This window comes from Aedes albopictus, chromosome 1 (assembly GCF_035046485.1).
Source record: "Aedes albopictus strain Foshan chromosome 1, AalbF5, whole genome shotgun sequence".
Classification (NCBI taxonomy): Eukaryota; Metazoa; Arthropoda; class Insecta; order Diptera; family Culicidae; genus Aedes; species Aedes albopictus.
The window spans coordinates 74,342,307-74,414,395 of record NC_085136.1 but is presented as its reverse complement, the minus strand read 5'-3'; the positions used below and the strand labels follow the sequence as shown (position 1 = coordinate 74,414,395).

Sequence of the window (72,089 nt, the reverse complement as noted above, 5' to 3'; positions counted from 1 at the left end):
TCCAGGAGTTTTTTCCTGAAAATCCTCAAGGGTTTCCTTCAGGAATTTCTCCAGGGATCAATACAGGCATCCTTCCAGGGATTCCTTCAGGAATTTTCCCAGGGATTCCTTCAAGAATTCCTTCAGGAATTTCTCCAGAAATTTCTTTAAGAATTATTCTTGGATTTTTCCAGGAATTTCTTCAAGAATACCTTAAGAAATTCCTCCATTAATTCCTCTAGGAGTCTAGGGATTTCTTCAGGAATTCCTGCACAAATCCCTTCAAGAAATATATCAAGGATTTATCCAGGAATTCCTCCAAGAATCCCTTAAGAGATTCCTCCAAGGCTGCGTCCAGGAATTTCTCCAGAGATTCCTCCAATAATTAAAGATCCTGGAATTTCTCCATGGATTTCTCCAGGGACTTTTCCATGAATTTCTCTAGATAAGCCTTCAGTAATTCATCTAGAAATTTGTTCAAAAATTTCCCCAGGGATTCCGTAAGAAATATCTCCACGGATATCTTGAGGAATTGCTCCTTGGAATCTTCAAGGAATTCCTCCAGGGAATCCCCAAAGAATTCCTCCAGGGATTCCTCAAGTAATTCCTCCATGGATTCATCAGGAGATTCCTAAAGAGATTCCTCCAGGAATTCCTTCAAGGGTTTGTACAGGAATTCCCCCAGAAATTCCTACAGGAATTCCTTCAGGGATTCCTACAGGAATTTCTGCAGGGATTCCTCCAGAAATTTCTCCAGGGATTCCTCCAGAAGTTCTTCCAGAGATTCCAATTGGAATTTGTCCAGGGATTCTTCCAGAAATTCTTTCAGGTGTTCCTCCAGAAAATACTCCGAGGTTTCCTACAAGAATTTCTCCAGGGATTAATACAAGAATTCCACCAGTGATTCTTTCAGGAATTTTCCCAGGGATTCCTTCAAAAATTCCTTCAGGGATTCCTTCAGAAATTCCTTCAAGAATTATTCAGGGATTTTTCTTGGAATTCCTCCAAGAATTTCTCAAGAGATTCCTTCGGAATTCCTTCAGGGATTTCTCCAGGAATTTCTGCACAAATTCCTTCAAGAATTACATCAAGGATTTCTCCAGCAATTCCTCCAAGAATTTTTCAAGAGTTTCCACCAAAAATTCCTCCAATGCTTTGACAAGAAATTTCTCCAGGAATTGCTCCAGGGATTGCTCCAAGAATTGCAGATCCAGGAGTTGCTCCAGGAATTCCTGCGGGAATTTCTCCACGGATTCCTCCAGGGACTCTTCCAGAAATTCCTCCAGATAAACCTTTAGTAATTCATCTAGGGATACCTTCAGAAATTTCCCCAGGGATTCCGTCAGGAATACCTCCACGGATTTCCTGAGGAACCCAACCAACAAAAGTAGCAGCATAAGAGCTTATGGAATAAACGCTTATGTAAAAGTGGTTGATTAAGCTCTTATACACCAAAAATGTGAGTTGGGAATTCTGCCCGGGAGGAATTCATCCAAGAATTCCGGCTGAAATTCCTCTAGGGATCCCTCAAGGAATTCCTCCAGGAATTTCTTAAGAAATTCCTCCAGAGTTTTCTCAAGAGATTTCTCAAGGAATTGCTCGAAGGATTCCTCCAGGAATTGTTCCAGAGATTCTTTCAGAAATTTGTCCAGGGATTACTCCAAGAATTTCTCCAGGGATTCCTTCAGGAATTCTTCCGAGAATTCGTTTAGGAAATCCTCTCGGAAACCCTTCAGAAATTTCCTCGGAGATTCCTTAAGGAATTCCTTCAGGGATTACTCCAGGGAATTCTTCAGGAATTCTAACAGGGAGTTTTCCAGGAGCTCTTTCATGAATTCTTACAAGAATTATTTCAGGGATTTCTCCAGAAACTCCTCCAAGAATTCTACAAGAGATTCATCCAGGGATTCCTTCAGGAATTTCCACAGCGATTCCTTCAGGAATTCTACCACGGATTCCTTCAGGGATTCCTCCAGGAATTGTAGATCTAGGAATAACTGCAGGAATTCCTCCAGTAATTCCTACAGGGTTTCCTCCAGTAATTGATCGAGGGATTTTTCCAGGAATTAATCCAGGAATTCTTACAGGGAATTCTTTCAGGTAAATTTGCCAGTAATTTATCAGGAATTCCTCCACAGTGTCCTCCAGAAATTTCTCCAGAGATTCCTCCAAGAATTATCCCATAGTTTCCTTCAGGAATTTTCCTAGGGGTTCTATCAGGAAATTCTCCTGAATTACTTTCAGGAATTCCTCCACGGTTTAATTCAGCAATTCCTTCAGGACACCAGATCCAGGAAATCTGCCTCGAATTCCTCCACAAATTCCTTCCGATTTTTTTTCAGGGATTTCTCTAGGAACTTTTTCAGGGATTCAAGAATTACTTCAGGGATTTCTCCAGCAAATCCTCCAGGAGATCCTCCAGAGATAACTTCAGGAATTCCTCCAGGGATTCCTTCAGGAATTCTTCCGGGGTTTCCTTTAGGAATTCCTCCAAGAATTCCTTCAGAAATTTCCTCGGAGATTCCTTAAGGAATTCGTCCATGGAATCCTTCAGGATTTCTTATTGGGATTTTTTTAGGAGCTTCTCTACGAATTCTTTCAAGAATCACTCCAGAGATTTCTCCAGGAATTCCTCCAAGGATTCATCCAGAGATTCCTCCATGATTTCTTCCAGGGATTCAAGAACTACTTCAGGAATTCCACCACGAATTTCTTCAGGAATTCTTCCAGGAATTGCGGATCTAGGAATTCCTCCACGGATTCCTCCAGGAATGCCTCCAGCAATTCCCACAGGGTTTCCTCCAGGAAGTGCTCCAGGGATTCCTCGAGGAATTAATTCAGAAATTCCACCAAGAATTCTTTCAGGATTTCTTGCAAGGATTTTTTCATAAATTCCTTCACGGATTTCTCCAGGGATTCCTCGAGGGACTCCTTTAGGAATTCCTCCTGCGATTCCTCCAGGAATTCCTTCAGGAATTCTTTCGGGAATTGCACTAGGGATTCATCCAGGAAATCCTCCAGGAACTCTTTGAGGGACTCCTTCAAGCATTATTTCAGGGATTTCTCAAGGAGTCCCTTCAGGAAACCCTCTGGAGATTCCTCTAGAAATTCTACCAGGGATCCCCCCAGAAATTTCCCCAGGAATTTTTCAGGAATTTCTCCACGGTTTCCTTCAGGAATTCCTCCACGGATTAATTCAGGAATTCCTTCAGGACACCAGATCCAGGAATCCTTCATCGAATTCCTCCACAAAATCCTTCTGGAATTCCTTCTGGGATTTCTCCCGAAACTCCTCCAAGAATTCCTTCAAGAATTACTTCAGGGATATTTCCAGGAATTCCTCAGGGATGCCTTCAGTAACCCAGGGATTCTTCCAGGAATTTATCCAGGAATTCCTCGAGGAATTCTTACAGAGAATTCTTTCGGTGATTCTTTATGAACTCCTCCATGGAGTCCACCAGTATTTCCAGGATTTTTTCAGGAATTCCTCCACGTATTCCTTTAGCAATTCCTCCACAGACTTCTTCAGGAATTCCTCCAAGGATTAAATCAGGAATTCCTTCAGGACACCAGATCCAGGAATTTCTCCACAAACTTTCTAGAATTTCTTCAGGGATTTCTCCAGGAATTCCTCTAAGGATTCCTTCAACAATTACTTCTTGGATTTTTTCAAGAATACCTCCAGAGATTCCCCAGGGATTCATTCAGAAACTTCCCCACGGATTGCTTCAGAATTCCTCCACGGATTGCTTCAGGAGTTCTTTCAAGACTCCAGATCCAGAACTCTTCCAGAAATTTCTCCATGAATTGCTGCAGGGATTCCTTCAGAAATTTCATCAGGGATTCCTCAAGGGATTCCTCCTGGGATTGCTCTAGGAAGTTCTCCAGGTATTTCTCCAGGAATTACTCCAGAGATTCCTTCAGAAAATTCTCTAGCGATTACTCCAGGAATTCTTCCAGAGATTTGTGCAGGAATTCTTCCGGCGATTCCTTTAGGAATTCCTCTAGGAATTCCTTCAGAAATTTCCCCGGAAATTCCACAAGGAATTCCTTCAGGGATTCCTCCAAGAAATCCTTCAGGAATTCTTACAGGGATTTTTTCAGGAATTTCTCCAGGAATTCCTTAAGGGACTCCTTCAGGCGTTCCTCCAGCAATTCCTTCAGGAATTCCTCAAGGAATTCCTTCACGAATTCCTTCAGGAATTTTATAAGAGATTCCCTCAGGAATTCATTGAGGAAATCCTCCAGGAACTCTTCCAGGGATTCCTTCAAGCATTACTTCAGGATTTCCTTCACGAGAGCCTCTTGAGATTCTTCCAGAAATTCTACCAGGGATTCCTCCAAAACGTTTCTCAGGATTTTTCAGGAATTCCTCCACGGATTTCTTTAGGAATTCATCCACGGATTAATTCAGCAAATCCTTTAGGACACCAGATCTAGGAATGCTTCCACGAATTTTCTTCTGGAATTTCTCCAGCGATTCTTTCAAGAATTACTTCAGGGATTTCTCCAGGAATTCCTCCGAGAAATACTCCAGAGATTCCTCCAGAAACTTCCCCACGGATTGCTTCAGGAATTCCTTCACGGATTCGTTCAGGATTTCTTCTAGGACTCCACATCCAGGAATTCCTCCAGAAATTTCTCCAAGAGTTGCTGCAGGGATTTATCTAGAAATTCCATCAGAAATTCCTGCAGGGACATCTCAAGGAATTTCACCAAGGATTCCTCCATCAATTCCTTCAAGAATTCGTCCAGGGATTCTTCCACGGACTCTTCCTGTAAGTTCTCCAGGGATGCCTTCAGTAATTAATCCAGGGCAGTAATTCCCCATGTTCCCCAAATTCCAGGGATTTCTCCAGGAATTCCTTCAGGGATTCCTCCAAGTATTGACCCAGGGATTGTTCCACAAATTCCTCCAGGGACACCTCAAGGTATTCCTACAAGTTTTTTTATTCAGGAATTCCTCCTGGAAATCTCCCAGGGATGCCTTCAGGAACTCATACAGGAATTCATCCAGCGATTCCTCCATTAATTACTCTAGGGATTTCTCCAGAAATTTTCCAGGGATTCTTTTTGAAATTCCTGTAGGGGTTACACTAGAATTTTTCAGGGATTCCTCCAGGAATATTTTGGGGATTTGTTGAGGAATCCACCCAGGGAATCTTCCAGGCATTCCTTTAGGGACTCCTCAAGCAATTCTTCCAGGTAATTCTCTTGGAGTTTCTCCTGGAAATTATCCAAGGATTCCTACAGGGATTTCTCCAGGAATTCCTCCTGTGTTTATTTACAAATTAAGTCGGGAGTACCTTGAGAAATTGTAGAAATCGTTCTATCTACTTTTTCAGGGATACACTCAAGCATTTCTCCATGGTTGCCTGCAGAAGTAACCGCAGTTTTTTCAGATTTCTTCAAGGATTTCTAGAGGATTCATTCAGCGATTTATCTTGGATTTTTTATGTAACTTGGTGTGCTTGGTGGGCTTGGTGGGTCCAGTTCTCTACATGAATCAGTGAACCCCAAGTTGGCACTGGAAATTCTTATGACATTCCAAGAGACAACGATTGCAACAAAGATTCTAAAAAAATATGTGAATTCCCTGTGCCCCTATGTTTTAGAAGAAAAAATAAAGACGAGTTGTGGCTGTCCAAGCGGTGGCGGCAAGATGGATGACCCAGAAAATAATACATATCAAGGTAGAACGGGGAAAAGAATTTATTTTATTTTATTTAGAAGTATTTAAGAAATATTTCAAGAAATAACTTGAGCGTTTCTTCAAATATATCTTTAGCAATTTCTGTAGAAAATGTTCTACGAAATTCATTCGTACATTTTTTCTGGTTTTTACAGCATTACATAAAAAACCTTTTGGCAAAAATTACGGTATTTCTGCGGCTTTTTTTATTATGCTCTTCTTTTATTCTTTATCAAACATATTTGGGGAACTCTTTGTTCATTCTTTCGGAAGTTCCTTTGACAATTCCTTCTAATAAATCTCCGGCAAATAATTTAGAGATTCCAAAAATATATATTCCAAAAAAGAAATCGTTCACTATTTAACGGATTTTTTTCTTCGGCAATCCCTTCAAGAAATGTTCAAACTTTCTTAAAATTACTTGCGAAATTCTTTGACATTTTCCTTTGCAATTATAAGTATTCAAATTTATTCGGAAATTTCTTTGATTAATTTGGGATTTTTCGGAAATTTTTTTAGTATTTCTTTTGACATTTTCTTAAGTTATGCTTCCAGCAATTTGTTTAGATTCCTACGGAAATATTGAGCGAAATTTCCTTGGTAATTCTTCAAAAAGTTCTTTCGGTAATTATTTTGTTATTAACCTATTCTTTCGGCAATTCTTTTCAGTTTCTTAGATTTTTTTTTAATTCTTTCGTCAATATTTGGGTTAAGTTTCCAATGCCTTCTAAAAATTCTTCATAAACTACATTAACATTTCCTTCGGAAATTTATTTGGGAATTTATTTATAAATTTCTTTGGGATTTCTTGAAAACGTTCTCATTGTCTACAATAATCCAGTGCAGAATTTCCCATTTTACGAAAAGTTTAACTGACTGGAACGGAAATCGAACACACACTCCAAGGCTTATAAAATGTCCAGACGATTAACGCTGCTAACCGCACGGCCACGTTGCCCAATATTTATTTTGGTAACTTTGTTGGTAGTTGCTTCGACAATTGCAAAATATTCCAATTGAAATTGGCATCAACTATTTAATTCTTAAAGATTCCTTTGAGATTTCTTTTTAAAAATTATTGTTTTTTTCAGAGAATTATTAGAAACTTTTCTTGGTCGTTTTTCGATTTTGGTTGTTTCCGACTTCGACTATTTTTTTTTCGTGAATTGACCTTGAAGGTATTTAGAAATTCTTTTGAAATATCTTCGAACATTTCTCAGAACATTTTCTTGGTAAATATTTTTTATAATATGTTTGGTTATTTCTTTTAGAATTTTGTTGAATTTGATTTCAACCATTTCTTTGGAAATTCCTTTGAGATTTCATTTTGCAAATGAATGGAAGTCCCTCGGAGAAACTAAACTCTTTTTTTGTGTTTGTATTAATTTCTAAAGCAATTAGAAGCTATAATTTACCGAAGAAAACCTCAAACGAACTTCGGAATTCATTGCCAAAGTCAGTTTCAATTAAATTATCGTAGGAATAACCGAAAAAAAATACTTACTAATTAACGTAGACATTAAAAAAAATGTAGAAGGAAAAACTGAAGAATCTCAAAGAAATTTAATAATTATTTGCAGAAATCAATTTCAATTGAATTTCCAAGGAAATTTCCAAACAAATAACCAAAAGAACTAACAAAAAATATCAAAAAAACATTTCCGAAAAAAAAGCCAAATAATTTTCCGCAAGAAATCTTAAATGATTTCCGGGATTATGGCCGAAATAGATTTAAATTAAATTTTCAAAGAAATTGATGAAAAATTAACTAAGAGAATTACCAGCCATAATAACTAAAAATTTCCTAAAGCATTCCTGAAAAAATGCTTTCAATTTTTTGAAGATTATTTTGCCAGAGGGAATATCACAGGAACTTTAAAAAATTGCTGAAAGAAATCTCAACTCAATTTTCGAATAAATGGCTGAAGTCAATTTAATCAGAATTACCAACGAAATAGTCGAAAGAAATGATCAAAAGAAAAAAAACTAGATTATTTTCAAGGGAATTCCCCAGATAGTTTGCCGAATGAAATTTCGAAGAAATTTACAAACAAACTGCCGAAGTCAATAAAAACTGATACCATACGAAGTTTTCTAAGAAAGTATTAGAATCACATTTAAAAATTCACACAAATTTTTGAATAAATTTCAGAGTTAATTTCAATCGCAAATAATCAACGGAATTACCACAAAAAATATGAAAAACAAAACATTCTTAGAAATTTACGATGAAGTTCCCAAATAGTTTTCCGAAAGAAATCGCAAAGGTACTTCCAAATAAAATAATGAATGAAACCTCAAAAGTATTTCCGAATTAATAATAAAAAAAAAATTAACTAAATTTCCAACGACATAGCAAAAAAAATTAATGTCAGAAGAATTGCAAAACTAATTCTAGAAGTTACAGTTAGGAACTGTCCGAGGGAATCATACTGCCGAAGGAATTCTCAAAAGAATTTTCAAATAATTTACTGACAATTATTTCAATTGAATTCCCAAAGAAATTGCCAAAGAAATTATCAAGATAATTACCGAAAAAAACTCACAACTTTCCAGTGTAATTCCAGACTTATTTGCTGAGGGTTATTTTCAAGGAACTTCGCAATTATTTGCAAAAGTCTATTTCCCAAAAACATTCCTAAAGAAATTTTTTAAATGATTTTTCACAATATTCGGAAGAAATTTCAAACTAGTTTATCGATGAGAATCACTATTAGAATTCAATTTCTTACAAATTTGTTAAAGGAATTACTAAACGAAGTACGAAAAAAAAACTTTCTAAAATATATCTAAAGGAATTTACAGATCATCTGTAGAAGGAAGACTTGAAGGAATTTACATATAAATAACCGATTTCAACTTAATTTCCGTCTAAATTTCCAAAAAAATTATCAATAGAATTATCAAATCATAAATAAAAAACAAAGACAAAAAACATGGACACCTCTCCAGCCATAGGCTGCACAGACTTAACGATACTTAACACTAGACATCGCACACGACATACATTACAAGCACCAGTGGATACAAGGAAGAAATATTTCTTGTGAAAAGTTTCATCACTTGGAGTGGGAATCGAACCCTCACCCCATTGCATGGTACGGCTATACTTTTGGTGACGCTAACCGCACGGCCACGAGGCACACAAGGTTGAAAAATATATAAATAAATTTGCCAAATTTCGAAGAAACATCCAGCAAATTTTAAACATATTTCCGAATTACTTGTCAAAGTCAAATTCACCTGAAATTGCCAACGGAATTATCAAAAAAATAAATAAAATAAAATAAAAAAGCACACAAGTCTACGAAGAAATTCTAAAATATTTTGCCGAAAGAAATCTTAGAGGCATTTTCGAATTCATTACTAAAGTCAATTTAAATAGTATTCCCAAAGAAATTATATTGCCTTAGTCAATTTGAGCTAAATTTTCAACGAAGCTTCCAAAACAACTACCAAAAAAAAATCTTAAAACTTAACTTTCCACCAAAAAATATCGTTATGATTGTCGATTTCATCCTTATGGGAAACAACATTGCGGCTGTTCCTTTCGAAAACGATAGACCGCGTGAACTTTTGTGCAAAGCCCCTTTTTGAAACATTTCAACGACCGCGATGTGTTTACGTTTCAAGAAATCTGTCAATAACAAATGATTTTGCCGGAGGAAATCTCAAATAAACTTACAAATTAATTTGCCGAAATCAATATAGAATGAATTGCAAACGAAATCACTGAACAAATAACCAAACAAATTAAGGATACAGACTTTCTTAGAAATTTCCAAAGGGATTCTCAAAAAATTATCAAAAAAATTACCGGAAAAAATTATCACCAGTTTTCTAAAAAAAATCGAAATTAATTTTCCGAAGGAGCTTTCAAATATGTTTTAAAGGAAATCTCAAATGAATTTCCGGAATCAATTTCAATTGAAATCTCAACGGAAGCTATGATTTTCTAATCTTTGAAAAGTTTCACACAATTGCGAATGAAATAATCAAAGATTGCCTTAGTGATCGAAACGTTTACGCAGCTTAATGAATCCTCTTACTAGAACATTTCCTAAGGAAGTAAAAAAAATACCGAGGGAATTCACAAAAGGAACTTCCAAAAAAATTGTTAAGAGAATTCTCGAACAAGTTTTCGAATTAAATGAAATCATCGAAAGAATTACCAAAAAAACTATCACAAGTATGCCACAAAATTATAGACTATTTTTCGAATGAAAGCTCAAAGGATTTCTGAATAAGTTGCTTATTCGGAGTCGGGTTCTGATGCTTCTCAAACATATATCTGGGAACGGAATGCTCTATAAGGCTTTGCTCAAGCTAACTTTGATTGATAATCAGTCAAAATTTAAACATATTACAGCCAGAACCCGACTCCGGATAATCGAGTCCGACCTTTAATGTAAATAAATTAATCAAAGTTACTCCAAGGAGTTCCATAAGAACTGTTATTTCACGACAACATTTCTTAAAACAAGTAAATTTCTTTAAGATATGATAATAAATCAATCAAAATTGCTCCAAGGAGTCTCATAAGAATTGTGATCTTACGACAGAAATTATCATCACAAAGTAAATTTTAAAAACAATTATGGAAAAAATGTTATCAGAATTAATCCAAGGAGTTCCACAAGAACTGTGATCTTACGACAACGATTCTAAAAACAAGCCTAATATAAAATAAAACTATGTATATAAACCAATCATAATTGTTCCGGAGAGTTTCAAAAGAATTGTGGTTTTACGACAGTAATTCTTAATCTTAACATAAGTAAAATTTTTAAGATATGGTAATAAATCCATCAAAATTGCTCCAAAAAGTTCTAAAGAAACCACATATGTCTTATGACATCTCTCAATACAAGGTAAAATTTAAAAATAATTGAAAAAAAAAATATCAGAGTTATACTCAATGGGATCCCATAAAAATATGATTTTACGATAAGAAGTCATAACACAAATCAACTTATAAATATTTTAGGGAGATTCACTTAACAGCGTAAACTGATTAAACGTCGCTATCACCAAGGCAATCTTTGATTATTTTATTCGCAAAATCATGAAACATTTCGAATAAGCAGAAAATCATGGCTTACGCAGCAATTTAATCTGTTTAGTGAGTCCCCTATTGTTTACTAGTTTATTTGTGGACGCTGTTGCGCCCGTGGCAAGTGTTTTTTTTTTTTTTCAATAGAAAAGGTTCATGTGTTATTCACGCTTGTAGAATTTAAATAAGAAGAGCATTACTTTTTCTACGTTTTGAATAGTTTTTTATTCAAAAATCAAAAATTTAAACGTCTGTTGTCTGTGAGTTTTTTCATCAAATGCTGTATCTGGTCGTCTAAGGTTATCACTGGTTTTATTCGCTGCATCTGAGAGTTAAAAAGAGTTAAAGCACAGACAAACAGACGTAACACTCTGATAATTCTCATCGTACACCGATTCAACGGTCTTTTTCAAAATTTGATAGTAGGCCAACTGCCCAACCGTGGCGCTCGCATAGTTTTTGTTCGAGTTTGACGTTTGCTCACTACCGCCACCTAGTTGGCGGTCGGCCAAACATAGTCCTTTTTGCATTGGGCGAATATGTTTCCGTGACTATGCTTTGAATCGAAAAATGTTCGAAGTGTTACGTCTGTTTGTCTGTGGTTAAAGTGTCAAATATTTAAAAATTCAAAATTTTCAACGTCTGTTGTATGTGATTTCTTTCAACAACTGTTGTGTCTGGTTGTCACTGATTTTGTTCTTTGCATCTGATAGTGAAAAAGAATTCAAGTGGGAAACATTTTTGAAAAAATCAATATTTTCAACGTCTGTTTTCTGTGATTTCTTTCAACAAATGTGGTGTCTGGTTGTCTTAGGTTGTCACTGGTTTTGTTTCCTACATTTGATAGTAGAAAAGAATGAAAGTGTCAAATATTTAAAAAAAATCATAATTTTAACGTCTGTTGTCTGTGTTTTTTTTTTCATCAAATGCTCTGTCTGGTTGTCTAAGATTGTCACTGGTTTTATTCTCTGCATCTGATAGTGAAAAAGAATTTAAGTGCCAAATATTAAAAAAAAATAATTTTCAACGTCTGTTGTCTGTGATTTCTTTCAACAAATGCTGTGTCTGGTTGTCTAAAGTTGTCACTGGTTTTGTTCTCTGCATCTGATGGTAAAAAAGATATGAAGTGTCAAATATTTTCTCCATTTAGCCTAGTGGTTAAGGGCTATTATATATATGATGATGAATTAATCAGAGCTGTTCCAAAGACAAACTTTTAAAATATATTCAATTAATGAATCTAAGGAATTCCATAAAAATTTGAACATCAATTCAAAAACAAGTCATTTTAATAAGTCAATGAAAATTACTTCAAAGGGTTCCATAAACTGTTATCTTACGACAACTGCTACAATTCTTAACGCAAGTTAAATTTTAAAATAATTAGAAAAAATATCAAAATTAATCCATGGAGTTCCATGAGAACTATGATCTTGCGACAACAATTCTCAATATAAGCCAAATTTTAAAAATAATTTCAATAAATAATTTAAAATTAGGCGGCGGGTTTGAATCCCGTTCCGGTCGGGAAAATTTTCTCGACTCCCTGGGCATAGTGTATCATTGTGCTTGCTGTGTGGAAATGCTTAAAGAACACTAAGTTGAAGAGAGCAGGCCAAGTTCCAGGGGGAACGTAGAACTATAATGAAGAAGATCTAACGGCAACAATTATTAACACAAGTCAAATTTTCTAAATATTTTTTATAAATTGCTCCAAGGAGATCCATAAGACCTGTTACCTGAAATAATCAAAGATTGCCTTGTGATGTTACAACAGCAATTCTTAATACAAGTCATTTTCAATTCGAGGAATTCCGTGAAACGGAATAAATACACTTACTTCTTACTTGTTGTCCATGTGCACTAGACCCGGTCATGGGCCGGTCGTTTCCGATTCTCCTGGACTTAGGCTTAGGTCCTCCAGCCCTTAGGCTTAGGTCCTTCAGCCAGAAAGGCCAGCATTTCGTTTGTAAACTACGGGATTTCAGAGGGCTACAGGGCGTATATTTGTAGCAGAAAACACCTTTTTACCTTGTGGGTATCATAATTTTAAAAAAGTTCCAAGATACACAAATGTTTCCACTATTTCTAATTTTTCAACGCCTCATGACAATTTGCATCCGTTTTAAATTTTTCAGGTAAATTTAAAATGGTGCAAAAACAAATACTTCACTCACTTTATCGGAAATATTTAGAATTTGCCTTTAGTCCGTTTTGAAACTTTTGAAATTTTGTATGAAGCATATCACATCACTAAACTCCCTCCCTCTAGTTGAAAGAACCATAAGTGTATTCTACTGCGTGCACTTACTGCTTCAAATCAATGCATTTTTTTTTTCTTTATTATCGCACTTAGCGGCTCAGACCGATACGGCCTATCTCACTCATTTCACTTCCTGCCGCATTTTCTTTAAAATATGTAAAAAAAGCCCTCCACATTAGCAGCAAACTTCATCTACGCTGCAGCACTTGCCCATCGCAAGCCAAGCCATCCTTAGCAGCTGGCGGATGGGACACTTCCGCAAGTCGAAAGCGCAGAACACCACTTTCGCGACCGTGGCGGTGGCCGCAGACGACCGATCCGACAGTTGTTTTTGACCGAAATCTTCATCACAGCGTAATCACCAATTCCACTTAGCTGTAATGCTAAAACTGTTAAAAATCAAAATTGATTCCGGATCCGCGACGACTCCGTGAACCGACGACGATGGTTAAAAACAAACTGATGCAAGATGATTTTGCTCACACACACTTGAGTGTAGCTTATTCTGTACGGAAACTGTTTGTACATTCCATACAGTACTTGTGTGCGTGCACCATCATTCGCAGTTTGTTCGAGTTCCATAGTCGAGCAGTTCAGTGGTGGATCTTGTATTCAGATACAATTTTTGTTACGCATGTATGCGATAACCGAGCATGAGCGTTTGCGCACCATCCAACGTGCACGTTTTGCGCCTATGCCGTGCACGTTTCGTGCACAAAAGGCCGTGCACTATAACGCTCCTAAATCCCAGTTTTGGGTGTATTTATATGATATTTTTTTTTATCAGGGTTTGCGGTCTTCGGCAAAGTTTTTCGGCATATCCTAGGCTATACTTTAAAGTCATTGGTTAGATCGTTTCAGGCGAAAAATTTCAATTTATGAGAAAAATGCAAAAAAGCACGTTTTCCCATACTAAATTCCATACAAATTTCAATTACAAAGCGGAATACGGGGAACCCGTGACCCAGTCTAGAGTATATGTTCTAGACTGGGTCAACAAAGTCAATTTTTCGCAACAAAGCTTTTTTGATTCCTTTTAGCGTCCAAAACAACTGTGCAAAATTTGGGAGGGATTGGTTACTTCTCCGTATTCCGCATTGCGATTGAAATTTGTATGGAATTTAGTATGGAAAAACGTGCTTTTTTGCATTTTTCTCATAAATTGAAATTTTTGTCTTAAACGATCTAACTAAATGACGTTGATGTATAGCCTAGGGTATGCCGAAAAACTGTGTCGAGGGCCGCAAAGTGATTCGACACTTGTGAAAAAAGTTACAACGTACAGATTGGCCGTTGGTGCTTAACATTTAACATGTAAAGGAATAACATCAATAATAAAATCTCAATTTTTGGCCTAAGTTACCAGGCGAATAACTTTTTCCACAAGCGTCGGATCACTTTGCGGTTTTTGGCAAAGTTTTTAAGCATATCCTAGGCTATATTTTGACGTCATCAGTTACATGGTTTTAGTTAAAATAATTCAACTTATGAGTAAAATTCAAAAAAGTACGTTTTCCCATACTAAATTTCATACAAATTTCAATTGCAATGCGGAATACGGGGAAGCAACCAACCGCTCCCAAATTTTGCACAGTTGTTTTGGACGCTAAAAGGAATCGAAAAAGCTTTGTTCCTGGTTGATAGGATTAAATTTAAAGTTTCTCCATACAGCGTTGACCCATTCTAATATGTACGGAGGATGAAGCAAATTGGGAATCGCGCGCGTTAGTTTTCGATAATTCTCTCTATTTGTCCGGATTATCCTTCGTTTGACGACTTCAAAGACTCAGCAAATGGTGTGAACTAGTGAACATTCGATATGATTTAGAGGGCATCCTTAGCCTATTGGATGTAGCAGCCAAAGACAAAAATAGTAAACCAGCTAAATACCTATGATTATCCTGTGAGTTCGATCATTGTTGTTCTTTTTTATATTTGAACATGACAGATCTTCACTAACAAGAGGCCGATTAAAAAGTGCTGCTTGCTCATAGAATAAAAAAGGATGATGGATAGGTCTCAAAATCATAGAAATAGGCTCTGATATAACGTATTTTATTTACTTATGATTTTAGTTTGCATCGTTTTATTAATCTAATTAAAAGCTTTTGGGATCGACGACGACGAAATCATAAAAGTATTTTTTGATTCCATGAATTCTATGCATGGTTCTACCTCACCAAACCATAATTTTGTGAATCTGCTCCGGATTTATGAAAATTATACTTGGCTTCATGAATGCTTCTCATGTTCCCAGCTTATTTAATCATAGCTTCCATGATTATATTTTCCATTTTTGGTCATCGAAATCCAAAACAATAACGGGTGCATAGCGTTATGGTGAAATCTTATAATCATGGTGTATATTTATAACATAAAATCATAAAAATATCGGGAAACTATGAGTCATATTCATGATCTTGGGAATGGATTTTTTCCGTGAACTATAAAAAAATCAATTTAATCGAAATGAGTAACTATCACACATTTTCAGAGCAAGCGAAGCATTAGCATTATATGTAACAGTTACTTATTATTCCGGAATGGTGACGGAACGCTTCAATGTGTGAAGCTTACTGGTGGTGCTTCGGCTTTCAAGCATTAGCTCAAAAATGAGTAAGGCCCCACTAATGAGCCTGGATTAAACAAAGAGGAGAAACGTCAAAATTGGAAAAGTGCATTTGCATTTGCTACTTATCATCCCCATAGTTCCAATCGAACAGGAGGCCTGTCAAAACGACAAGGACAAAGTGGCGACACTTTGGTATACTCGAGACACTTTAGGCCCCATTTGCTCACTTTTGGTGTACCATGGGATGAATACTTATTTGAGCAGATCTTGCTCATTTTTGAGTGGACCGATTTCTGCGTGTACCGTCTACCCCCGTTGGTTTGAACGACACCTCATGCAAACCAACGGGGTTCATTTTTAATTTGAACTTCTAGTAACCCTGTGGGCATCGAAAACCATACTGATGGTAACCCTTTTTGCTGTTTTGTTTTGATTCTGCGTTCCGGGGTGCGGGGTGAAAGTTCCATGGGCAGTATGAAGTTTGAACCATTTTCAGTTTGAACGATGTGCAGATTAGAGGGGGTCAAATTAAAAAGTGTTCAGATTAGATGCGGCCAAACCAACGAGGGTAGACGGTATACTAATTACGATTAAAATAGTGTAATGATGTGTATAAATACGATTGAAATTGTGTAATGATATAATGCTTGGGGTTATTTAGGTTATTTCACCAGGGTGCGAGGCTGCCATTTTTAAGAATCCAACATCTTGTATGTAAACATTTGTGTATCCACAAAGGATTCCATTGTGGATACACGATAGATGTTGGCTCCTGTCAGATGCATGAGGTGGGATTAGGGTTGCCACATACGGGGTTTTTTCTCCTTGCTCTCAATGTATTCCAGCCAGCGGTGTAGGCTCTCGATAGTTCTTCCAAATTCCAAAATTCCGCATCGTTGCTAAAGAAAATGCAGATGTACGTCACATAAGGTGTCATCTTGACCGGCCAGCTGGTGACCAGAAGCGCTACGTTGTGATCCGAAGTGTCCGGGTGTATAAGAACTTCTCTGACGTAACGTATTTGAACTTTTACATTATTACGTACCAAATAAGTCAAGCCGAAATGCAGTTCAAAAGTATCCTCCGGTAACGGTCTTCCGGTGGTGTGATTCAGGACGCACTGTGCCGCTGTCACAACGTACTTCTTGCTTATCAAGGTGCCACTACATATTAGTTCAAGCGTTCTAGTATTCGGATTTCGGTAGAATATTGCCACAGTCCACGGCCACTTCTCAACTTCTCTTTTATGTTCATAGATTCCGCATTCGTACAAAAGCAGCTCTGGATTAACTGCAAGCAAGGCTGAAAGCATAAGCAAAAATGTACAACAGACTTTCGATTGAAACCCGAGTGGCGGATGTTCAATTGCCCGGACTCCACAGTAGGGTGGCCCACACTTATATGAAAAACAAATTTTTTGAAAAAGCCAAGTTTTACCTCCCGAATCGGTAAGCGTTTAATTATAAAACCCATTAGTATTATTGTAGGTGACTATATTCCAAACTTTGCCGAAGACCGCAAAGTGATTTGACGCCTGTGAGAAAAGTTTTTTTTTTACTTATTCGTTTATTTGGAAGGCTTCTTAGCGACGCCACTTCCAACGATTCTATGTATGGGGATTAGGGGCATAATGGACACTAAGGTGGCCCACACTTATATGAAAAACAAAAATTTCGAAAAATGCCAAGTCTTACCACCTCAATCAGTTGTTTTGGACTCCCAGAAGCTACGTTCAAAATTTGAGCAAAATCGGTTGAGCCTAAGGGGGCGCTCAAAACGCTTGAAGTTTGTATGGGAAAACTAGGCCAAATGTATGCAGGATTTTTAGGTTTTCGCATTTTGCCGCAAGGTGCCGCTGTGTGCGTTCAATAATCAAACCCTTTGATATTATTGTATTGTGAAAAAAGTTATACCCTAGGCAAAGTGAGGCAAAGTGTTGAGATTTCATTATTGATATTATTCCTTTACTTGTATTGGAAAAACAACAGTTAAGTTTATCCTCACTTTACCTAGGGTATAACTTTTTTCACAGACATAGGATCATTGCGGTCTTCGACAAAGTTGTTTGGCATATAGTCACCCACAATAATACCAAAGGGTTTGATTATTGAACGTTTACAGCGCCACCTAGCGGCAAAATTCGAAAACTTAAATTTTCTGCATACATTTGGCCAAGTTTTCCCATACAAACTTCAAGCGTTTTGAGCGCCCCCTTAGGCTCAACCGATTTTGCTCAAATTTTGAACGTAGCTTCTGGGAGTCCAAAACAACTGATTAAGGAGGTAAGACTTGGCATTTTTCGAAATTTTTGTTTTTCATATAAGTGTGGGCCACCCTTATGGACACCCTAAGCAAATGAGTACGTTAGGCCTGTGTAACAGACAAAAACTCAACATATTATCAGTTGGCTTACAACTTTAACTTGTTTCCTGCGTATTTCAATCATTTACAGCAGGTGCAATGTCATTATTGAGAAGAAATAATAAATTGAAAACCGTGTGTTTTTTGGGGCTGGCAGGATAGGTACTGTATAGGGAATGAGTGTGGTCGGTGTTAGTAATAATGTATTTACATTAGTGAGTCCTTGGACAAATCCCTGGTGGAATCATGGAACGAATGTTATAGAAATATCTGGAATGATAATAGGTCTCCTCCAGAATTTATTGAAAGAATTCCCCTTGCAATAACAACCACTAGCGTAGGCAGCCTTGTTTTTCATTAATTCTTTTTGATAAATACTAAGAAAAGCGTGATGAAGGAGAGGGAAAATCCATTGTCGTGTGTATTTACAACTGAGATTCCTACAAAAGTGCTGCTGTGAATCCTCCACATATTTCTTTAAAATTTCTTGCTGTGATTCCTTCAGGGATTTCCAGTAGTATTTCAAGCAAAATTCCTAAAGAGAGAAATCTGGAAAAATCATTGGAAATATCTATAGAAATCCTTGGAGAAATCACAGAATGAATTTGTATATGATAACGTGGACATACTTTTGGAGCAATCTCAGCAAAAATTTCAGCATTTCAGCAGGCCTCCTTGAGATGTTATCCAAAGATATCTTCATTTTCCTAAGAATTCCTCTTGACATTTTCGGCGGATTTCTCCAAGAGTTCCTTCGAAAATTCCTCTAGGAAATTTTGTAGATATTTTTGTTGCCTATCTTTGTCCTAAACAAACTTTTCATCAAAGTAGTCATTTTTATGATACTTTTCACCAAAAACTGCCAAAACATGACTTAAAACTTGTTTTTTTTTCATGCATATTTTGAGTTTTTGACGATTATTTGCAATTTTTTACTCCGAACCAGATACTTAACATCATATTTAGGGATATGGAACACATTGGAGGATTTTTTCTTCAAATTTTTTTTCTCGCATATCGAACATGTAAATATTTTTTGATTCGGAACACCCGAAAAACTGAATTTTAAGGTTTCTTTATGATTATTTAGTATAAATTTTTCACTTTGAGCTCGAAACTAAGCATGGAAACTGTTAAAATTTTGCCAAAATTCTGATTTTTCCAATAAAATACGTGTTTCTGAACGGTTTTTGGTATTTATCTATTTTGAAACGTTTTTTTAAAGGTACAGTTAATTCACAGCATTCTTAGGCAAGAAAAATATCTACAAAAGCAAGCTAAAAAAATTAAAATTGGTCAAACGGTTAAAAAGTTATAAGGCTCTAAAGTTAAAAATTTTTGTAAAAAGAAGAAAAAAATGAATTAAATCTTCAAAAACTCATATTTTGCGTGACTTTGGAAAAAAATGATGTTCTACGAGTTTATTCAAAATTCAATTTGTGAGAAATTCATAAAAAAAGATTCAAAATCGGATGAAAATTGAGAAAGTTATGGCACTTGAAGTGAAAACACCTTTTTATTACTCGAAAATTAGACTTTGAAGCGATTGCGCGACCTCTAAATCTCAATATTTTTGGCTTAAACTCAGAGGTTTCCCTTTTTGTGTCATTAGAATCCAAATGAGCTTACGAATTCCAGGTTTCAACAACTTTTGAAAAATAAGCCGCAGCCTATGGAGCAGGTTAACGAATTCCAAGAGTCCTTTTTTGGTGTTCATTGAGTACAAAAAAGCTTTCGATCGTCTGAGCCACGAGAATATGTGGGGCGCCCTGAGACGCAAAGGAGTTTCGAATAAAATCGTCAACCTCATGGAAGCGCAGTACGAGGCTTTTACATGCAGAGTCCTTCATAACGGAGCTTTGTCGGACCCCATCCGGGTAGTTTCGTACTATCGCCGCTACTGTTTCTCATCGTAATCGACAGGATCATGGTGGGGGCGATTGAGCGTGTGCCAAATCGTAGGCTAGTTTGGCAGTCCGTTGCAATGGAGCATGCTAGACCAACGACGCTCTAACATGCAGAATAAGCTCGACGACCAGAACTAACGCTCCTCTACGGCGGGTCCACCATAAACGTCAACAAGACCAAATCGTTGGCAATCAACACGGATCAAGACGGCTAGGACTGCTTTTCCGAATCTACGAAATATATGGAGATCCGATCAGATCAGTCAACGCATCAAAACTCGAATTTTCAATTCCAACGTGAAATCTATGTTGTTGTACGCCAGCGAAACGTGGTGCGTGTCAGCAGAGACCATACAAAAGCTACAGATTTTCATCAACCGATGTCTGCGGTTTATAATTCAGGCCTGGTGGCCTCATAACTGGATTTCGAGTACTGAGCTCCATCGACGATGTCATTGGAAACCAATATCAACAGAAATTCTAGAACGTTAATGGAGGAAGTCGACCACACACCACGAAAGAACGGCAACGAAATCTGCAATTTCTAAGATTATTCTGAGAGAAATTATTGGAGGAATCCTTGGGAAAATCCCTAAAAGGATGGCCGGAGTAATTTGCGAAGGAATCCTAGGAGAAATCCATGGAGAATCCCCCAGAAATTTCCAGGAGAACCCATCAGACATTTCTAGAGGAATTCCAAGAGGATTTCTCAAAAGATTTGGGAAGCCTGCTGGGGTGTCTCTGAAAACTCTTCCTGGGATTCCTCAAAGGAATCTCTTGTAATTCTTCCAGAAATTTCTGCTATGAATCCTTCAGAGAGTTTGTGAAAGATAACTCTAGGAATTCCTTATTGTATTCCAGTCATTACTGCTGAGATTTCTTCAGGAACTCCTACTTATTTTTTTTGAATTCTTGAGAAATTTCATGCATTTTCAGCATCTCCAATTATTACTGTTGAAAATCTTCCAGGAATTCCTGGATGATTTCCTGCAGGTGGGACACTCAGAAAAAAATCCTGGTGGATTCCAATCTGAAATTTATAGAAGAATCCCAGCAAGCAGCAGTCCAGCAGCAATCCCAGCACTGCCCATAACTGCATAACAGTCACATTCGACAATGGGAGAAAATGGAGTTTAAAGTTTGCAACATGCGGTAGTATGGAGACGAAACGAAATTTCAAAAATTTGACAATTCAAAATTAATCCTATTGCAATGAAATTTTCTACAGCTCTTCTTGTATGCTGGACGAACAGTCAAAAAAAATAATCAGACCATAATATGATTGATGGTACGCTATGAGGCCAGTAAGTATTTCCAGTGTGACTGTTATGCGGTTACATTCATGAATATTAGCTAATGAGACAAAACGACTTGGTATTTGTTTCACATTTTACAGAACATACTTATAAAGTTCATTTGGGTAGATGAAAGTATTGATGATTAGGAGATGATCCCCAGTATTAACTCAATATTGGCAGAAACTGCAAATGTTACAATTATGCAGTTATGGGCAGAGCAGTAGTTCCCTAAATAATCTGAAGACGATTCCTAGTAGGAGTACTTAGTTTCTAAAGAAATCCATACTGGTATCGCTAGAGGAATCCCAGCAACAATTTTTAGTGAAAATGCCAGAAGAGTTTTTGCAAGTATCCTTGCAAAAATTACAGGAGTAATCTGAAAAATAAATTATAAAGGAATCATTGGAATTACAAGCGGAATTTATGAAGGAATTTCGAGATTAATTTCTGAAAGTATCTGAAGAGATATCACTGGAAGAACTATTGCAGGATTTTTAGAAAAATCCGTGGAGGAATTTTTTTTTTTTTTTGTTCTTTCGTCAGGCTAAGACCATGGGTTGGTCCATCTTGCCTATGTGGAGGAATTCATGAAAAAATACTTGGAGAAATCATTTGACAAATCACAGGAAGAATTCCTGGAGGAACTTCAAGTGGACTCCCTGGAAGAATCCTGGATGGTATCAACAATCCCAGTAGCAATTCCTAGAGGAACCCAACAGGCATTCCGGAGACAATCCAAAAAAATTATTAAAACATTATCTTGGAATTCTTCAGCAAATGCCTAATGGGATTATTTTAAATATTCTTGTTAGGTTTGCTTCAAAGGTGTCTTAAATGGTTCATTTACATATCCTTACAAAGATTCCTCCAGAGATTTATCAAAGCGGCTTTAGAAAATCCTCTTGCTATGTCTCTAGAGATTTTTTCAAGAATTCCTTCAGGACTATGTCTTAGAATAGCAACAGATATTACTCCTAGGACTTCTCCAGAAATTACTGCTGGGGTTTCTCAAGCATTTTCAGCTGAAAGAACTCCAGGATGATCTGCAGCGAGAGATAGCTGCGTAATCCCAGCAAAAGTTCCTGATGGTTTCTACCAGAAATTTATAAATAAATCCCAGAAATATTCCTGAAGTAGTACCAGTAAGAATTTCTAAAAGAATGTCAAGGTGATTTCCAATAGAAATTACTGGGAACATTCTTAGAACATTTTTGTAGTATTTCTAGTAGAAATCCTTGAAGGAATCACAGCAGTAAATTTCGAAGGAATCTCAACTGTAAATACTAGTGTAGGCATGCTTCTCACTCTCCTAGTTGAGATGCAGGCTCTGTTCCACCTGGAGCGTTATTCCAATGATAAAAAAGCAGAAGGAGGTGTATTTCATAACTAAGAACAACTTTGTAGAACATACAAAAATTACCAAAAATCCCCAGAAAAAGATATAACGAAAAAAATATTTTGAGGGGTCGTTCACAAAAAACGACACATATCTCTTATAATTAAGCAAATAAGGTAATAGTTTGTTCAGCAAACTTTTCAACAATACATTTTTCTACAACTTTGCTGAAGACTCCAACACTATCTTCATTTATGAAAAAAGTGAATTTCTGTCGCACTTTTAGGTGGATTAATCATATAAGTGAAAATCCTAAAATAAAGAGTTCAGTATATAGAACAAATTCTTCTAAGACACTATACCGCTAAAGTCAATACATAGAGCTGCAAAAAATGGATTATGGTTATGTACCCCAGTATACAGTATGTGACAGGTTCCTCCGGAGATTATGTCCGGTGGCCACATCCGGTAGTTCCTAAACGGTGAAAAACTGTGTGAAAACAATGTTTGGTTGCAGAGGTATAAGTTTTAGTGAAAATAGAGTGAGTTTAATAGCGAATCATAATGGAAAACACTCTGTGTACCAAAAAACAGCCCTTTTTCTACGAATCTGACCCAGTGACCCACCGGGCCATAGGGACCATTTCGACGTTCTATGTCCTCTTTTACAAACCAGACATATGTGCGAGTGTACTGTCAAAAAAATATTCAAATCCGTTGTGTACTCGCTGAACGGCGACATTTTTAGTTCATATGTGCTGACTCAGGCCGATACGGGTTAAGTACGATCATTTCTGACTTCTCAGACAGGTCTCAGCTGAAACCACGTGCGAGCATCCATGCGCACAAGCCCATTTTTTCAATCAGGTAGGCTATGTTAATAGGGTAAATGTACCAATAGTGGTGCTATTAGTAGCTCCTTGTAGTAAAATAATTGAATAGAATTGATAGTACCACAAAATAAAAAGTTTGAAAGCGTTAATCGGTAGTTTTCCACTTGAATTTGCTAGGAAAAATGTAAAAACCATTGTTTATTTCAGTTTTTGCTAATAAATCACTTGCACGAACTATAGGTACACGGTTCCTATTATGGAGGTAAAATTTAATATTGGTTCCTATAGTGGCATATCCCATTGAATTCTTATGGGACCCACCACTATAGGAACACTACCACCCAGGGTTGCCATTATGCCAGATTTATCTGGCACTGCCAGATTTTTGCGTTACAAAAAGACAAAAAGAGAAACCATCGGTTTTGCCACATTTTTCAAATTGAGACAGACTTTTCATCAACGAAATTAAATTATATGTTGCGTATTGCGTATTGTGTTTGAAATTATATCTTGTTGATTTCTAGCAAATTTGAGTGATATTAAATTGTGTGTGTTTTACCAAATAAAAATAGACGAAACGCTTCGCACAAAAGGTCATCACGAAACCATAACCGCCTTAATCACGTTGTTTTTGCTCAAACGCTCACTAGATGGCAGTAATGAGCAAACGTCAAACAGGAGCAAAAACGATTCGGGCGCCTATTGAATTTTTAATTCATATATAAGATGCCGAAGGATGAAGAGATGGTGGAATGTTGCGTCTGTTTCTCTAAAGTAAATACCAACAATGGAAGTTGAAATTTATGATAAGCTATTTTTTTTTTTGTTATTTCATGTAGTTGTTTTAAGTTTAATACCCAATAAGCCAAAAAACACTTGAGAATAATGGATTGACTATTCTTAAATTCTAGTTGTTTCGAATTTATTTTCTATTAATGCTTATTTCAAAGTTTTTTAAATTTCAAAAATATTTGGTAAACTTTGGATTGGGTAAAATTTAAGCAAAACTGAATTTGTTCATTAACACATTCACCTTTGATTGGCAGCACCAGATTTTGCCAGATTTTTTATCACCAGTTGGCCAGATAATTTCAAAAACCACCACTAAAGGTGCAAGGGAGCAAAAATATTAAGGAAAATAATTGTTTAAAATAGGTTTTTCGACAAACCCAGTCCATCAAACTGAATCAATGTTATCAATTAGGTATGATGCATCTATTAAAAATGTCATTTACAAGCTTTTTGGTCGAAATAGGGCTGATTTACCACTACCACCACTATTGGTACTACCTCCACTAAGGGAACTTTTACCCTAATGCCGTTTTTCTTTTTGATCCAGTTCCAACCTGGGTTGGAACTGGATGGGATCACAGTTTCAACCCCAACCCGACTTCGGTTTCGCTTGTACTTAAGTTTGTTTGAGTTTGTTTGACGTTTGTTTGTTTACACATTTTCCGCCAATCCAGTTCCAACCCAGGTTCAAAAAGAAACACGGCATAAGTGTCACAACTACTCGGAGTCGCGTCGTCAACGAGCGTTTTTTGTGCTGCTGCTTCTAACCCTACGTCTATTTGGTTAAACAAATCTGAATTAGAATCGCTTCTATTCACATAAAACGGCCTATCCATGTCATCCCTATCTAAGGAAACATCACGAATTATTCGCTCCACGGGTACGGAATCCGGACAAACTTTTTTTGCGAACTTGAGGATCCATCAAGGAGAGCTTTCTCGATCCTCGTTAACCGACGACGCGTGGAAATAGATTTGCTGTTGGTGTCCATTGGAAAGCAGCAGGGTAAAGGGAGACAAAGGGGTTAGCACAGACAAACAGACGTAACACTTGGAACAAAATGCGATAAAAATCATCGTCACGCAAACATAATCGCCCAATGTTAATTATGCTATGGTACGCAAACATACTGAATAGATGGCGGTAGTGAGCAAACGTCAAACAGAAGCAAAAGCGATGCGAGCGCCGTGAGCGAGCGATTTGCGAATAACGGATTATTCGAATAATCCGTTAAAAAGAGAAACGATGGGAAGTGAGTAGAGTGAGACGTCTGTTTGTCTGTGGGGTTAGCATTGATATCGCCTTGTTGACTCGAGCAATCCGGTGTTAATAACAAAGCCTCGCTGATGCGGTACGACGTACCCCCGCCATCATCATCATCACCCATTGCACAGTGGGAAAAATCGACCCAAAAAACGGATCTTTTAACGCCGCTGGTTTCGGTACGTGAAGTTGACCATTTCTGACGTAAAAAAAGTACGAGAAATCCATTGGTGCTAAATTCATTCACCGCACGGCACGGAAAGTGGTCCATTATGCCCCATTTTGCCATTTTTTTTTTATACAAGAAGAGAATCAAAATGTACTTTCAAATAACCAGCCTGACTGTAGATCGTTGAAAATAGCTGCAGGTGTAATTAGAGGTTCAAAGCAATCATAAAAATACATGAAAAATCCTTTAAAATTCTTGTTTTGCCCCATATGCCCCAAAAATTGCTGGAAATTCACACTTTTACCAAATTATGAATGCATTTTTGATGTTACTGATTTGAACTTGATTTTTTTGACATAAACAAAAAGCGCTAAATCTATTATGACCAGAATCTTCGGGAGTTGTCCAATTTGCCCTATTTTCATAGAAAAAGTAGATTCAAAATGCATTTTAAAAAAACAGATACTGCTAAGTAACGTAAAAAATAGTTTTTAGTACAGTTATCATACTCACATATGAAAGATCTTTTCTCTGTTTTACCCTACATGCCCCAAAAACTGCTGGATGATAACATTTTTTGTATTGTTTTGTAACATCACCCTACATCATGGTTGCAACATTAAGTCATTGATCATTTTTGATACATACAAATACGGTTTATCGATTAGCTTTAGAATCATTCACGGAGAATACAAACAGCTGTCCATTTTACCCCAATTTGCCTTGATTTTTGTCCCCTGGGCTTGGTTTATATCTTCCAGGAAGCATTGATTTTCGTCATATGACCATTGTGCTTTGCAGTGTTGATTGGTTGAACTGAATGTAGATTCAATGGTAAATTTTAAAATCAGATAATTCAATCCTCTGATATAGTGATTCCAATTATACTACGGCATAGTGTAACGGTATGTTGTCGAAATCACTTATTTACCGGGAAAATATAATTCCAAGCTGGTGAGAATATTACCACTGAGGGGGGTTATGAGCCCAGTCAGACCCTTGATGGGACAATAATGTGGGATAGTATATGGGAATACCATTGAAGGTGGTAATAATCTCCGAGGCTTATGAAATCCGACAGGGCGCGTGCATTAGGCTGCGGATCTATGCTAAGGGAGATCAGTAGCATCTGTTTGTTATTAGTAGAACAAAATGCCGTTTTATGAAAACGCAGTGTGAGTGATCTCCTATGGTGCTGTAGTACTATAAATGATCTCATTCTCTGTGAATTCTAACTTTGGCTATCTAGTCAGTAAATAGTAAAATTATTAAGATAGCTTAAGAGCTAAACCATAAAAGCATACATTTTCTAAATATGACAAGGTTTTGAAGACAAACAGGAGATGAGTATCAGATTTTAATCTTTTAATGAGTCATTAGCATAATCGTATGTGAGGCATAGGGTCATGTCGAGCAATTGATTCAGTACTATAAATCCACGCGGACAATTTCATTACAAACTATTGGTTTTCGTCAGTCTTATGACGGAAAGGCTCAGCTATGCTGCAAATCCATATATTAGAGTCCGTTCATAAACATATAGACCGAACCCTCATAAAATTTTGTCCACGCAAAACCAAAATTGCATGAAGTTACAACTTTGCCTCTCCTCATGAAGTATATGTGATTTATGAACGAACTCCTAGTTGAATCAAATTAATGGATTTTTATTTCTGGGGCATCCATTGGGTATATCACTTCAATAATACAAATACCGCTAACTCTTCTGTAGTTTTCTGTGGATAGTGTACCATTTGTAGATGTATAGTAAATAGTAGTAGTTCATATAACCAATATCTATATAACTTCCTCAATCCTCTTTGTAAGATTTGATAGATAGTAGGACATCATTGATTGAAACATGAGAGCTCTTATATCATGTTATTATTCGCATGGTTAATTATTTTATGAACAATAATTTTATTGACGAATCCGATTTAAAATAATTAAATAGTAATTTTTGTTAAGCCATATTAAAATAATCACTATCATTATCAATGAATGCTATCCATTCAAGATCTTCGCTACATCAAATTTTGAATTACTGGAGGCTTCACTTACAAACAAATTTACAACAAACACGCTATAACAGTATCTAGAGAATCGTGGAGGGTGAGAACCCTGAACTAGTAGTAGTATTCATATAGATTAACAATTATACTCTATTATTTTCAATCATTGCAACATTATACTAATATGTGCGGGCCGCCCATTTGCGGAGTTGTGCGGCCAATTATTCTCTTTCCATTCCAGAAACGACCGTTTTGAAGTAAGAAGTGTCCTAATGGCCAACACAAACGGGACTTGCCCGAAACACACAAGATAAGTACAACAATTTTATAATCAGGCACCCAAATTTTTCTACTACTTTGCTAATTGCTAAATAGATAATCCCAGATGCACTATTGAAGCATTCGTGTCGCCGCGAAATAGTTTACAATTTATCTTATTCACATTTTTCAATTCCCTTTAAAGTATCGAACACTGCTTTTACAATTGTGTATGTAAACTTGTATCTTAATTATGTTCATTATTAATAGTAGTCTGATAATCCAAGTCTATAGTGATTTTTTTCCCAAGGAATAGAAAGAGTTGGTGTCATAATCAATACAATACTTGAAACTGGAAACTCCTTATTTCCCCCTATGGGTTATAGGGAGGGGCGGGACATTCGAGCCTACTCATCAGTGGAAAGGACTTGATATGCTAATCGGTTTAGCATAGGGCAGATACAAGTCTACTGGCAAACGTATCGCCCAGCGAAACAACGCAGATTGGCCACGGCCCGGGGGTGCGTTGATTATAACAGAACAGAATAACAGAATTTGCCTTTATTTTTGTCGTCTCATGAATAAATTGATTTCTCGTGTTGCTCATGTCCGAATTAATCGACTTCTGGTACTGAAACCAATGTAATCAAAAAGACAGTTAAAATATATGACTTTTTCCTAATTCTTGCTTTGGTGGGGAATTTAGGGCATAATAAGCATTAATCTTAATCTAATATGTGTCATATATGCACAAAACTGATTAAATGTAGCATCTTTAAAATATACATATTGGTACTTTCAGCCGGCCTATTTAATCAATTTTGTTCATATTTGACATATTTTGTAAAATGCTTATTATACCCTTAATTCCCCATGAAAAGCTAAAATTATAGAAAAAGTCATATATACATGACTTCATTTTCGATAACATTGGTTTCAGCACCAATGAAAATATGGGAAATTAATTTAATAATTTTGTTAATTTATTAATTAGTTTATAATTCATTAAATAACAAAAAGAAACAAGACATATTGGGGTAAAATGGACAACTCTTTGTACCAATCCGAGAATGATTCTAGTATTAATCGAAAAAAAAAACGCATTTGTATATATCAAAAATGATCTCATTCATGTTTTGCAACCAGTGACATTACAAAACCATACAAAGTATGTTATTATCCAACAGGTTTTGGGGCATGTAGGGTGAAATAGAGAAAAGATTTTTCATATACGCTCATGATTACTGTTAACTGCCAATTGCACCTAAAACTAGTTTCAACATTCTCAACCATATCTGTTTCTTATAAATACATTTTTAATCTCCTTTTTCTATGACAATAGAGTAAAATGGGGCAAATTGGACAACTCCCAAAGATGATTCTGATGATAATGGATTTAGCGCTTTTTGTTTATGCCAAAAAAAAAAACTTCAAAACAGTAACATTAAAAATCCATTCATAATTAGGTAAAAGTGTGCATTTCCAGCAGTTGTTGGGGCATATGGGGCAAAATAAGCATTTGAAACGATTTTTCATGTATTTTTATGATTGCTATGAACTTCTAATTACACCTGCAGCTATTTTCAACGATCTACAGTCGTGCTTGTTGTTTGAAAGTTCATTTTGATTCTCATTTTGTATGCAAAAAGGGCAAAATGGAGCAAAATGGACCACTTTCCGTGCCGTGCGGTGAATGAATTTAGCACGAATCGATTTCTCGTACTTTTTTACGTCAGAAATGGTCAACTTCACGTACCGAAACCAGCGGCGTTAAAAGATCCGTTTTTTGGGTCGATTTTTCCCACTGTGCATTGTGGCAGCTAACTACCACCACGGGGCACTAAAAAATCTTAAACTAACCCGACGTCTCCACTAGACAGAAATGTCTTGCCATTTTGCTGGACAGATGTGTCATGACAGAAATGTTCTCTCGCTGTTTGCATGGAAAGCAGTGGTGTTGATAATTTCTGTTACGTTTTCTCTTTCTGGCAGCAAAATGGCAAGACATTTCTGTCTAGTGGAGACGTGAGGTAAGACTTATCACGGGGACGAAATAATCAAAAAACAAGGGTCAACGCTCTCTGCTCTTCTCTCGGTGGGCTGCTGCTTTCGACGACGACGAACTTGAGTACTCACTGGAAGAACCCGATCACGACCGCGCGAGCGGCGCGGTGTGCGGGGGGTGCTGCACTGCTGTGCTCGATAATCGGTCAATGCGCCACGTGATATAATGAAAACGTACATTTTACTCAAATCAAACGAACTTGTGCGGCAAAAATTGTGGCCTAGCCAACCGCACGCGTCCCACTAGGGATAATCACTTAATAAATTGATCACTCGGAAACACTAGCACTTTGAAAAATAGCCACCGAACTGAAAAGTATCGGGAGACAAACCGGACGAACGAAAAGTTGCGACTGTTTCGCACGAACGCTCGCCAAAGAGTGAACGCATCACTTACCTTCGGATTGTCCATTCCAGATGTTCTGCTCAAGCCAGTCCAAATGGTAGGCAATTCGAGCATAAATTCCCATCCAATACTGAAAGGAATATTCATCGGTTTTTTCGATGTGAACTTTTAGGCCCACCGCAGTGGATATACACGATTGCCTGTTGGATGTCTGTAGCACTGCACCTGATGAATAACTGGACGTCAACTCATGATAGGCATTGTACATCAACTGATCAGTACTGTTGACGCACAGCTCCCCGATAAGATCAGACCTGTTGAACCACTCGGGTCTATGCAGTGATTTGCATTTTTCATACAGGGATATTTTGTTCTCGTTCAACTCAACGAGAATCTTGTGGTTATCTGGAAGTGTTCAATGCTTATTTAAGGCAATTGTTTATTATATTTAAAAAAGGCTCTCAAATTACCAAACCTATTAGTTACGTAGGACGTCTGCACAAGAATGTCGTATAGATTTTCCGTCCAGTTATTAGCCAAACAAGCTGGGATCCGGGTATTACTGAGCATAAGCGTTGCATCCAGTTTCAGAATGGCTAAGTCGTAGTGTTGGCTGTGATCGGTATGTTTCGGATGACATATCATTTCCGCAACGTCCACTTCTCCGTACGCTTCGATTTGCACTTTTGCTGGCAAGTATCGTGCATCGCCTTTTGGTCTTGAATTTCGAACAAATAAAGTTTGATGTTAATCATTAGCCATTTCAATCTCTTGACCATCACGCCGAGGACCTGGGATCGAATCCCACTCCCGACAAACTCGCAAAATGTGAGTTCTTCTTTCGGAAGGGAAGTAAAGCGTGGGTCCCGAGATGAACTAGCCTAGGGCTAAAAATCTCGTTAATACAGACAAAAAAAATCTCACCGAACGCAGCTGCAAGTGGTTATGACATGTGACTCATCTACCAGGACACCATTGCACCGTTTCGTAAAAGTGGTATTTGGTTTAATTACCATCACCTAAGGAAAATCGAAATACAATAGGGAATATCATAGTAATATATTGGAAAACTTACGTTGTGCATATATATGTTTAAACAATCACCGTTGGGTCGTTTTTTCGTCAGTGTTTGGAATCGGTCGCACTCTGAAATGGAGTTGAATATTAAGCAACCACTCATATCACGTGCAACTCCATGTATAAATGGATACCTAGCTCGCTTATTCGTTTTTGTCTCTTGTCCAGGCTAGGTTCACTCTCTTCTAAAATTTCCTTAACCCATGTTAAGTACCATTGTACGTTAACGAACACGATGTACTTGGAGGTATCAATTGATTTCTTCAACTCGTTGAATTTTCCAAAGGAAATAATTCCCCTGAGCTGCCAACGATCGCCATCACTGATGTACATGCCGCCGCCACTGTCTCCCGGTCCAGGACTGCCTCCTAAACCGATATCAATGCTCAATTTAAATCTTTATAAGCATCTAAGACTTTTATACTACCTGTTTTATTTCCAGCGCAGAAAACTTTTTCGTTCAAACAATTACCAAACAGATTTGGGTCGTTCTGCAGACACGTCAGATGACTTACCATGGACAGCGAAGCCGTACGAAGTACATCCGAAATGGTCCCGTTCTCCGTCATTCCCCACCCTGCGATCCATCCGGGTTTACTTTCTAACGCTTGCAATTCACGGTCCACTTCCTGGTCCAGACAAATCGGAATCACGGTATCGGAGTACTCCACTGGCAATCGCATCACCAGCATAGCGATGTCATTCTTATTTGGCTCATATTCCGGGTGCACATGTATTTTACTAACGTCGCGGACCACAACGTTATCACTCAACTTCGAAAGATTATGCTGACCGAAATGAAGCTCAATCTCGTACAAAACTGGTGGTCGATGGCCACGGGCTAAACGTTTGACGCAATGAGCTGCCGTCAGGGTGTGCTTTTCGTTGACCAAAGTGCCCCCGCAGCCATACTTGAACCGATCGGTACTCTTCAATCGATTGAACACTGCTACGTGCCATGGCCACTGACCTTCTTCTGCTTGCCTACCGTCTTTTATCAGTGGACGCAATCCGTGTAGTCTGATTCCACATTGGTAGGATGTATCGGAAAACTGCATCAAACACAGAAAACATAAAATAAGGAAGCACTCACGCTGGTTCATCTTTCTCGGAACGATCAGATCTTCATCAAAACCAGAAAGCGACTAACGTTCTGCACGCACTGAATCTTTCTGCAGGATCCACTGCGTATCAGATGATTGTCATGGTGAATCACCCGAGCGTCTATCGCTTTGTACGTAGCACATTTCGCTTCAAATTGGACTGTTGCAGAAGTTGTATAATATTTGTAAATTGTGAAACATAGGGACTGGGACCATTTGGGCAGGAGGACCTATTTTGGGCGCTTGCTGCTGCAACTCAGCCAATTTCAAACCAATTAACTTGAATTTTTAAACATGTACGTATCTGATCGTGTCCCGAGAATCAAGTCAATCGGTTCAAAACTGGATAAGCTATAGCTGCAAGTGCCCAAAATAGGTCCCCTTGCCCAAATGGCTGCAGACCCCATGAATCACAGACGTAACATTGCACAGTGGTCCACGAATCAAATTGACGAGGAAACATACATTCAGCGCATTCAAATGACTTTTTAGACAAGATATGGTCTTCTACAAAATTGTTCCTAATAATATTGTGATTTTAACTTCGAAAATGAATTCCAAGGGAATTGGCTTGAGCTGGTTGGGATTCGCCGTTAAATTTCAAGGGGCGTTTCCATGCGTTCTTGAAAAATTATAGACTTCTGAGTAAATGCTCTTATTACGTTAAACGACCTCTACACTGATTCTCTGTAAAATAATATATGAAACACGCATTGACAAGTTTAATGCTGAACTTTTAAACTATAATTTTCTATAATTTTTAAAACGAAAACTTTTTATCTCCACAAACTTTTCCTAAAATCAGGCCAAACATTTCAATAGGTCCTATCTGCATTTGAGAGGCTCTCTTTGTTTACTTTCTCTTTCAATTATTGCAATGTAATGGTACACTTTTCAACTATTTTTGCAGTACAAATCAAAAGACGATTGTTTTGACCTTCGTTCAATGCAAGGTGACAATCACAATACAAATAAACAGCTGAGATATTAACGAAAGAGAGGAACACCAAAGAGAGCCTCTCTTATGCAGATAGGACCTTTAGACATGTTTGGCCTGAAATGTATTGGAGCACCCCTCCGACTATGCTCCTCCATCAGTTGGCAGCATCAGCAGCATGAGCAGCTTAAAAGAAATGCCAGAATAGATCAAAACAAACCACACCACCCGAGAGAGAGAATAGTCCTGTTCAACGATACAGGTTGAACTTGCTCGAAGTTGCTGCAGCTTTCTCTTACCCATTTGTCAACAAATGCAGCAACTTCGAGCAAGTTCAACCTTCGTCGTTGAACAGGCCTAATCTCACGCACGTGTTCCTCACTACGTTATTGGGTTTCTTGTTGATGTTTAGACTACTGCGATAATTTGAGAATCCACTGAATCAGGCCCGGATTTAAGGGGGGGCAAAGGGGGCAAGTGCCCCGGGCCCCCCGATGAAGGCCCCCCCCCCAAGAATCCGAAATACAATTTATATTTTTCAACGAAACCATATGAAATTCACGTGAATGAGCGTTCATCCTCTCCTCTTCTTGGCGTAACGTCCTCACTGGGACAAAGCCTGCTTCTCAGCTTAGTGTTCTATGTGCACTTCCACAGTTTTTAACTGAGAGCTTCCTCTGCCAATGACCATTTTGCATGTGTATATCGTGTGGCAGGCACGAAGATACTCTATGCCCAAGGAAGTCAAGGAAATTTCCTTTACGAAAAGATCCTGGACCGACCGGGAATCGAACCCGTCACCCTCAGCATAGTCATGCTGAATACCCGTGCGTTTACCGCCTCGGCTATATGGGCCCTATATATAATATGTATATAATACATACATATCCTACTAGATTTTATGACCAATATCTCTTCATTGCTACATTTAAAAATAAATATCCATTTATCGATTCTCCAATCAATATATTTTCCTTGTTCTTTTCATTGGTTATCAAACCGTTCCGTTCATCAATTCTCAAATCGATTTCATACTATACTCGATCTGATTCACAAATCGGTATCCTTAAATAAGATTCTCCAATCGATATCGCTTTATCGATTTCAAATCAATAACCCTTACCGATTTCACTTTATCGATTCTCAAATCGAATTCACTTCATCGATTCTCAAATCGATTTCACTTCATCGATTCTCAAATCGATTTCACTTCATCGATTTCACTTCATCGATTCTCAAATCGATTTCCCTTCATCGATTCTCAAATCGATTTTCCTTCATCGACTCTCAAATCGATTTCCCTTCATCGATTCTCAAATCGATTTCACTTCATCGATTCTCAAATCGATTTCACTTTATCGATTTTACTTCATCGATTCTCAAATCGATTTCACTTCATCAATTCTCAAATCGATTTCCCTTCATCGATTCTTAAATCGATTTACTTCATCGATCCTCAAATCGATTTCCATTCATCGATTCTCAAATCGATTCTTCTACGTCGATTCTCAAATCGATTTCACTTCATCGATTCTCAAATCGATTTCACATCATCAATTCTCAAATCGATTTTACTTCATCGATTCTCAAATCGATCTCCCTTCATCGATTCTCAAACCGATTTCCCTTCATCGATTCTCTACGATTCTTAAATCGATTTTACTTCATCGATTCTCAAATCGATTTCCATTCATCGATTCTCAAATCGATTCTTCTACGTCGATTCTCAAATCGATTTCACTTCATCGATTCTCAAATCGATTTCACGTCATCAATTATCAAATCGATTTTACTTCATCGATTCTCAAATCGATCTCCCTTCATCGATTCTCAAACCGATTTCCCTTCATCGATTCTTCTACGATTCTCAAATCGAATTCACTTCATCGATTCTCAAATCGATTTCACTACATCGATTCTCAAATCGATTTTACTTTATCGATTCTCAAATCGATTTCCCTTCATCGATCCTCAAATCGATTTCCCATCGTCGATTCTCAAATCGATAACAATTTATCGATTTTTTAAATCGATATTACACCATCGGGTACGATCTTTCGATGCACATTCAATGATGCCACTGTTGCATTGCCACATTATTACCCTTATTACTAAATTACTGCCAAACAATCTTATTGTTGTCACGGATTATGTTCTAGTCACCAGAGTAAGATGCAACCCTGACTACATGTTCGCGTTTCATCATTTTAATAACATTCGATAACTGCAAAAACAGACAGACACTTGGATAGACGTCAGAGTAACGTCAGTTGATGGATAAATCTGCATGTGCATTTGTCGCCCTGCAACAAAAGTGCATGTGAAAACATCGCATCTCTGTTGACATTTAATTTTGACGGACAACAGTACAATACATTCAGAGTTGTTGTAGTTGGCGGACTTTCAGGTAAATAGCATTGCAGTGAAAGCATTTGCATGGAGCCCACTGTGCACAACCTATGTACATTTATCAAGTAGATGATGTTTTTAATCTTTTTTTTTACTACGTGACTCTTACTCTTAAGTACATGAGAACATCTGTCAATGATTAAAGAATAACAGAATGGTACACTTCTCCCTCCTTCTCTGGCCACCCGATCAAGAAAATCATGGACAGAACACAAACACGCTCACCCTTCGCCGAAGCCGCAAAAACAAAACAACGCAAACAAATCGCCACATCATAACGGAAAACAACCCTTCCGAATCGTCATCATTCACAAACAACTGATTGGTCTTATCGAAACAGAAACCAGGCACCGATGCACCTCCCATCATTCAACAGCCCGCCACATCCACCGTTGTCCTCACTTTTTTCAGTCAATGACGATTGATCATCTTTATTTTATCGCAGCCATCTCAACAGTCTCATCTCCATCCTTAGCCGCTCTATCTTACCTTCTCCTCAACACAAGCTACAAAAGCAACACTTCGGATTCGGACCAACTCACACAGACTCAGATCCGATTTCACACTTTTCCCGTTTTTTCCTCTTTCTCCTCGTCGCCAGATGTAGTGACCGACATCGGCCGGAATCCTTCCCTGAATCGGAAGCGGATACAACGAGAGATCCGGATCCCCCAACTCAACCTTTCCCCGTCACTCTTCCAAACACTTTCCGTTCGCGCTCCTATCTTCTCACACTCCCTGCTGTCAATCGTACACCAATGTATCTAACTTGCTTGGTCAGCTAAAAGCATTACTATGCTGGTATTAGTAAGCAAGGCATAGAGCTTGCTGACGTTTATTCACCTCTCTCTTTCAAGCATGCAGGCGGGATATCATTTGTTTTCATCGGGAAACCTTTCCTGATGACAACAAATACTATTCCGCCTGCATGTTTGAAAGAGAACGGTGAATAAATGTCAGCAAGCTCTATTGGACCCTACAGGTACACTGAAAGCAGCTTTGTAATGAAATTTACTACAATGGGGGTTACAATTAACAGACTCGCACCAACGTTTTTCAACCGAAGTGACTTCATGTTTATTATAAGAAGAAATGCAGTATTTTTTACTGTTCTTCTGAGTTTCTGTTAAGGTTGTTGTCTCTACTATTGAATATACCATTAGCCTGGTACACGGTTTATATGGGAAAATATAAAAAATGGAAAAACTCCAACTCCTGTATACTTTTTGAGCTCCATTTTGGTCCCATATCAACTGTGCAAAATTTCAGATCGATCGAAGAAACTATATTTTAGCGCCCGCCATTCTTAGTTTTTCATACGATTTACTATGGGGAAAATTTACCTCTTCAAAGAAAAATCGCTTGAGGTCAACCATTGATCCCTAAAAATAAGTCGTTAAATGATTTATGTAGATAACTTCACGAGGAATCAGACCACCGAATACCGCAAAGCGATGCGACATTCGTGGAAAAAGTTATTAAGCCTTACCCGATCGATAAAATAACGAGATTTTATTATTTATTGTTATTCCTTACGTGTTAAACAGCGTGGGCATGTCATTCGGTTTTTAGTCAATAACTTTTTCCACATGCCTTCGATCGCTTTGCGGTCTTCAGAGGGTTTGTTCCTCGTAAAATTTCCAACAGAAATCATTCATCGATATATTTTTAGGGGTTAAGGGGCAACCTGTGGTGATTTTTCTTTAGAAAAGTGATTTTCCCCATAGTAAATCGTATGGAAATTTAAAACGGCTGGCGCTAAAATATAGTTTCTCCGATCGAGCTGAAATTTTGCACAGTTGATATGGGGCCAAAATGGAACTCAAAAAGTGTACAGGAGTAAAATGTATTTTGGTGTCCCACACTAATATACCATACATCAGTTAAACATACAACAGAAGTTGTTTATTTTGACTACTGAGGATTTACTGCAGCGTGGCAGTATTTTTGTAGGATTACATTGTAAGTTTGAACCAACAAGTTTTATTTGAAATTATTTTATTTTATGTTTAAAACACAGAAAACATACAAATATCTACAACATAAATAAAAAAGCATAAAGCGCTGGCACAATTGTCCGATGCTATTGTTCGTGCAGTTGAAAATCGGAATTTTTGACACGCGAAAATCGATGTTTCTCCTAAACCGTGTGTCGGACGTACGTCGGGCACAGTGCGCTGGAGAGAGGGTCAGGTCCGCTGTCCAGCGCACTACGTCCGACGTTTCGTTTCACGTATAGATTTTGAGAAAATTCGATTGTCGCGTGTGAGGAAACTTCGGGTTTCAACCGCGACGACAATAGTAAGGGAACACCTGAAAAACATTAATTAGCTGGGGTACGAGTTGCTTGCAGAGGTTTGCAGCCGTTTTTAGGGTTCTCTCAATCCTGAAAAGAACACAACCTCTAGTAAACTTGTTTATTTCAAAGAATAATGTAAACTTACCGTGAGAGACTAGAAATACTCTTGGTCAGCTCGGAAAATCATTAACATCATCAGCATCTGAAAGCGGCAGCAAAGCGGCAAAGTCTGAATAGCATAAAGTTATATTTTTGTGAATTATCGACTTACCTTCACTAACCTTTTGGTTTTTCAGGTTATGATTTTTCAGGCTTCGATTAATTACATCGAGTAACACTGTTTTGCACAATCGTTTTTGATTAAAAAAGTCGCAAAAAGTTTTTTTTTTCATAGCCAAAACAAACAAATGTTTGTCTGTCAACAAACACCTGACTACATTAACCTTCCGTAACTCGCGCGGATGGCTACCTGCGTCAGCACCACGCTAATGCTGAGTACAAAAAGCGAGATTTTTTCAACGTGTTGTACAAAATACAACAGCGCGATCGCTCGAGGGTTAACAGTGAAATTAATCACAAAATAACATCGGTTATATTTCGTTGGTATAATATATTCAATACTACTACAAACATGGTAAAATCGTGAGTATAACATCATTGAACCATGCATTACTATTATCTTTACCACGAGCACAGTAGTTTTTGCTATCAAAAGTGCTCATGCTAAGTAGATATTTTAAAAACACTGCGTGGTTAAGTTTGCCAGAGAATCACGATGAAAAATAGGTTCAAAACAACAATTTGTCAGTCAGTTTCCCAAATTTTATGGTGCTTTTAACCAAATTTTATGCTTGTGAATTCAACAACAAGTTTCTCGTTTAAAGTACCGTAATCCGGGGTAACATTGATCAGAATTTTCGATATTTCTTGAATAATTATTTTGTTTAAGCAAATGTTACATGTTTTATATTTTTAAAACAAGTACATGCCCTCTGATTATGTGTTAAGCTACTCGAAAAAGTATTGTAAAACTTTTAAACATGTTTAAATATACTTTTTCATCTAATTTTTGATTTTGCTGATTTGGGGTAACATTGATCATGTCAGTGATCAATGTTCGTTTGCGTTGGAAATACCCTCACTAACTAAATTCGGGGTCGCTGATTTCGAATATGTTGTCCAAATTCTTACAAGTTACGTACTTTTTGAGTTATTTTAAGATTAAAATCCTCCAAACCGCGACTAACGCCTAAAGGTAGGCAATGGCCTAAGAAATTAATAGCATACTTTTAATAAATCGTATATTTTATTGAAAAAAAAAAGCATTTTCATAAAAGTTCATTAAATCCAACTCAAGGATACCATATTAAAGTAATATAGTGATTTCGAACCTCATATTGTATCTAGTATTCATGCCATGCATGAATGTTTGACAATGTATCTCGTTGCGTTGTGAAACACAGTTATGGAAATATCGATTTATTTCAATGTTTATGAAATTAAATTTTCAAGAATCACATGTCATGTAATAGTTAAATAACAACATATTACGATATACCATTCGATAGCAGAAACTGATTCAATGTAAAATGCTTGTTCAAACATTTCATGAGGTCGGTCAAGGCGATCAATGTTACCCCGCTGATCAATGATACCCCGTTTTACGGTACAATGAAATTGATTTCAGTGTATCCTTAACTTCCCTCAGCGTGAGAGTTGGTTCATTTCCTCCGCTGCACTGGCGTCGTCATTTCCTCCGTTGCTGTTGTGTCCCGTGCCTACGTTCTCCACGCCATTTAGGTGCTGATCGAAGTGCAGCTTCCACCTTTCGATCACCTCACGTCCGTGCGTCAAGAGTTTTTTTTTGTAATTTTTATTTCTGTGTATTTTAATTTATGTTTATTCTACACTTCCGTCTAGAGGCCTCCGTCCTAATCCCTGCAAATTTCGGCTCGCATCACGAAGCCGTTGCGAGATGCGTTGAGCTTCTGATAGAACTTCTGTGTTTCTTGGGAACGGCACAGCAATTCCATTTCTTCGCACTCCGCTTCTTCCAGGCGGTGCTTTTTCATTCCTAGGCACGGTAAGCATATAGCGGCATAGCCGCATCTCACCATGTTCGAGAAGTTAATGAGAACGCGTGTTGATCACAGCAACGATATCAAATGAATGCCAGTTTATTCTCGTGTAGTTTACGCATTGACCAATCTAAATTCCTGTGTGGTAGTGGTTTGTGTTCAGATTTCCCGTGTTAACCTATCTGTAAGAATTTTGTTAACATCTTTTGTTCTCACGTATATGGATAGGCTTGCAGTAGGTTTCGTGAGACTTTTTTTGGACAACTTAATGGTATCAATAACCCAAGCAACACACATGTTATAATAGAGTTACGACAGCGCAAGTTTTGGTTGTATAGAAGTTTATTTTACGTAATTCTAACATTGTGTTGAAATAACGTAAAATAAACTTCTATACAACCAAAACATGCGTTGTCGTAACTTATATACAACATGTGTGTTGCTTGGGAATATATGAGCATGATGGACTGGTTATGGTGAAGCAAGGGTATTGAATACAAGGTAGAATATTATAACACAAACAGATGTTTGATCTTTAGTTCATTCCTTGTCATAATATATTATATTTGACTCTGTGTTCGTGGGGCCTAACACACGCGCTTTTCAATCGCACTCCAAAATGTCAAAATTAAAAAAAAAAACATGGGTGGTCCCAATTTTATTGTTCATCCTGTAAAAGAGTTGAAGTTACTCTATTAATAAATAAAAAAAAACATTTACGCTATTACTTGTAAGTTATCGTTATTTATTGACTTTTGAGCAAGTGTGACCAGATGCTCAGCCTGTATTGGCCTTTAATTTATGATAAAAAACTTGAACAAAGTTTGTGAAATGATTGACCGGGAAGTCCTGTCGAGTTTCGTTTTTGGCTAAAATATCCTCAATCCATGTCAAGTAAGGCTGAACACTGAGGAACGTGGTGTACACAGAATTTTCGGATGTGACAAAAACGATTCCTCTAAGCAACCAACGATCGCCATAACTTATATATATTCCGCCACCAGCGTCACCCTCTCCAGGTTTGGTTCCTAAATCGAAATTATGTTTAACTCAATTGGTTATATCAATCTATCTATTGTATACTACCACTATTTTTTCCAGCGCAGAAAACATGTTCGTGTAAAATGGTGGCCAATGCCCAATCACTTTGTATGCACTTTTCGTGACTAATCACGGGTAATGATATCATTCTGAGAAGTTCCGATATTGCCCCATTTTCCATTTTTCTCCATCCTGTAATCCAGCCGCGTTGACCAACCAACTCCTCTACGTCATCCGCATTTTGAGGTAGACAAATTGGGATCACGGCGTCAGAGTATTTCACTGGCAACTGCATCACTAGCACAGCAATATCGTTTTCTATTATTTGAAAATTTGGATGCACGTACGCCTTTGTCACACCGCGAATCATAACGCTGTCGGATACCTCCGACAGATTATACTGACCCAAGTGGACCTGGAACTCATATGGATCTACATGCAATGAACTACTATCCTTATGGTCAACTACGCAAAGCGCTGCCGTTAGTATATGCCTCTCGCTGATCAAAGTGCCCCCGCAATAATACTTGAACTGTTCATCTCTTTCTTGCCTCCGAAACACAGCCACATGCCATGGCCACAGGCCCCTTTCCACTTGTGAACCCCTTCCGACTAGTGAAACTCTGATGCCGCACTGGTAGGTTGCTTGGGGAAGTGCGAATTTCAACAGACACAACAAATTCAACACCACAAAAGAAACAAATTTACTCATCTTTATCTAAGCGATCATGTCTGTCTTACTGTCGAATTACTTCTAAACCAAATGGTTACCTTCAAAGCGAATATATATCAGATCATTTTTCCAATCTACTGTTGCACGTGTTCATTCGTTATCACATTTGTGGCATAAGCATCAATCCTCGAATGATCATGCTGTTGTATTTTGTACCACACGTTGAAAAAATCTCGCTTTTTGTACTCAGCATTAGCGTGGTGCTGGCGGTGGTGGCTAACTGCACGATTGACGGAATACCTAATTTTTTTATTTTGATCTAAATATAATTTTTCGTCATCTGAAATCACGTTTTTTTTTAGTTTTGGTTCACGATTTATCTAATTTTCATTTATGAACATTCCCACACTTTTTTTTTATTTATCTTGCAAGCCTATTTGGCATACCGACGAAAACATTTTGACATTTTATGATTATTGTTAAAATATTTTTTATTTTAAACTTGGTTCTGTTGTTTTGTAATTTTCTGCAGGAGAGAAAGGGAAGGATTCCTTCATGACGTCACCGTCCATTGAAGTATCGTCATTTTCGCATTATTCACACCCTATCGATTGGCATAGTATTGGCATCTTAGTCAGTAATGCAACCGTATGAGTTTATTTCTTGCAGTTTGTTTTGTAATTATTTCGAGAATTTGCATCCGGCAACCGTGCCCGAACACGAGAATAGTGTGAACACTGAATTCACTAAATAAAAAATCCAACTTTGTAAGCTATTAGTAGATAAGCGAACTCTAGAGCCAAAAGTCTAATATGTAAACATTGATGGGAAATCCGCTCGATAAGGTTGTGCATATACACACAAGTGCTGTTTATAAATTTTAATTTCTATTAGTTACAAAGTTGCAGCATATGACGTGCATGGTTACTCCATACAAGATAAAAAAGCATATTAAAAACTAGTATAAAAGTTAAGTTTTCGAACAGCAATGGACATTGCACAGTGGTACCGCCATAGGCCAAAAATTCGAAAAATTGTTTTTTTAATTCATGGGTTTGTATAATTTTTATAAATCAATGATATTCCCAAGAATGCAGAAAACCTATTTTGATGTAAGTTTCTGTTGCATATTTTGTATGAGAGCGTGGGTACTGTTATACAATTTGACATTCTCAAAATCTGTCGAAAAATCACATAACTTTTGAGTTGCACAACTGTAGTGTAATATTCGGATACACAAGGAAACGCGTGGTTACAAACCAAATACTTCTTTATTAATCCACCTGTCACATTCTGCCTCTCCTCAACTCTCCACTCCCAGTGTTCCCAGATACAACACTACATCTTCTCCCTTTCTCAAACAACACAACAAAGTCTTTCAAATCATTCATTTACATTGCATAGTCTTTGTATTTACCTGGAATCTTAACTTGTCGCCTTGAACGCATTGCCCCAGCACATAACATAAGTGGCACTCCATGGCCAGGAAAAAGTTGTATCCTTTTCCAGCACGCGAAACTGTTATTGTGAGTTTTCTTAATCACTGGATTCGAAGGTCGATTCGACACCCTGTTTCAAACGTCTGTTGAAAAAAGAAAGAGAGCAAAGATGAAATGTGAGTGAGGCAGCAAAACAAGCACGTACCACTCTGTCATGTTTGACACATTTGACTGTGTAAACGGGCGATTTTTGGGACTGTTCGTGACACGAACGTTCCGAACCGTCGTGTTCGATTAGGAAATGCTCGCACAATATTCTCAATTTAGTTGAAAATCCGAGTTTTCGACTAGCGAAGTTGGGTTTTTTCTCCAAATCCGTGCGTCGGACCGAACTTCGGAAGTGGTGCGAAGTATAGTAAACATGGTCCGCTAAACAGCGCACCACTTCCGAAGTTAGGTCTGACGCACGAATTTGAAAAAAAAAATCCAACTTCGCCAGTCGAAAATTCCGGGTTTCAACTGCACGGAGAATATATCCTTCATAAAAGGCGTCGAACTGTCATTTATTTTGGTGAACAAAAAACATCTGATGAAACCAGTATTCCAGCTTTGACAAAGAATACACAAACGAAGATTGGCGCCGTAAACAAGTTTGTTAGTGCTGTCACAGGGCTTGGTGTGCATGACGTTTATATCAATCAAAATTGATTTCAACCAAAGCAGACTCAAGTCGGTCATTACTAGGGTAAATGTACCAATAGTGGTGCTATTAGTAGCTCCTTGTAGAAAAATAATTGAATAAAATTGATAATACCACAAAATAAAAAGTCTGAAAACGTTAATCGGTAGTTTTTCACAGAAATTTGCTAGGAAAAATGTAAAAACCTTTGTTTATTTCAGTTTTTGTTAATAAATCACTTGCACCAACTATAGGTACACGGTTCCTATTATGGAGGTAAAATTTAACATTGGTTCTTATAGTGGCGCATCCCATTGAATTCTTATGGGACCCACCTCTATAGGAACACTACCACTACTATAGGTTCAAAGGAGCAAACAATTTAAGGAAAATAATTGTTTAAAATAGGTTTTTCGGCAAATCCTGAACACAAAACTGAATTAATGTTATTAATTAGTTATGACGTATCTATTAAAAATGTCATTTGCAAGCTTTTTATTCAAAATAGTGCTAAATAAGCACTACCACCACTATTGGTACTGCCTCCACTAAGGGAGCTTTTACTCTAATACATTCTAACATGAATAGTAACGGGGATAACAGGATCATTTTTGTTGTCATTGTTTAAAAGATAATGGAATTGTTGCCACCGCTGGCAGCACGGATAATTCAAACAGAGGATCGATCCACGGTATCCCCCGATCGGACTCTGACGTAACAACTGACATCGATCTTGCGCAAGCCCGATGCGCGACGAAATGTCAGGATGACACAGTGGACGTGACAAGCAGATGATGATACGGGCACAGACGAGTTTGCAAGTCATCTATAAGCACAGTTTGTTTGATGAATAATAATTTTCCTTCGTAATTGAATATTACTATTTTCGGGCGGCCTATAGGAATTTGCGCCAGTGAATTAGCCAGACTAATATATTTTCTAATTTTGTAAGTGTGAGAAATTATGGAATAGGGCGAAGTAAACAATTTCCTATAATTCTTTTGCATTTAGGTTAGCAGCTTAAAACCCGCTGAATATTTCGGTTTATTGTATCTTAGGTTCTACGATTATATGCTAATTGTAAGTGATTTACTAAATATTTATACAAAAATCAGATTAAGATAAATTACCCATTCGCTCAACAGGCATTGGTGTGAAATAATCAGGATTGTCGAAGATTGTTGGGGCAGATAAAATAGGGTGACCAGTTTGTAAGTGACAATGAATTCAGTATCGTTAAGCTTCACTAATAAACTATATTTTTAGCTTAAAGAGCTCGGCATAGAATACCACTCTTGCAACTCTATTAAGAGGTCCGAAAACAAAGCTCCCCAACAAAGCTTTAAGAAACTGCTTCCAACGCCAGAAGAAAGGATGCCTGAAACGGATCGGTTCGACTGCAAACTCTGCCGTAGGTCGAACAATGTGGACGATATGGTCTTCTGTGCGGTGTGCCAGGAATGGTATCATTATCAGTGCGTGGGAGTGACATCAGCGATAGCCAATGAGAGCTGGATGTGTGCACGTTGTTCGGCTTTGCCATCATCAACACGGATCGGTGAGCTATATGGAAGCGATCCTGTATTCCCAGCTACTATCATCAACGTGCCATCACCTAGAACTACCGAACTCCCGTCGGCCGTTACTTCATCATCCTCCGTGGTATCGCTCAGGGCAAACGCTGGACTACCACTGGCCACATCGGCGGCATCCTCAACTGTATCGTCGACTGCTCCTCCAGGACTGGTACCGGCCGCCGTCGCTGGGCCATCCGGATGGGTACCTGCAACGACGACTCCAGCTACTACGACTAACCATGGCCAATCTCTGCTAACGGAGCAGGCGCGAGCAAGCCTGCAGTGGGTTCAAGACCATCGAGCATTTCTGGAGCAGCAATTGGAAGAGAGTCATAGGAAGGAACTAGAAAGAAAGAAGGCACTGCTGGGACAGCTCACGAATAACGCCTTGCAATGTATCATTACCGGGGCGACATCGAACAACGTCAACGAGCAGCCTGCCGCGGTCGGCGGGGTCGACAATGTCGGAGGCTGGCTGGGAAGGATGATTGGCGAGATGGAAAATCTGTCAGTCTCACCAGCGAGCGTGGGGCCACAGGTGACAGTCCCTGTTACACCCGCACTCAACAGTTCCACACCGACGACTACAGGTCATGCTAGTCAGTATGTATTCGATCCGTCTCTATCATCCCTGCTACTTGGAGTGCCTAGTAGTATGCCAAGAGTTCCCACAAGTTCTTTGCATGAAGGTCAGTACACTAATATATCATCTATTCCTATGTATGGGTACTCACCACCTGGAGGAGACCATTCTCGACAAATCAGTGCGTTCCCAATCAGCACTCAGGCGTCTTTGATGGGATTGGGGAATGCAAATCTAACTAACGTGGTAACAGCCTGCCCGACGGTTCCAACAGCGTCGATTCCACAGGTGGGCATTTACGGCGGGTTGTCTGGGGGAAATGCAAGTGTACCCACAATATATCCACATCCCATCGTATCGCAATCTCCCATGGGTGGGTACTATCCAGTGAACTCCGCTCAAGCGCTTCCCTTACAATACCCGGTGGGTCCAACGCAGCAGCAATTGTTGGCGAGACAAGTTATGCCTAGAGATCTCCCGCCGTTTCGAGGGGATCCTGAGGACTGGCCACTATTCTTCAGTGCATACACCAATTCGACGGCCGCATGTGGGTACACCAATGTGGAAAATTTAGCTCGGCTTCAACGAGCGCTACAAGGGAAAGCATTCGATGCAGTGAAAAGCCGTTTGCTTCTTCCGGCATGCGTCCCTCAAGTCATGTCCACCCTGTACATGTTGTACGGAAGACCGGAACTGATCATCCAGACATTGTTGGACAAAGTTCGCGAGGCTCCTGCACCAAAGGCGGAAAGGTTGGAAACGTTGATCACCTTCGGCCTGGCGGTTCAAAACCTGTGTGACCATGTTGAGGCAACTGGGCAAACAGCACATTTATGTAACCCAGTTCTGCTGCGGGAACTGGTGGACAAGATGCCCGCTCAGCAACGCTTGAACTGGGCGCTCTACAAACAACAGTTTGCTACGGCCGATCTACGTACATTTGCTGGATTCATGTCCATGCTAGTAACAGCAGCCTCGGACGTCACAGTCACTACAGATTGTAAGCAGTCGCAATCGGGCCGAGGAGAGCGTAATAAGGACAAAAGTTTCCTCAACACTCACGCTGCCAGTGAGCCAACCACGAAGCAGAGTCAACCAGACGACGTGATGAAGACATTAGAAGTAAAGGAGGTACTGTGCCTGGCGTGTAACGGGCGTAACCACAAGGTAAAAGATTGCGCAACGTTTAAAAGGTGGGATGTAGACAGCCGTTGGAAAACCATCCAAGATCACCATCTTTGTCGTACGTGTCTAGGAAAACACGGACGGCGTCCTTGCAAAGTGCAACTTGTTTGCGGCGTAGAAGGCTGTCAGCAGCGACATCACCAGCTGCTACACTCCGGCGTTCAAAGGCATCCGCCTACGGCCAACGACGACCAGAAGACAATAAAGCAGAGCGATGATTCTGGAGAGGGGTTGAATGCGCATCATGCTGCCAAGAAGTCTACATTGTTTCGTATCCTTCCCGTTAAACTTTCCTGGCGGGGAAAATCAGTAGAAACGTTTGCATTTTTGGACGACGGATCGGACATGACTCTGGTCGAGCAATCGATTGCGGACAGATTAGGCGTCGACGATGGCGAACCACTTCCCCTTTGCCTAACATGGACCAGCAATGTGACTCGACAGGAGCCGAAGTCCCAACGGATTCATCTGGAGATTTCCGGAGAAGGCAAAAACGAGCGGTTTATCCTGAACGATGCAAGAACGGTGTCTAGTCTTAATCTTCCAAAACAGACGCTGAAGTACGGGGATTTGGTGCGGCAATACAGTTACCTTCGTGGTCTCCCGGTCACTAGCTATGAGGCAGCCACGCCCGGCATTCTGATCGGTTCAAACAACGCCAGCCTGACTGCAACGCTAAGCTTACGCGAGGGTCAACTAGGCGACCCCTTGGCCAGCAAGACTCGTCTCGGCTGGTCGGTCTATGGCTATACTGCTGAGGGAGAAAAGGCGTCGAACTTCACGCTACACGTTTGTGAGTGCCGGCGAGAGTACCAGGTGGTTCAGGATCTTCACGATCTTGTCAAGCGACATTTCACGATAGAAAGCGTCGGGGTTTCGGCGGACAAAGGGCCTGAATCGGAGGAGGACAAACGTGCCCGTCGGATACTAGCGGAGACAACGAAACGCCTTTCAAATAGGTTTGAGACTGGCCTTTTGTGGCGCCATGACCTAGTGGAATTTCCAAATAGTTTTCCCATGGCATTGAGACGTCTGGAGTGTTTCGAGAGAAGAATGATGAAAGACCCTGAGTTGAAAGCAAGCGTTCATCAACAGATCAGCGAGTATCTGGAAAGCAACTACATCCACGAGCTGATGTGTGAAGAGATAGAGGCCATGGACCCAAGAAAGGTGTGGTATTTACCACTGAGCGCCGTAAGAAATCCGAAAAAGCCGGGAAAAATTCGGCTTGTTTGGGACGCTGCGGCGAAAGTAGGAGGTATTTCGTTCAACTCAATGCTCCTTAAAGGACCGGATCTGCTGATCCCACTCGCTTCAGTGCTGTGCAAATTTCGGGAACGGCCCGTAGCCGTTAGTGGAGATTTGAAGCAAATGTTCCATCAGTTCAGAATTCGCCAGGAAGACGCTCATAGCCAGCGGTTCCTCTACAGGGAGCATCCCTCGCTGCCAGTCAGAACGTTCGTAATGGATGTTGGTACCTTCGGAGCCACATGCTCCCCCTGTCAGGCCCAGTACATCAAGAACCGTAACGCAAAGGAACACGAAGCGGACTTTCCGGAGGCAGCAAAGGCAATCCAAGAAAAACACTATGTCGATGATTATCTCGACAGTTTCGACACCGAAGAGGAGGCGATCCAAGTCGCGCTGGAAGTAACGGAGGTACATGCTCGGGGAGGATTCTGCATTCGGAACTGGCACTCGAATTCGGACGCCCTTCTGAAACGGGTCGGAGAACCCAAGGGAGTACATCAAAAGGCAATCAATACCAGTTCGGAGAGTGAAGCGAAACGAGTCTTAGGCCTTCTATGGCTACCAGAAGAAGATGTCATTGCCTTTGCCAACAACTTAAAGTTGGACTGTATTGTTCCAACGAAGCGCAACATCCTGCGCTGTGTCATGAGCCTGTTTGACTCGCAGGGCATTCTGTCCCATATCACGATTCAGGGACGGATGATTATCCAGGACAGCTGGCGCAACCAGACCCATTGGGACGAAGAGGTCGCAGAAACTATTCGCAGGCGTTGGCTGCGATGGATCAAACTGTTTGATGATGTTAGCAAGATGAGACTTCCGCGACCATACTTTCCTGGTTTTTCTGCGACTGAGGTCAGCTCGGTAGAACTACACGTTTTCACGGATGCGAGTGAGGAAGCATACGCCTGCGCAGCCTACTTTCGAGCCACAATAATGGGAAAGGTACACATTACGTTGGTGATGGCCAAGGCGAAAGTAGCACCATTGAAATCTCTGTCGATACCGCGTCTGGAGTTAATGGGAGCTCTTCTTGGAGCGAGGTTGTCCAAAGCGGTGAAGGAGTACCATACGATCCCAATAGACCGCCGAGTGATGTGGACGGACTCGAAAACAACTTTAGCTTGGGTACAATCACAACATCGTCGCTACCGGCAATTCGTGGCGTTTCGTGTGGGAGAGATCCTAAGTAAGACCGAGGCTTCTGAATGGAGGTACGTTCCCACACATCATAACCCAGCCGATGATGCAACCAAGTGGAGTAAGGGACCCAGCACAGATGCAACATCACGTTGGTTCCGTGGGCCCGACTTTCTGTACACGCCGGAAGAAGATTGGCCAGAGCAAAGATCGACTCTAAATTTGGAGACAGATGAAGAACTGCGTCCCTGCATGGTTCACAGAGGAAAGCCATTCAAAGAAATTTTTCAGATCAGCAACTCCTCTAAGTGGGAACGCTTGCTGAGAACAGCGGCTTACGTCCATCGCTACATAACGAACTGTTATCGTAAAAGCAAGAAGCAGGAGCTGATCACGGGTTACTTGCGCCAGGAAGAACTACGGAAAGCAGAGAACAGCTTGTGGAGATCAGTGCAAGCATCGGCATACCCGGATGAAGTAACCATACTGAAGCAAGGAGAAGGGAATCCTAGGAAACGCATTGAAAGGACTAGTACCGTCTATAAGCTGTCGCCTTTCTTGGACGAGCACGGCGTAATGCGGATGGATAGTCGTATCGGCGCAGTTCCATATGTCGGGTATGACTTCAAGTTTCCAATCATCCTACCACGTGAACATCACCTCACCAAGCTGGTCGTCGACTATTATCATCGCCGATATCTTCACGCCAATAACGCGACGGTGTACAACGAAGTTCGTCAAAGATTTCACATCTCCAATTTGCGCACCGTAATACGTAAAGTTTCGAAAGCATGCCAGACTTGCAAAGTCAACAAAGCAATCCCGGTAGCACCAAGAATGGCGCCTCTCCCGGAGTCTCGTCTAGCGGCTATGGTGCGGCCGTTCTCATATGTTGGGCTCGACTACTTCGGACCTATCCAGGTCCGAATTGGACGCAGCTGTGTTAAACGTTGGGTAGCTCTGTTTACGTGCCTCACTGTGAGAGCCGTCCATCTTGAGGTCGTTCATTCCCTCTCAACGGAATCGTGTAAGATGGCGATCCGTCGGTTTGTGGCGCGACGTGGATCGCCCATCGAAGTCCACTCAGACAACGGCACAAATTTTCAGGGGGCCAGTCGGGATTTACGTGAACAGCTGAAGAAGATCGATCAACGACTAGCAGAGACTTTCACAAACACCAACACGAAATGGATATTTAATCCTCCATCAGCACCACATTTCGGTGGCTCTTGGGAACGCCTCGTGAGATCCGTCAAGGTGGCTCTTGGTTCATTGTGCAGCGATCGGAATCCGGATGACGAGACGCTGTTGACGGTCATCTCGGAAGCAGAATCTATAGTGAATTCCAGACCATTAACATCAATTTCTCTGGAGAATGCCAGCCAGGAGGCCCTGACACCCAACCACTTTATCCTGTTGAGCTCTTGTGGAGTCGCTCAACCGCCCACGAAGCTGGCGGAAACAACGAAGGTCACACGCACAAATTGGAACATGGCCAGACAGCTCATTGATCAATTTTGGAGGCGATGGATCATCGAGTATCTTCCGACGATTGCCATCCGGAGCAAGTGGCACAACGAAGCTGAGAACCTCAGGGTAAATGACCTTGTGCTGATTGTGGACGAGGGTCAACGTAACGGATGGGCGAGGGGTCAAGTCGTAGCCGTCATTCCAGGAAGTGATGGTCGAATTCGGCAGGCCATGGTCCGAACCACCGGTGGGCTGTTTCGGCGCCCAGTTACCAAGCTGGCAGTACTCCGGGTGCAAGAAAATGGTAACGCAGAAAGGACGGAAGAAAGGCAGGTGCGTTACGGGTCGGAGGATGTTGCCACCGCTGGCAGCACGGATAATTCAAACAGAGGATCGATCCACGGTATCCCCCGATCGGACTCTGACGTAACAACTGACATCGATCTTGCGCAAGCCCGATGCGCGACGAAATGTCAGGATGACACAGTGGACGTGACAAGCAGATGATGATACGGGCACAGACGAGTTTGCAAGTCATCTATAAGCACAGTTTGTTTGATGAATAATAATTTTCCTTCGTAATTGAATATTACTATTTTCGGGCGGCCTATAGGAATTTGCGCCAGTGAATTAGCCAGACTAATATATTTTCTAATTTTGTAAGTGTGAGAAATTATGGAATAGGGCGAAGTAAACAATTTCCTATAATTCTTTTGCATTTAGGTTAGCAGCTTAAAACCCGCTGAATATTTCGGTTTATTGTATCTTAGGTTGTACGATTATATGCTAATTGTAAGTGATTTACTAAATATTTATACAAAAATCAGATTAAGATAAATTACCCATTCGCTCAACAGGCATTGGTGTGAAATAATCAGGATTGTCGAAGATTGTTGGGGCAGATAAAATAGGGTGACCAGTTTGTAAGTGACAATGAATTCAGTATCGTTAAGCTTCACTAATAAACTATATTTTTAGCTTAAAGAGCTCGGCATAGAATACCACTCTTGCAACTCTATTAAGAGGTCCGAAAACAAAGCTCCCCAACAGGAATCGTTCAAGCAAATGTGGTGATTTCAGACACTATTCTCATAGTTTAGTTCTACGGTCGGAAAACGTTGCGGAAGAGGAGCTGCAAAGTTTTCCGACCAAATATGCTTCTCCTCCATCTCTTCTCTTTTTGCATTCGAGACCACCAAATTTACCACTGCATAATCACCCTCCCTGGGGTTGCAAAACGGTGAGTCGATAAGGAGAGCGTCCAATATAGCTCTGGTGCTCACAAGTTCCTACCTCATGATTCCACAGGTCAATGACAAAGACCGCCAGCTAAGAGTTGTATGCTTAGCTGGTAGTGCAGCCTGGGCACTGTTGTCCTTCTGACTTCAGCTAGATTGAGGAGGTACGATCCGAGCGTCTGTTCACCAAGGAGGTGCGGCTCAAACAGCGTCTGTTCTGGCATCCAGCGGCTGAGTAAGAAACGTTGCACCACGCCCAGCTAGATCCAAGGTGGTAGCCCCATCAGCGTGGTCGTCCCAGTGTTGGTTGGGACGTTAAACAAACAGAACTGGCACGATGGCCCTCCGGCGAGACAGGAGTGTTGGCGTAGGCCCAATAAGCCACTCGTAAAAATCGATACAATTGGCAAAGACCCACGCGATGAAATAAGGACTACGATTGGAAACTTGGAACATGGAATTGCAAGTCACTAGGATTCGCAGGATGTGACAGGATAATCTACGACGAACTACATCCCCGCAACTTCGACATCGTGGCGTTGCAGGAACTTTGTTGGACTGGACAGAAAGTGTGGAAAAGCGGGCATCGAGCGGCTACCTTCTACCAAAGCTGTGGCACCACCAATGAACTGGGAACAGGATTTATAGTGTTGGGCAAGATGCGACAACGTGTGATCGGGTGGCAGCCGATCAACGCAAGGATGTGCATGTTGAGAGTTAAGGGCCGTTTCTTCAACTACAGCATCATCAACGTCCACTGCCCACACGAAGGGAGACCTGATGACGAGAAAGAAGCGTTCTGCGCGCAGTTAGAGCAAACATACGATGGTTGCTCGCCGCGTGACGTGAAAATCGTTGTCGGCGACATGAACGCGCAGGTAGGAAGGGAGGAAATGTACAGACCGGTAATCGGGCGAAACAGCCTGCACGCCGTATCGAATGATAACGGCCAGCGATGCGTAAACTTTGCAGCCTCCCGTGGTATGGTAGTCCGAAGCACCTTCTTCCCCCGCAAAGATATCCACAAAGCCACCTGGAGATCACCCGACCATCAAACAGAAAACCAAATCGACGGTAAATTCTTCTCAGATATAACCAACGTCCGCACATACCGCAGTGCGAATATAGATTCGGATCACTACTTAGTCGCTGTATGCATGCGCTCAAAACTTTCGACAGTTATCACCACGCGTCGAAGTCGAACGCCGCGGCTCAACAGCGATCAGCTGCGTAACGTGGCGAAGTGGCTCAAGACTACGCGCAGCAGTTAGCAGTGGCCCTACCAACGGAAGAGCAGCTTGGCGCAGCTACACTTGAAGATGGCTGGAGGTACATCCGAATCACAGAAACGACTGGTACGACGGCGAATGAACAGTTGAACAGTTGAAAAACGAGAAGAATGCAGCATGGGCGAGAATGCTGCAACATCGTACGAGAGCGAATGAGGCACGTTACAGACAGGCGCGGAACAGGCAGAACTCAGTCTTCCGGATGAAGAAGCGCCAGCAGGAAGAACGAGATCGCGAAGCGATGGAAGAGCTGTAACGCGCTAAGGGCACATGAATGTTCTACGAGAAGCTGAACCGTTCGCGCAGAGGCTTTGTGCCACAAGCCGACATGTGCCGAGATAATCGCGGGAATATTCTCACGAGCGAGCGTGAGGTGGTCGAGAGGTGGCGGCAGCATTACGATGAGCACCTCAATGGCGACGTTGCAAGTACCGAAGGTGGCGTGGTAACAGATCTAGGAGTATGTGCACAGGACGAAAGACTTCCGGCCCCTGACCTTCAAGAGATTGAGGAGGAGGTTGAAAAACAACAAAGCCGCTGGAGCAGATAAACTACCAAGCGAGCTTCTAAAATACGGTGGAGAAGCACTGGTGAGAGCACTACACTGGGTCATTACCAAGATTTGGGAGGAGGAAGTATTACCGGAGGAATGGATGGAAGGTATCGTGTGTCCCATCTACAAAAAGGGCGACAAGTTGGATTGCGGAAATTACCGCGCGATCACACTACTGAGCGCTGACTACAAGATACTCTCTCAAATTTTATGCCGCCGACTATCACCGATTGCAAGAGAGTTCGTGGAGCAATATCAGGCTGGATTCATTGGTGAACGCGCTACAAAAGACCAGATGTTCGCCATCCGGCAGGTGTTGCAGAAATGCCGCGAAAACAACGTGCCCACACATCACTTGTTCATCGATTTCAAATTGGCGTATGATGAAGTCGATCGAGAACAGCTATGGCAGATTATTATGCACGAATACGGATTCCCGGATAAACTGATACGATTGATCAAGGCGACGATGGATCGAGTGATGTGCGTAGTTCGAGTATCAGGGGCACTCTCGAGTCCCTTCGAATCTCGCAGAGGGTTACGGCAAGGTGATGGTCTTTCGTGCTTGCTGTTCAACGTTGCTTTGGAGGGTGTAATAAGAAGAGCGGGGATAAACACGAGTGGGACGATTTTCACGAAGTCCGATCAGCTGCTTGGTTTCGCCGATGATATTGATATTATTGCTCGTAAATTTGAGACGATGGCGGAAACGTACATCCGACTAAAGAGTGAAGCCAGGCGAATCGGATTAGTCATTAATGTGTCGAAGACAAAGTACATGATGGCAAAGGGCTCCAGGGAGGAATCACCGCGCCCGCCACCCCGAATTCATATCGACGGTGATGAAATCGAGGCGGTTGAAGAAATCGTATACTTGGGCTCACTGGTAACCGCCGACAACGACACCAGCAGACAAATTCAGAGGTACATTGTGTCAGGAAATCGTGCTTACTTTGGACTCCGCAGAACTCTACGATCGAATAAAGTTCGCCGTAACACGAAGTTAACCATCTACAAAACGCTGATTAGACCGGTCGTCCTCTATGGGCAAGAAACATGGACCCTACGTGCAGAGGACCAACGCGCCCTTGGAGTTTTCGAACGGAAACCATCTACGGCGGAGTGCAGATGGAAGACGGGACTTGGAGAAGGCGAATGAACCACGAGCTGCGTCAGCTGCTGAGAGAACCAACCATCGTCCATACCGCGAAAATTGGGAGGCTACGGTGGGCGGGTCACGTCATCAGGATGTCGGATAGCAACCCGACTAAAATGGTTCTCGAGAGTCATCCGACCGGTACAAGAAGACGTGGAGCGCAGCGAGCTAGGTGGGTCGACCAAGTGGAGGACGATCTGCGGACCCTACGCAGAGTGCGGAACTGGAGACAAAGAGCCATGGACCGAGTGGAATGGAGACGGCTACTATGTACAGCAGAGGTCACTCCGGCCTTAGCCTGATCGGTGAGCAAAGTATCTTTAAAGTGACTCGAGTATATTCCAGACTCGTTGGCCATCTTTCATTCTTGGTAGCTGTAGGATTTCTAGTTGATCAATAAATACACAATACACAATTAAATTTTAGTATCTAACTATATTCCTACAGTAGCGACAATACATTTACAGCAGTACATGAACCCTAACGCTTCTGTGGTATATCTACTGTTTTTAAACAAGAAACGTGAAGGGTCCAACAATCGACATCAAATTCAAATCAAAAACCAACCATTTGTAATCGAACGGTTACAAGCCATAAAGGAATGCCTGCACAATAAAAAGTGTTGCTGTAGTTTTCGTACATTAATCGTTTTACGAGATTATGCGTTCAGGTCATGCTTGAAAACATCAACTAGACAGTATGCTAAATGAAGTGTATAATCATCTACATAAGAAACCATGCCATTTAATTAATAACGAAATGTTCAATCTGGCAAAGATGAGTTCACTCAGAACGATAACCCTCGGGCTTCCCCGGCAGCTACGCTCGCGCTCGGCTTGAGGAGAGGATCACAGATGGTGACTTTTCCCAGTGGCTTACGAGACTTTGTATGATCACACATCTCTACGGTCGGTACGCTTATTTTTGCTACGTTCACGGATTCCGGAAAAAAAAAACTAAGTTTGATGTTCCCAAGTAGAGCACTCAAGTCACTGGGGTGTTCACTGCTTTGAGGCAGTAAGAATTAGGGTTCCGATGCATGGTCAATATGGGTATCATATCTTGACGTTTTTTTAGGATCTTCTGAAATGCCCTAAAGCCTCCTGAAACGTCCATAAAAATTCTTTCAATGCCCCTGAAATCCTCTGAAGATTGCCGAAACCCCTCGTAACGCTCGTGAATCACGCTAATATTCCTCTGAAATCCCCTGTAATGCCCCCGAAGCATCCAAGAAATGAACTTTTCTGGAAATACCTGTAATACAAAGATTATCAGTTATTCTTACAAACCAATGCTTGCTATCCTGGATTGTAGGTATCGAGTTCGGACATGTATCTACTCAAAGAGCTACGTCCGAAAATATCCATATCGCATGAGTATTCTAGGATTTATTAGGCATGCCCATTTTTTTCATTTTCACAGAGTATATCCCCATCAAAAGCGGCCTACGTTTGTAGCCATACATTTACCATCAATGGTATTTGAAAATTATGTCGAAACGTCGGGACAAATCTAAAACAGTCGTTTTTGATTCCCCAAGACTGCAGTGCCGAAAAGAGTAGCTAACATTTACCATAAGTTGTATATTTAAAATTCATTCAACAAAACCCTAAATGAGCTTATGGCAACCAGAAGTCTAATGTTTCGGCATCGGAAACTCCTCTTCCCAGACGGTCCGCTCGATCCAATCCAGATAATGGTCAACGCGATGAACAACGCCTATTCTGGGAGTTGAATCGGTATCAGGATTGCCATACGCAGTGCTCCCTATTCCAATCACCGTGAAGCGACAGGTCCGACTGTCTACGCTCTGCACAATACTTCCGCTGAATGTGTCCGTTTGCAAGCGAGGGTTGATCACGCATGCCTGGCCGGGGTACAGGCGATGTGATTCTTGGATCACATTGTCGCACTCGTCCTTCGTACCGATATAGTCATAGGCCGATTGCGGCCGGGGCTTGACATCCGCTTGAGTTGCGAATAGAACAAATTGTGAGAGTTGTGGCTTGCGGAAGTTAATGACAATGCAATGTACTTACGGTCCCAATAGCTTTCAATCATCGTTTGTAGCATGGCATCCTCAAGGTTTTCCGACAAACTGTTTGCCAAACAGGCCGGAACCAGTTGACTGGATAGTGCAACGGGTGTGGATAGCCTAAGGATCCCGACGTCGTTGTGATGAAAGTTCGTATGATCATAGTCTGGATGACACGTCATGTCCGAAATGTTGACCATTCCATGGTAGCTTATTTTAGCTGTTTTCGGTTGACGGAGGTGCCTGAATGAAAATGTTATAATCATAGAATTTTGGGATCGTTCGTACAATTTCAAAGGAGTTAATGGTTGCAGTTGGATAACATTGTGTATAACAGTTCATAACGAAAATATCTACTGTAACGATTGTAAATATTAAGGACTGAACTCCAGGACAGTTTGAAGACAGTTTCAATTTCCGAAATGAATACGATAATACAATACCAGTTTGTGTCATGCAGCTATGGCTGATTATGCAACGTTACTCTGTATAACAGATACGACTGCTATTCCGAGTCCTAAACTCACAGTTAGTTTGGATGAGTTTCGAAAAGTGTGATTTAAAGCGGAATTACTATCCGAAATAAAATCTCTAGAACATGGTTGCGCTTCTGAGTACTTACCGTAGGCATTGACAAGAAGTCAATATGTAATTCTCTTTAACAAGTACACCAAGGGAAATAATTTTCGATTGGTCGTCATACAGCGAGACCTGCCAAAAAGGAGAACGATCGCTGTACATTTATACAGCAAAAAATGCGGTAATTACTTACGATATGTGGCTGAGAGTCTAGCGAAGGGTCCCACGAATTCTCACAAACTCCGCTGCTTTTACGAATCAGGCTGGCGTAACGTTCGCATTCTGAATGGTAAAAGGTGAATTAGCCATTGCAATCCAAGTGTCATGAAACTAGTTATGCCCCAGTACCTCTTTCACTGATTCTTCTTGATTTTTTGCTTGCCATGATTCCTTCGATCCACGTGATGTACGGCTCAAAACTTATCAATATAAGGTATCTTTTAGCATCACTACCTTCCACCTTGGATGACACGATCCCCGTCAAGATCCATGACCCAAGGAAATCGACAAAGTGTAAGTGGTACAGTCCTGATCCACGGTCGGCGATGCCCTGTTCAACCTCTTCCTCGAAAACGAAGAAAAAAGAAACAATAATAGTCCAACTCAATAATTAATAGTAGAAACGATCTCACCATTAGGATAGACGGCACAGTACTGATTGGCGGAGAGTGTCAGTCCAGCTTCGGAACACACCTGACGAACACGGATGTAGACATTAGATGACTTGAGTTCGTTGTTTGATTTCCCAGTTTCCATTGTTTGCCAACCAGTGATGAAGGCAGGCTGACCTTTCAAATTCGAAAAACTCGAAGCGTTTCCCGGAACAATGCAGATGTGCGCCACATAGGGTGTATTCTTGACCGGCCAGCTGGTCACCAGTAGCGCTATGTTGGAATCCGAAGTGTCCGGGTGGATATGAACTTCTCTGACGTATCGTATTTGCTCGTGAACACTAGGGTGACCTAAGCGATTCAATCCAAAGTGCAGTTCAAAAGTATCCTTCAGCAACGGTATTCCGGTGGTTTGATTCATGACACACTGCGCCGTTGTCAGAACATGCCTATTGCTGATCAGGGTACCGCTGCATATTAGTTCAAACGCGCTGGTATTCCGGTTCCGGTGAAAAATTGCCGTACTCCACGGCCACTCCTCAACTTCGCCTTCATGGTAATAAAATCCGCATTTTTTGTCTTCTGTCGGTAGAGGAAGTTGTGCATCTACTGAAAGCATATGAAGAATTGTACAGTAGACGTTCGATTGGTGCGAACGACTGTATCGTAAACTACTACTCGATTCTGGAAGTAACTTCCGAGAATCTTGTACAGGTACCCGGGTATCCAGAGCCACCACTGCACAATATCAGAATTCATCTCCTCTTACGCTGAAGCGCTATTTCGGCGGTCTTTGTAACCACAAGATAGCGTCTATGATCGACCTCCCCTTCCGGAAACCGAACTGGCTGCTCGAGAGACTATTTACACCCTCGGTGCTCCTCAACAGTCAGTTGGGGATGATCTTCCCGAGAACCTTCCTCGCTGTGTTGATCGAGCATATTGCACTATATGTCGACTGGTCTCCGGGTGGTTCCCCCGCCGTTAGCAATACCAGGCTCTACCGCTTCCAAACCTCTGGGAAAACTTCCTCGTTCAGGCATTTCTGCATAACAGACCTGAACATCTCGGGAGCCTCTGCAATAGCTACTTTTGAGGCCAGGTGTGGAACTCCGTCCGGACCTCGGACCTTACCTATGCTAAGTGATTCAGCAATGCCCGTAAGTTTCTAATCGGTGACCCTCCCCTCATCGCTAGCCCCGGTCCCCTGCGGCCCTACGAAAGGAGGCCAAGGACTAGGATCGTGACGCGGAAAGAGCTCCTCGATGATCTCCTCCAAAATCTCTGGAGACTACTCTGTAGGAGCCATTTCGCCTCTGGTCTTGGCTATCACGATTCACTATCCTGTAGGCATCACCCCACGGATTCGCATTGGCACTCTAACAGAGATCGTCAAAGCAGGTCATTTTGCTTGCCCTTATCTCGGTCTTCAAAGCGACTTTTGCAGCGGCGAACATCACCCGTCGCTCATTTCGTTCCTCATCACTTTCTTGCGCAGGTCTGCAATCGCTCAAGTCCACCTGTAAGCCGGTGCTCTCCCATCCCTAGAGTAGACTTGCTTAGGCATGGTCGTATCGCATGCACGCGAGAACACCGTTACCAGCTCGTCCCCACTTAAACCGAGCAGGTTTCACTCACGGCTGATCGCCTCTCTAAATACCTCGTCATTGAAGTATGATGTATTCCACAAGCGAGGGGTTGGCGTCGGCCTGGCCACCTCTTCCTCTACTGGATGCCTGCTGTTGTTGTACTCGAAACTGTAGCGAACCGCCAGGTGATCGCTGTGAGTGTAGCCATCGTCTACTCTCCAGTTCGAACTACTTGTTAGGCCATGACGACAAAAAGTATCATCGATAATCGACTCCACTCCGTTCCGACATTAACCAGGTCGACATCTAGCATGGCCGGTGCCTCTAGCAGGATCTGACTTCGCTGAGTCGTAAAACGGCTTCCTAATTCCACGGCCCTGGCATTGAAGTCACCCGCTATTACCACCGGCCTCCTCCCTGTCAGCAAGGGCGTCAAACATTCCAGTATCTGCGTGAACTGTTCGATCGACCACCGTGGAGGTGCATAACAGCTACAGAAGAAGACCACGTTTACTTTGGTGAACACGAAGCCCTCGTAGATAGCAGACAACAACTCCTGGACGGGGTATTTACCCGTCATCCATATCGCCGCCATTTTGTAACCAGTGGTGTGTTGAAGTGTCCAAGATTTGTGAGATTTTCGTGATTTTGTGTTTCGTTGTATTTTTATGTCAAACCAAGGAAGTCCTTAAATATCTAAACATGGACACTACCCAACACCCACTGTGAGGTAACGCAGCAATTAGTTCCGCTACTCACCACCAGACGTCGCAGAAGGATATGTTGGGCGGCCATTGTGGGTGGTGTAAAGGGGGCCATGATGGGGCGAAATCGGATGGGCGGATTACAGGACGGTCGAAGGCCTGGATCGTGAACCACCATTACGAATCCAGCAATGAATTACCTACATCGGCTGTTTTCCTACTCTCCGCATCGACCAATGTGGCGCTAGCTTCTATGCGTGAAAAATCGCTAAAAGTAAATCGCAAAAATATCGTATGGCGAATACCATCTAAAGGCAAATTCTTCAAAGTGGAACACATTATTCGAAAAAATATTTGGTAGTGGTTGTGCACAATGGTGACCACTATTAAGCCTACCAAATATTTTTTCGGGAAAAGCTTTGTATTTCAAGTAATTCAAGTTTAGATGCATTTCGCCATACAAAATTAAATTGATTTACTCCTGCTGATCAACTGTGGCTGCGCGCAAAGCAGGTAGTCCATTAACTTGCAACAGTTGTGAAAGCAAGACGTGAGCTAGCAAACTGAAAGCTAAAAGTGAATTTACAAAGCCAGCCAAATTAAGACTTTGGTCTACAAAGAGTGAAAAGTGGAAGTAAAGAAGTGGTGATAGCATCCAGGTAATTCACAACACAGTGCATTAATTCCCGACCGACCTAGCATTAACCGCCAAACCCCCCCCTCCAGGACCCCTGTACTAAAGTGTAAAAGCCAGTGCTTACCTGTGAATAGCGCTGTGCCTACTTACCCGCGTATTCTTCCAAGTTTGGCCGCAGGATTGCCGGAAGTACGCCTTAACCCTGTGAGAACCGACCGTGGTCCGGAGTTGGCCCAGACGTTCAAAGCGCCGCTCCGTCGACCGAATAGACCGCCGTTGGCTACACCCCGTATATCCAGGCGCAGCCATTTTGAAAGTGTCCTAGAGTTCACGCGCCACGCCAAAAGTCGCGACTCGGACTGCATCGAACGGCCGTCCAACCCAACGGGAGGCAACAGCAAAGGAGGGCACCGAAGGAAGGACGAAGGAGAAGGTGTAGTAGCGGAACAGGAAGAAAGGGGCCCCGCATAGAGTGAAGAAGTAGGAAGAAAGAGGTAGGAGATAGACAGTTAGAAAGTGGGAAGAAAGTCAATAAAGGTACCTGTATTGTGAAAGTTAAAATAAAGTGGCTTTGTGTTAAACGTAAAGTGTTTAAGTGTTTCCTTGGCCGCGATAGTCAAGCGCGTACGCCGACCCTGAGGCAGTTGAAGGAGGGGGGTCTCACCAGTGCTGGGCAGGGATCGCCCACTAGTTACAATTTTTCCGGACCCATCCGCAGCCCAATTGCCGTTGCCGGCGGTATGGGTCCCGACGGCTGATAGCGATATCCGTTACCCACTCAGAAAATGCGCGAAAAAGCAGTTGCTAGGCTGCGTTACAGTAAGAGATTCAGGTTCAGCTGCATTACCTGCACTGTGACTTGCCAGCTGTGGCTTTTCTGAAGGCCGGCCATTTTGGACCTCCCGTTGGTTGCTTACTTTTCGCGGAATTCCTGGAACAAATCAAACACATGGGTGGACTGGAAGAGCCTTGTGCTTTGTGGCCTTTGCCGCCGCATCGAATACACAGCTCTCTCCTGTCAGGGCCTTAACAATCCCATGACTTGTGTTCTGATTCCAGACACCTGGAGCAAACCTCCGTAGGCTCGCGCAAGGTCAGTTAGCACACTGACCAGCCCACCTTGAGCTCTCTAGTTTAACGGACTTGTTCACGCCCGTCACAGCTAGCTGTACCAAGGCCACCTGAGTCCCTGTCGGGCCCATCCATAGCCGAACATCTGCGGTGGCCACCTGCACCTCGCACTGTTGCCGCAGTACCGTGATGAGCTCTTCCACTTTGGTGACCTCGCCTTGGGTTTTCACCTTTGTTCAGAGTCTCCTCCGCTGTAAGAGCCCTCACATCAACGCCCTCGCCAAGGACTTCTACCGCCAGACTTTTGTAGACGACGCCCTTGCGTTCCTTGTCGCGATTGAGTTCTAGGAGCATTTCATCGTATAAGTATGTCTAATACTGCGCACGTCGGCACCCAGAAACAAGAACTTGGCGACGCTTCTTATCGCCTTCAAGACTTTCGGGTACTTGGAATGTTCGGTCTTGATGACGAGCCGCGTCGCCTTTCTCACGCTTGGCAACTGCCCTCCTACGTTTCTTAGGCCTGGTGTCCCTACGCTCCTGCACCTCCTTCTTCTTTCACTCTACTTTGGTCCAGCGGGCGTCCAAGGGGTTGTCCTCCCCCTGACCCATCCTAAGTTGAGGTTGCTGAGTACCAATCAATGATCACAATACCCTGTTCCCTTCGACTGCCTCACACGCTTCTGCGATTGCTTGTCGTAAGCAATAGCATCCGCCATACTTTTGGGACTACCCGCGAAAACGAAGCCCTCCGTCTGGGTAGACTTCGAAATCTTTGACTTCACGCGCTCTACCACTGTTGCGTTGCCACGAGTTCTCTGGCAACACGGTTGATCCGTTGATCAACCAGCACGCACCGATTCGACTATCTTGGTTCTCAGTGCAGGTCTCTCAAGATTCTCAACGAGTATTGGCCTCATCAACGCCTCTCGTACCTCAAGTCGCATCGCATGTTGGTACCTCAGGAGTTACCCAATGTCACGCCCAAGGCCAGGAGGATGGTAACCCCGGTAAAGAAAAAGGCAAGGCGTCCCTGCAGGCCCGGCCCGGTATGAAGGAAGCAGAGGGCTGTGAGCTTGTGCCGGTCCTCAGCCGCCATAGGATAAAGCGGTCCAGGGGGAAGATGTCCTTCGGCCGCCTATGGATAGGCGGTACATAGAGGGAAAAGCCGAGAGCAGGTGGACCGATGAGGCAATGAAAAGCGATGTTAAGCTCGCGGATCGGGGAGCTGACGTACGCAGTTTCAGATGTACTCGTACCGGTTATGTTATCCTTGAGCTTAAAAAGGACTCCGAGCACAAGGGATTTGGAGGAGGAAATCCTTGGTGAAGGTGTAGAAGTGACAGCTCTCACTGCTGAAGCGACTGTCCCGTACAAAAACCTGGATGAGACCACGGATACGCAGGAGCTCGATGGGACTTGAGACGCTAACCATTCTCCATTCCATGCGCTCAATACGATAGTTCAACATTAATTTGGTCCAAAGCAGCGCCGGCCACGTCCTTACGGCTATCGAGAAAGGAAGCGAATGTAATTTCGACAAACCCTTTCTTGTAGAGTCCGAGGAATCCTCTGCATCTCCACAGTTGTCTTGATAAGGAGCATTTTGAATAGCACAGGGTAAACCGTGGATTTGGATGTCAATTATGGCTGGATATGCGATTAGAGTTATGTAAACGCATCACATACCTTGGGATTGTCCATTCCAAATTCTCTGCTCAATCCAGTCCAAATGATAGGCAATTCGAGCATAAATTTCCATCCAATACTGATTGCGGGATTCATCGTTTTCTTCATTGTGAACCTTCAGTCCCACCACCGTTGACATACACGATTGCCTGTTGGACGTCTGCAACACAGCACCGGATGATTTGCTGTATTTCAATTCATAATAGGCATTGTACATCAATTGATCAGTACTGTTGACGCATAGTTCGCCGGCAAGGTCAGACCTGTTGAACCAACCGGGTCTACGCAGTGATTTGCACTTTTCATACAGAGTTATTCTGTTCTCGTCCGACTCAACCAGGGTCTTGTGGTCGTCTGAAAGTGTTCAAAGATTATTCAAGGACATTATTTGATATTCCCAACAAATTTTGTCAAATTACCAATCGTTTCAGTGACGAAAGCCGTTTGGACGAGGATGTCGTACAGATTTTCCGTCCAGTTGTTAGCCAAACAAGCTGGAATCAGGGTATTACTGAGCAAAACCGATGCATTCAGTTTAAGAATCGCTAAGTCGTAGCGTTTGCTAAAGTCGGTATGCTTCGGATGACATGCCATTTCCGACACGGCCACTTCCCCGTACGCTTCGATTCGCACTTTAGCTTGCAAGTATAGTGCATTGCCTTCTGGTCTAGAATTTGGAACACATTAAATTTGTAAAGTAGAACATTGAATATCTCAACCTCACCGAACGCAGCTGCAAGTGGTAATGACATGGGACTCATCTACCAGGACACCATTGCACATATGTATGCCTCTCGGGTCAGTTATCATCACCTAAAGAAAATCGCAATATATATGGGGGATGATAGTAATGTAGTGAAAAACTTACGTTGTGCCTATATCTATTGTTGAAACAATCACCGTTACGTCTTTTTCTCGTCAGTCTTTGGAATCGTTCGCACTCTGAAACAACAAAATTGAGAAGAAAACAATCGCACTTGTCATGTAATAACTCCGAAAACAAGTGAATACCTAGTTCGCTAATTCGTTTCTGCCTCTTGTCCAGGCGAGGTTCACTCTCAGCAAAAATTTCCTTAACCCATGTCAAATACCGCTGAACGTTAACAAAAACGATATACTTAGAGGCGTCAACTGTTTGTTTCAATTCGTTGAACTTTCCAAACGAAACGATTCCCCTGAGCTGCCAACGATCGCCATCACTGATGTACATGCCGCCGCCACTATCTCCCGGTCCAGGACTGGCTCCTAAATAGAGAAACAGAGTTCAATTTGATTGCTTCTAAGTATCTAGGGTTTTGTACTAACCGGTTTTATTTCCAGCGCAGAAGACTTTTTCGTTCAAACTTTTGCCAAACAGATTCGGGTCGTCCATCAGACACGTCACATAGCTAACCACGGGCAGCGGAGCCGTACGAAGCACATCCGAAATGGTCCCGTTCTCCGTCATTCCCCACCCTGTGACCCATCCGGATTTACCTTCTAGCTCTCGTAAGTCACGGTCCACCCTCTGGTCCAGACAAATCGGAATGACTGTGTCGGAGTATTCCACTGGCAATCGCATCACCAGCACAGCGATGTCATTCTTATTCGACTTATATTCCGGGTGAACATGTATTTTACTAACGTCACGAACCACAACGTTATCAGTCAACTTTAACAAATTATGCTGGCCGAAATGAAGCTCAATCTCATACAGAACCGGCCTCTGGCCACGTACTAGACGTTTGACGCAATGAGCTGCCGTCAGGGTGTGCTTCTCGTTGACCAAAGTACCCCCGCAACCATACTTGAACCGATCGGTACTCTTCAATCGATTGAACACTGCCACATGCCATGGCCACTGACCTTCTTCCACTGGCCAACCGTCTTTAATCAGTGGACGCAATCCGTGTTGTCTGATTCCACATTGGTAGGATGTTTCGGAAAACTGAACCGAACACAGAAAACATAAAATTAGGAAGCACACCAACTGATTCATCTCTCTCGGCTCGATCGGATCTTCGCCAAAACCAGAAAGCGACTGAACTTCTACGCGCAGTAGAGCTTTCCACAGAATCCATATCGTATCAGATGGTTGTAACTGTGAGTCGTAAAAAAGCTTGAATATTGTGATAAAAATTAGATGGTTCACCTCGAGAACTATTCGTTCCCTCCTCGCGTTCGTCGGTGTGTTTTGATTTTTCTTCTGTTAGACACGTGGCTTTACCTCATTCTGTGTGGAAGTTTTTGCAGGCCAATGTAATGTCTGGCGCTTGACTAGCAGTGGAGCATCAGAGAGATGCATACATGAATTTGTGAGCTCGTTTCATGCTATTGAGCGGGTATTCCCTTATCGAACAGGACGGTTTGGAACGGTCGTGTCACGAACAGTTCCAAGAATCGTCCTATTTTTTTAACTATTTCTTTATTTGACAGGCCTATACGCCCGAAGGCTTTACGAGCACCGACGAACCGACGTGACAGCTAGAACAAATAAATTCAAATTTGTTGTCCGCGACGCCATGATGAAAAATAGCCAAACACTATCGCCACCTCTATAACGGCTCGCGATGATTTGATAGCTCGACACCAAACCCCCGTATGAACACAGGAAACGGTTCGCGTCTGTGCTGATTTGACAGAAGCGATGGCTCGCTTCGCTGGTCGACCGTTAAATCAGGGGGGGACAGTTTTGGATCGCCACTGTCACGTCGGTTCGTCGGTGTTACGAGGCCAATAGAACCTTTTTTCATTTTGAATTAGACAAACTTACAGAATCACAGCCACTCTGTGACTCTTGAATACCACACAATTTTTTCTTCACTTTCCGCGCTTAGTTGACAGCCGCCGTTTATTGGTTTCACAATTGATCTCATAGAGTAAGGTGGGGCAAAAGTTCGACCCTAGTTGAAAATTCAATTATTTTCAAGAAATCGAAGCAGATAAAAATAAATGAATACCGTGTGGTGATTCTACCATCCATGAGCTAAAATTTTGCTGAACAAAGTTACGCCAAATGTTATTTCAATTTTGAGTTACAACACTTTTTGTATGTGTGTCTCTTATTCGAACTCTTGCCCCACCACTGGGGCAAAAGTTCGAATCTAGTGTTTGTGGTATTCCGCTATCCGTAGCACACTATTTCGACACTTTGGTAATTGGAATACCTAAAACCAATAAATATTTGATGTTGGAATTCGAATACACTTTAATGTTCACCAAAAATTAGTAGTTTTCCGTCAAATTCAGATAAAACAACATTTTTTTTTCAACTTCAATCGAATTTTCTCACTAATTCCATCATTTTTAGAGATAATATGTACATTTTGCAGAATTTTAGAGTTTTACCTAAAGTTGCCACATGACTCGAACTCTTGCCCCACAATCCGAACTTTTGCCCCACTATGTGTAAAATATGATTTCCAAAACTTTTTTGAAAAAAATAAAACATGCTATAGCATCTTCAAAATACGCCCCAAAATAAAATATCGAATTCGATTTCATTACAATTTCATTCCATGCGTTGGAAGGACCATCGCATATTACAATTTTTTGATCAAAAACCAACATAATGTCATAACTTTTCGAAATATTGATCAATTTTCATATATTTTGGAGTGAAAGACTCTTTTTCAAAAAGGCATCGAACAACCTTGACACCCGAAAGATATCATCTGAATTAAGCTCAAAAACTTCAAAAGAAACTCTTGCCCCACTCGAACTTTTGCCCCACTTTACTCTATGGTGAAGATGAGCTATCGGTCTCGCCGTCGTCGTTGTCGTCGCCGTCATCGTCGTCGTCGCCTCCATTCGTGCTCTGTTGGTCTACTTGGTCAGCTTGATTTGTACGTACGCTATTGTTTTCGCGTTCGATAAGCGCACGCTTACTTCTCGCCACTATTTCGATGAATGTTTCAGGGGAGGATGGGGTCGATTGACTGCTGCACATCGGTGGGAAATCGGCATCGGAGAAAATTTGTTCGTATGATTGAGGGGGAGCTGCCGCTGTTGCTGCTGCTGTTGTTGTTCTTGTTTCGGGTACGGTCTCTTCCAAGCACCTCTGCTTGGGATGAACCGGCCTGTAGCACCGCCTACAAGTTCGAATTTGGTTCAAGTGCTCCACATAGCAAATCTCGTCGGCTATTGTGAGATATGAAGGGATCGGTTGTTTGATCCTCATCAATAGCACTCGAACCCCGTTTGGTATACCGACAAAGTAATTCTTCCAACGTTCTGTTTGTATGGAAAACACATCCCCGTACTTCATCATGAAGTTAGCGACGGTGGTGTGGGGGACAGAAGGCGGCAGGTCATGTACTCGTACCGACACCGCTTCGCTGTCCACATACACCGGGTTTTTGAACTGCTTGTCCTTCCAAACAAAAGTCCGTTTGATATTGTGCGCTTTTTCATAGCGCAGCGCCGTATCATGATCCACCATTTCGATGTATACACAGTTACGCGTGTTGTGTAACTGGATACTTTTAACATCCGAAAGATTTAACTTGAGATCATTTTGAAGAAACTGCTCAACTTTTCGCACATCGGGTCGCCCGGGAACTACACTTAAATCAACGATTAATGTGTTTTTGCGAAAACTACTCATTTTACCGAATCAAAGCACGGGGGATCTGGTGAAAGCGTCTGGAGGCTACGAGTGCAGACTGTCAACTGAAGAATCGTCCGTTCTTGCCTTTACAGTGGAATGTGTCTAATATGTCAAAAGTGACACGTGCTTTTTTGCTGGCTCACTCTTACACGCAGAAAAATGGCGCTTGTTTAAAACAATAAAACGCATGGTTGATTTTCAAACTAAGAATTTACTTATTCCAAAGTTATATTTAATTGTTTTCATTTAGAGTTTATCGATAAAAACAACCGATTACCATCATTTCATATAATGTCAAAAATTTCATTTGTTTCAAGTTTCAACAAAATAAAAACCATAAACATCGTCCGAAAGCACTCACACATCTATAAAATGCTTACCCCAACATCGCCACAACGAAGAAGGTGCAGCAAATCCATCACGCCAACTTCCAAGTGGAGCTTTGGCCGAGATAGATAACGCGCAGGTACTCCACGACAGCATCCACAAAAAGTTGATCGGTTTCGCCTTTTTTGTCTTTTTTTTAGTCGTTCTCCTCCCCATCCGCTTACCGACGGTCTAAAAATAGATTTCCGAGCTGCCGCAGTTGCTGCCGTCACCAACACAATCACATTCCGGGTTAGTTAGTGGCAAAATTGCAGTCGTTTGAATCAATCCATTATTCCATGTTGAAAATACCATATCTCTGTTTGTTTTAACAAACTGTCGAAAATTTCGACAAATGGAAATATTTGTATTATCAAACAATAGAACAGTTCAGCTTAAACTAGAAACCAGTTTGTCGCTATAGTAAACTGAAAAATAGGTTGATTTGAACTAGAATTTAATTATGTTTACAATTTATTTTTCTGCGTGTATTTCAGCTTCGCTCGTTTTCTCTTTTGCGACGATGGCAGCAGAAGTTCGCATAAAAGTGAGGTAGAACTTTGAGCAAAAGTGGCAGCAAGGAGACTCAATTGACGAGGTTAGTCGAAAAGGGGTGTCGAATCGACCTACGAAGCCATCAGTGGCCAAGTATTCGTGGGCCAGTTGATGGAAAACAACTCCTGCAAAAGTGACGTTTAGTGGGTTCTCGATTCGGGCAGGTGCCATAATATGAGTGTATAAATCGATTGGTGACGTGAAGAAACTGGATAAGTCGGTGCTGATCAAAGAGGCTTCCAGGCAAACGCTTGGAAGCAATTTTTTAGTTGGGTTCCTCAACGGTGGCGGTAGCACCATTATTGACTAATTTCAAGACCTCGATGTACCAAAGAAAATCATTTGATTTTGTGTGTTGTTATTGTTGTGTTATTGGGTAGCGAATAACATTCATTACCGTGTTTTTTTCGTGTAAATTGCCTTTTGTGTAAATTATATTTAGCGTGTTACACCGATTTGACAGTAAAGGACTAAACCTAAATTACGTAATTGGGTGCCGAGGATTGTTCATAACACTAGTTTACAGCATTATTGAACTCGGTAAGCTGATGATCATTTTTGGTGCAGAATCATGCCCTGAGTTCGAAAACGCAAAGGAAAAAAATTACAGTAGAGCGGAAATTTTTGCGACTTTCCATACAAAATTGATGATTTGTAATCGATTTTTGTTCTATTTTTAAGCAACGTCGCTCACTTCATTCATCTCATTCTCCGTAATCAATGCTCTGATTGAGCTGAATTTTTTTCTGTGTCTCGCCTACATATGGTATGTCAAATAAACGTTGAGAAAGAATTTTTATTTTTTTTCTTATTGAAAAAAAAAATACATTTCTTCATATATTTCTGGAAATCCCTAAAACTCGCCAATATCTTGAATTTCATCAATCTGACGCAAAACCTACATTCAGATGATCTAATGGTACCGTCTACCCCCATTGGTTTGAACGACACCTCATGCAAACCAACTGGGTTCATTTTTTAATTTGAACTTTTAATAACCCTGTAGGCATCGGAAAACACACTGATGGTAACCCTTTTAACTGTTTTGTTTTGATTCTGCGTTCCGTTTTACATAGGCGAAACTACTGGGGGTGCCGGGGGTGCCAGGCACCCCCTAAAATTTTACTGCACTGCTGTGAGATATGGGGCGATGAATGATGAATGGATGAACTAATGAATATTTGTTTGTAGTGCACCCCCTGGTAAAAGTCCGTAGTTTCGCCAATGCCGTTTTACTTCGTACCATGAGCAGAATGGCGTTTAAACCATTTTTAGTTTGAACGATGTGCAGATTAGAGGGGGTCAAATTAAAAAGTGTTCAGATTAGATGAGGTCAACGGGGGTAGACGGTATTGTATTCAGCTTTTAATTCATGGAAAAAGATTTAAAATTGGTTGAACAAAACGCAAGATATTTGAATTTTAGTAAATTTCATATTTTTTAAAGTTGTAAAACTCGATATTGAGCTAAAACTCAAAAACCGCTCTACTTAAAAATTTTTGAAGCACGGTTTCGAAATCAGTGCTAAATTGTGCTTCAAAAATTTTGGTCGTTAACGGAAGTTTACGACTTTCATTTTATTTTGTAAACTAGTGTAATCAGCAAGCTTGACGGCGGAAAAATTCGTGGCCATGACACTGCTGGTAGCACGGCTCTTTGTCCGCTGTTTTCCATGATGTTTCGTTTGATTAGCGGGTTTGATTTGGGATTTGCGTAGAAAATTGTTTTCGTGCAACTCTTGTGGGTGGTATTCAACTCTAGCGGATGAAACTCGACTCTTGTGGAGGGCATATAACCATTGCGGATGTCAATTTCTGAATAACTTGAGGAAAATTACTGATAACTCTACTGTTTTATTAAGTAGTATTTGATCGCCACACGAATATGTAACGGCTTTCCTGGGTGTAGTCGGCTGATACTTAAGGGCGGACGGGACGATCGGGGAAATATCCGCCATTGCTCTGTTGCTACTAAGATGGTAATCTCAGATTCTACTTCATATTTTGCAACAAAAACCTATCACTGTGTATGCTCACTTGGAGTGCATACGCTGATTGTTTTTCAGCATCTTCAGTGCGATAGAACTCGAGATTACCATCTTCAAAATCGCGAGGCAAATTGTTAGAAAGAGAGGCAAGATAGGAAAAATAACACGGCGTCCCGTTTCACCTTAAATAGATTGTTGGAGTAGGCTGATAAATAGAACTGGGCCATAAACGCCCTCCCGATAAGGGGTTACCTAAAACTACTATAAAGTACACCGGGGCAAGTTGAAACGGGTGGGGCAAGA

General features: G+C 41.0%; 4 protein-coding genes across 4 annotated transcripts; 1 reads left to right on the top strand and 3 right to left on the bottom strand.

Moving 5' to 3' along the window:
* Window positions 1-13,162: 13,162 nt before the first annotated feature.
* On the bottom strand, window positions 13,163-32,533 carry LOC134288632 (polyserase-2-like). The gene is made up of 7 exons (XM_062854015.1): window positions 31,700-32,533; window positions 31,410-31,640; window positions 31,274-31,344; window positions 31,123-31,217; window positions 30,669-30,916; window positions 30,250-30,603; window positions 13,163-13,329 (listed from the first exon to the last, which is right to left on the bottom strand). The coding sequence occupies exons 1-7, from the start codon at window positions 32,376-32,378 to the stop codon at window positions 13,163-13,165; spliced, it is 1,845 nt and encodes a 614-aa protein (XP_062709999.1). The 5' UTR covers window positions 32,379-32,533.
* An 8,022-nt stretch (window positions 32,534-40,555) lies between these two features.
* Window positions 40,556-42,129, bottom strand: LOC109421971 (chymotrypsin-C). Its single transcript, XM_062845370.1, has 2 exons — window positions 41,188-42,129; window positions 40,556-41,129 (listed from the first exon to the last, which is right to left on the bottom strand). Exons 1-2 carry the CDS (start codon window positions 41,852-41,854, stop codon window positions 40,879-40,881), a joined length of 918 nt encoding a protein of 305 aa, XP_062701354.1. The 5' UTR covers window positions 41,855-42,129; the 3' UTR covers window positions 40,556-40,878.
* A 3,178-nt stretch (window positions 42,130-45,307) lies between these two features.
* On the top strand, window positions 45,308-51,646 carry LOC134288631 (uncharacterized). The gene has a single exon (XM_062854013.1). It carries the CDS (start codon window positions 45,308-45,310, stop codon window positions 51,644-51,646), a length of 6,339 nt encoding a protein of 2,112 aa, XP_062709997.1.
* A 4,396-nt stretch (window positions 51,647-56,042) lies between these two features.
* On the bottom strand, window positions 56,043-66,475 carry LOC109424087 (uncharacterized). The gene is made up of 12 exons (XM_029855302.2): window positions 65,596-66,475; window positions 65,302-65,535; window positions 65,159-65,232; window positions 65,015-65,103; window positions 64,710-64,957; window positions 64,291-64,644; window positions 58,622-59,209; window positions 58,338-58,550; window positions 58,183-58,271; window positions 58,033-58,121; window positions 57,415-57,653; window positions 56,043-57,343 (listed from the first exon to the last, which is right to left on the bottom strand). Exons 1-12 carry the CDS (start codon window positions 66,266-66,268, stop codon window positions 57,012-57,014), a joined length of 3,222 nt encoding a protein of 1,073 aa, XP_029711162.2. The 5' UTR covers window positions 66,269-66,475; the 3' UTR covers window positions 56,043-57,011.
* Window positions 66,476-72,089: the final 5,614 nt, after the last annotated feature.

Coding starts and splice junctions, on each gene's coding strand:
- LOC134288631 (XM_062854013.1), top strand. CDS start 45,308: ATGCCTGAAACGGATCGGTTCGACTGCAAACTCTGCCGTAGGTCGAAC.
- LOC134288632 (XM_062854015.1), bottom strand. CDS start 32,378: ATGAACCAGCGTGAGTGCTTCCTTATTTTATGTTTTCTGTGTTTGATG. Junction 31,345..31,409: donor AAAACGAATAAGCGAGCTAG/GTATCCATTTAT, acceptor ACTCCATTTCAG/AGTGCGACCGATTCCAAACA. Junction 30,604..30,668: donor CTACGTAACTAATAGGTTTG/GTAATTTGAGAG, acceptor GAACACTTCCAG/ATAACCACAAGATTCTCGTT.
- LOC109421971 (XM_062845370.1), bottom strand. CDS start 41,854: ATGAGTAAATTTGTTTCTTTTGTGGTGTTGAATTTGTTGTGTCTGTTG. Junction 41,130..41,187: donor CTGCGCTGGAAAAAATAGTG/GTAGTATACAAT, acceptor ATTTCGATTTAG/GAACCAAACCTGGAGAGGGT.
- LOC109424087 (XM_029855302.2), bottom strand. CDS start 66,268: ATGAATCAGTTGGTGTGCTTCCTAATTTTATGTTTTCTGTGTTCGGTT. Junction 65,233..65,301: donor GAAACGAATTAGCGAACTAG/GTATTCACTTGT, acceptor TTGTTGTTTCAG/AGTGCGAACGATTCCAAAGA. Junction 64,645..64,709: donor TTTCGTCACTGAAACGATTG/GTAATTTGACAA, acceptor GAACACTTTCAG/ACGACCACAAGACCCTGGTT.